The sequence below is a fragment of the Lissotriton vulgaris genome, chromosome 3_1 (genome assembly GCF_964263255.1).
Source record: "Lissotriton vulgaris chromosome 3_1, aLisVul1.2, whole genome shotgun sequence".
NCBI lineage: Eukaryota > Metazoa > Chordata > Amphibia > Caudata > Salamandridae > Lissotriton > Lissotriton vulgaris.
The window spans coordinates 240014814-240086902 of record NC_141689.1 but is presented as its reverse complement, the minus strand read 5'-3'; the positions used below and the strand labels follow the sequence as shown (position 1 = coordinate 240086902).

The window sequence follows — 72089 nt, the reverse complement described above, 5'->3', positions numbered from 1 at the left end:
ATGCAGTTCATGTGGATGGATGAACCACTTCGCAGCGGTATGCAGGTCGACCAAGTCAAAGAAAGAGGTGGCCCATGCCATAAGGGAGGATCGAGACAGCAAAGACATGGACGACGACACCAGTGACTATCCCGTCCATTACGTCTTTGCCATCGACCAACCACTGCGGAAGAAGCGACGCCTCCCGAAGTGTCGCATCAAAATCCACCAACAATTGACCCGGGAGCATCCATCGAATTAATGGCGGCAAGCGTAGACAACCAGCTAAGCGCCAAGCCACCGTTGAGGGCGGCGAAGATTAGAGTATTCGCATATGGGCAGAAAACGCCGATTCCACTAATAGGATGCTTCCAGACTGAACTCCAGCACCAGGACCTGAAAGTCCCGACGACTGTCTATGTCACCAAAGAGGGCAGTGGTATGCTGATTAGCGGGCAGGCCGCAGAAGAACTCAAACTGATATCTTTTGTCATGGCCTTGCTGACAGAAGAGCTGGACACCATATTAGAAGAATTCGAAGATACGTTCCGAGGCATTGGGTGCCTGAAAGGGAAGGTGGTGTCCCTCCACATCAATCAGTTGATCCAACCAGTAGCCCTCAGGCATAGAAGAATAGCGTTCCACCTTAGGAAGAAAGTTGAGGAAGAACTGGAAGTACTAGAGCGGCAAGGCATCATCGAAAAGGTCAGTGGGCCCACCCCGTGGGTATCCCCAATTTTGATAGCGTGAAAACCGAAGCAGCCTGGCCAAGTCCGCATATGCGTGGATATGCGTTTATCCAATGCAGCCGTCAAAAGGGAGAGGCATTTAACCCCCACAATCGACGACATTTTAAGAGAATTAAACGGAGCCCGATGGCTCTCAAAGATGGACCTCCGCTCGGGCTATCATCAGCTGCCCCTCCATCTGGATTCCCGCTTCATAACTACGTTCTCTACCCACATAGGCCTCAGACGCCACCGTCGTCTCAACTTCGGCATCTCAAGTGCCGTCGAGGTCTTTCAGAACACTATCAGGGAGGTTCTCAGCAGGCTCCCGGGCGTCTTAAACGTCAGTGACGACCTGCTGATCTATGCCAACTCCGTCGAGGAACATCACCAAAGACTGAGAGGCCTGCTGTAGAGAATCAAGTATGCCGGCCTGACATTGCACCGTGAGAAGTGCCAATTCCTACAAAACAAAATTAGCTTCTTCGGCTATACCTTTTCAGATCAGGGGATAGCCCCGGACCCAGACAAAGTAAGGGACGTACAAGATGCACCTGCCCCCTCCAACACATCCGAGACGAGGAGCTTCCTGGGCATGGTGAACTTCTGTGGGAGGTTCGTGCCGGACCTTTCAAACCTCATCAGGCTTCTCCGAGAACTGACCAAGACCGCTACCCCCTGGCAGTGGGGTGAGGAGCAAGAGAAGGCATTCTGAGACACCAAAGCGGCCCTATCCGCGTACAAGACACTGTCGTACTTCGACCCAGCCAAGCCCACAAACATAGCCGTTGATGCCAGCCCATATGGCCTGGGGGCTGTACTAACCCAACGTCAAGGTGAGGACGAGTAGGCCCCCATCGCTTACGCCACCCGCTCCCTAACGGACACAGAGCAAAGGTACTCACAGATAGAGCGGGAGGCAATTGCGATTCACTGGGCATGCAGACACTTCCACGTCTATGTGTACGGACACCCTTTCACGGTGTCGACGGATCACAAGCCCCTGATTCCCCTATTCCGGGGATCAGTGTCAAAACCACCCCCACGGATCGAAAAGTGGATCCTCTAACTGCAAGAGTACGATTACCAAGTAGAGTACAGGGCGGGGCCGAAAAACCCAGCAGACTATCTCTCCAGGCGCCCCCGCGCTGCCACCAGGGTGGAGAAGGAAGACGCCGAGGAGACCGAGGAGTATGTGAGGGTCATGCTAGAAAGGTCGAGACCCCTACCCATGAGCCTGGAGATGATCATCGAGGCCACACAGAATGACGAGGTATTACAACTGGTGGCAAGTACCCTAAGGTCTAACGACTGGCGGCCGATCCAAGCCTCACTGAGCAAAGGAACACCACAAGCCAAAGCCTCACTAGAGACTCTTCTGAGGATAAAAGAGGAACTATCTGTTGACAATCAGGGATGCCTACTGAGGGGGCCGCGGATAGTGATGCCGGCAAGCCTGACCCAGCGAGTCATGGAACTAGCTCACGAGGACACCAGGGCATGGTCAAGACCAAGAGTAGACTCCGAGCCAAAGTATGGTTCCCAGAAATGGACACCATGGTGGAGCAGGCAGTCAGGACGTGCCGATGGTGCCAAGCCACTGGACAACCCGAGCGCCCACCCCCTGTCATCACAGAAGATAGCCCGCAGAGACCGTGGGAATGTGTCAGTGCAGATTTCGGGCACCTACCAGATGGGAGATACGTACTCGTCATCATCGACGATTTCACTAAATACCCAGAAGTTGAAATCGTTGAAACTCAAACAGCCAAGGAAGTCATTACAAAATTCGAGAAGATAATAGCTACTCATGGCATTTTTGAGATCGTCAAAACTGACAATGGACCCCCTTTTCAGGGACAAGAGTTTGCTGAATACCTCCAGAGCTGGGGAATCCATCACTGGAAAGTCACCCCTCGCTGACTTCAAGCCAATGGGGAGGTAGAGAGATTCACGCGCACGCTGAACAAGGTCATAAGGATAGCCCATGCCGAGGAAGCCCCCCTGGAAAGGGCGATATACATTTTCCTGCGAGAATATCGCTTAACCCCGCACCGAACCACAGAAGCAGCGCCATGTCCCTCTGCCATGGGGCGAGTGGTCAGGGACACCATCCCCAGTCACCCCGCCTGGGCTCCGAATCGAGTCGACCGGCAGATAGCTTTCTCCAACAGAGCCCGATCCAATAATTATGCCTGCTTCTGGCCCAAAGCCAAAGAATCGGAAATCCAAGAAAGGGACCGAGTGTATGTGAAGGACAAGTATCCAGGGAGCAAATTTCGACTCCCATTCGAGCCCAGGCCACGGACGGTCCTGCGCTGTACTGGCACCATGGTGACCGTCCAACGAGGACCTGAAACAGTCACACGTAACGTGTCCTTTTTCAAGAAGGCTCATCCTGACACCGTTTGCCCACAGGAACCTGAGCGGGGAAAGGAAACCTCTAGCCAACCAGAGGGGCCGGACGGACCAGAGGGAGATGCTCGAGATGTCCAGGACGAGGATGCTGAGGTGAGCCCATCGACATCTGGGACCCCCAGACTCAAGACCCCCGACCTCCGAACGCTCGCCGAGACACCCGAGCTTCCCCACAGGTGGCTCCACGGAGAGCCCCTGCCAGAGGAGAAACAGCAGGGTACAGTCTGCGGAGGAATCCAGCTCCGTCCTCCCAGCTAGCGGACTTCACGGTGGGGTGAACCAGAACGACCTACCCGTGAGACTGGTAACCGGCCGGATGGCCCTGTTTCATTTACTATGACTCTTTTGGAATTTTGTGTTTTGATTAAATAAAGGTTAGAAGGAATGTAATGTTCGAGACCGCAGGTCAGCGGTCTAGTCTCCCGCGCGCCAGAAGGTGCGCATACGCGAGCGCGTGATGTAACGCGCGAGAGTATAAAATAAAGGAGGCGTGGCCGGCGAAGGAAGTCCGGACCACGCGGAAACTAAATAGCGTCTCCCGTGTGTTTTTTATGCCGCAGCGCCTGAGTCACCGCGCGCCTGCGGCCCAATAGCACAACAGTGTCCCTGGTCCTGCACCCTTTCCTTCGTGAAAGAAATTTCTTTGCGTACTGCTGGCATACTTTGAAATGAAGGGTCTATAAATGACACAATCTCAACAGGGCATGTCCCATCCGTTCCCTTCACTTCATTCTTTGGGAAACTGAGGCTGTCGGGGATTATGCTTTGCAACCTCTGCCGCCAGCTGATAAATAACCGAGTATTTCAGCAGAGGTGCTGGCGTCTCAGAAGAGTAATTTGTTCACGCCTTTATTCTAGGCTTTACAGATTTTTTTTTATGAGTCCTTTTTTGCAAGACAGTGACAATTGGAGATTTCTTTTTTAGTGCATAAAGGGAAGTTCCAAAGACTTCTGTCCTCATTTCCAAATATATTCTCTAAATCCCTATTCTCCAGATTGCAGGCTTGGTTCTGAGAAGCCGCCCCCCCCCCCCCCCCCCGGGGGAATGCATTCTAATGTGCAGATTTTTTGTAGCACAACACACCTTCAAACATTTGCAGCGTCGAAGCATCTGGATTTTTTTAAACACCTTTATTATATTTTTCAATTAAATAAAACCTTTTTCAAATAAGATGTTCTTTACCTGACAGCGGGAAAGCTACCCAAGTGGAGGTGGCTCGCTAGCCCTTTCATTCGGTGGATTAATTAAATTCAATATGAATTTATGCTCAGCGTAAGGAAATGGAAGAATGTGAGCTGTCACCCACAATATATGTTATGAGCAGCGTACGGCTCTCGAGGCCATTGGTTAGTTTTTTCTTGGGCACGCCAAAGTAATAGGTGTTAGGAATAATAGCGCTGCTTCTTCCTTTTTATGTGTGTGTGTGTGTGGGGGGGGCAGCATTTATGAAGAGTAAATCTAGCAACAAAGCAAAGATGCACTGTGCAGAGGAAAGGGGGTACAGAATTGGCTCATAAGGGACACCCAAGAGGTGCTTCTCTACCTTTTCTCCCTCTCTTCCTCCTTTTTTTCTCAACCCTGTCTCTCTCTGCCCCTCCCTTTCAGTAAATCTCCGTTAAATTCTATTACTTTCCATAAGGCTGAATTTGCATGACTTCGAATGCTATTGGAGTGACCTGAGATAATCCCCTTTACTTCCCCGCCCTCTGAATTACCAGTAACATTGATCTTGGTCATTTCAGTGGCATCAAAATAACAGTTATTAGAGGATTTTGTAAATTAACATATGGGAATTGGTATTGCCGTCCCGGTTTCCATGTTTCCCCCAGTATTTCTCTAGGAGGTTTCAACTGCTTTCAACAGCGAAAATCCACAGAAGTGAGTCTCAGATTCCTGGCAGTTAGAATTTGGTCAGTGGTGAGGCGGATGCCCTACCCCACACTTCTTAGTTGTGGCTGTTTGGCTACGGCAGAGGAACATTGCCCCATTGCTCACTGAGCTGGTGAAAAGGGAAACATAAAATTGCATTATGTTCATGGTCAAACTGAGATCATCAGGCAATATTCTCATTGGTCGCTGCTCAGCTTGTTCATATGTGAACTCTAATTGGCTAAAACTTAATTAAATCCTTCCTCCTTAAGAAACAGGCATTTGCAATGCAATAGGTCTCATATTATTAAAGTTTGAGCTATTGGTGTTGCATTATTTTGCAATGCCAATAGCTCAAACTTAAATAATGCGAGACCTATTGCATTGCAAATGCTTGTTTTTCAAAGTGGCCCGAGTATAAACTGGTAGAAAAGGCTGATACTGAAATTCTATGTCAGGACAGGAGGCTCCGATTATGCTTTCTCATTTCTTTATTAGAAATGCTCAGCAGCCAATAGAAAAACAGTATATAAAAATAAAACTACAATACCCATGAACCTCTGGGTATCACATGACATATCATAAAGTCTCTGGTATAAAAGGTCCCATAGAGAATACCACATCCTCTTTCTTTATTGCTCCGCAGCCAGTTAAGTGCATTTCTATATTTTGTTCCACTTTACTATCGACTAATTATGGCTTTGTAACTGTTTGCTGTTTAATGCTAATTCTAGTGCATTGTTACCGCTTTGCTGGCGCTTTGCGTCTGCCTGTTTCCTGCCAGTTTTGTTTCCCTTTTTTCCCGCAGTTCCGACTGGGTCCGCGTCTTAATTTTGAATCCATTTCACCCGCGTTTGGTTTGAGGAGCACGCATGTGCCTCCTCGGTGCAGGCGCTACGCACCCCCACCCTTTGTTTGTTTTGGAGTGGGAGATCGGGGCTGCGAGGCTCGAGCGCGATGCGCAAGAGCTTCGCATATTGAACTGACAGGCGGCCATACCGCGCATGCGCGGCGGCCATTTTCCGGTGTTTTCTTTGGCAAAATCGGCACCGGAACACTGATTAACGCGGCGTTTTTGCCAATTTGAGCACACAGCCTGCAGCTTGCCCCATTTTACGCCCAATTCTCAAAAATACTAGTTTGGGCTGCATTAATTTTCATAGGCTTTGCCTAGAGTGGCTGGTTTGAACAAGCCCTCCCTCCACATTTGATTTTGCTTGCCACATAGGTTTTACCTGAGTGATTTTGGCTTGCTTTGGGGTTGGTCACTCCCCCTGCATTGTGCCTTTGGCCAATTTAAGTCTCCTCTGTGGGCATTATTGTCGCATATTTGTGTGACTATGGCGGAATATTACGATGAGGATGACTATTATTATGAAGATGACGCCTCTGGCTCTATGGAGCAAGATTTGGTTGAGGCTTTGGATCAAGGGGTTCAACAGTTAGTCAATAAGGCACTGGTTCGGGCGATTACTCCCTTGAAAAGTCACTTGTCCAAGTATGCGCAACAACAGGGCTGGTTGCCCTCTTCTAAGGCTTCTTCTAAATCTCCCAATAACCCCCATAAATCAGATTTTCAAAAGTTGGCAAAGGCCTTATCTTCAGACCAGGTATCTGCTAAGTCCTCCATGGGGGCTTCCACGTCCCAGGTTCAGCTGACTAATTCTGATGTCACTCACTCCTCTTCCTCCTCTGACCAGAATGATCCTCCCCCCTCGAAGAGAGCTCGTAAGGAGCATTATGTGGATGCTCCCACACATCCTCCTCTTCTCACATTCGAGCCTTCCGACATCATACATCCTAATTCTTCGTCTTGGCTTCCATCCCCGGCTGTAGCTGAATATGTTCAGGCACATATTTGCCAGCCCTTTGAAAAAGATGTCCGGGCTCGCCTGAGGTCTGAATGCCCTTGTCTTGATCTGTCATAATTTGGCTGACACCCAGAGGTTTATTTATTTATTTATAATTGCATTTATAAGGTGCACAGCTACCCACAATGGGGTCTCCCGGCGCTGAACGAGGTAACAGAAAAGTGAGTCCAAAGTTGTCATTGAGGGAAGACCCAGGTCTTCAGGTCTCTGCGAAATTTCGTCAAGGATGGTTCAAATTTCAATGCAGCTGGAAGAGAATTCCACAGTTTTGGAGCCAGACAGGAGAAGGAGCGTTCACCCATTCTCATCCGCGGTACGATTTACCGCGGTGTGCTGCAGATTTAAAAAACCCACTTTAAATGACGAGCTTAGCTCGTCATCAGCATACGAGCGCCGTAGCTGATGACGAGCTGAGCTCGTCATCAGCAGCGAAGGGGTTAAAACGTGGAATCAAATAATTCCCTTGAGATGAAGATCTGAGAGGACGGGAAGGAACTTATTGTTGGACGAGAGACTGGAGATAGGCCGGTGCTGACCCCTGCTTAATCTTACATATAAAGCAAAGGGCCTTAAATTTGACTCGGCTTTCAATGCGGAGCCAGTGTAAGTCTTTGAGATATGGAGAGATGGAGGATCTCCATGGGACCTTGCATAAGAGACGGGCAGCAGAATTTTGAACAAGATGGAGTTTCCTCTGGATCTCCTGAGTTCCTCCAAGGTACCATGGTCACGTACCTTAAGAAGTATGCCAGTGATCCGAAGAAAGGGATTGACCGAGCATGGCGTTCCTGCCAGGACAAAATGGTGGATTTATTGGGTCCTCTGACTAAGATTTTAGACCTGGGGTTCCAGGCCAAAGATTCTTCCGGTCTTGTCGATCCGGATGAATTGATCGAATGGTCCCAAAGGGCCATTTGCCAGTTGGGTAATGCCAATTGAGCAATTTCTTGTGAGCGTTGCCGCTCCATCCTTCTGAAATTAGACCCAAAATTAGCAGAACTGTCTTCTTCTGAGTCGGGTCCGTTGGCTCAGGGACTGCTTTTTGGCCACCCTTTCCTGAAGGAATTGACCAAATTTGTGGCTACTTTTAGTGGGCTCGATAAGGCTCATGCTTCTGAGACGAGCCTTTCGACCAGTTTTTGCCAGGGCCGGACGACACAGGGGACGCTCGTTCGGCCATGGATCTCAACAAAATTCCCAGCGGGGATTCCAGTCCCATAGAGGGGGAGGACAAGATGCTGGTTACAACAACCGTTCCAATTTCTACCCCTCTCGTAAAGAGAGAGGACAGTATAAGAAAGGAAGATTCAGTGGTAATCACGGAGGACACCATGATTCCAGCACTTCAGGTGAGGTTGATTCCTGCTTTGCAGGTGGTATTGGGGGGCAGAATCCATTTTATTTCTGCAAAATTGGCGTCTGATCTCCAGCGATGCATGGGTGCTGGAAACTGTTCAGGGTTACAAGATAGAATTTTATCAACCCCAGCATCAATCCCACCCTCCCACTCCATTGGTTTTCTCCCTTCAAGATCAAAAGTTAATTTCAGCAGAGATAGACTCCCTTCTGAAAAAAGGGGCAATTCTTCAGACTTCTCGCCATCCCAAAGGGTTTGTGAGCACAGTTTTTCTGGTTCAGAAAAAAGGGGTTGGATCACGTTTGGTTCTAAATCTGAAGGATTTCAACGGTGGGGTGGTTTATCGCCATTTCAAAATGGAGGGCATCCATCTGTTCCGAGATCTGCTTTGGGAAGGAGACTTGATGGTCCGTCTCGATCTAAAAGATGCATATTTGTCAATTCCAATTTTCGGCCCGCACCGTCGGTTCCTGTAGTTCCAGTGGCAGGGGAGGTGGTTCGAGTACACAGTTCTCCCGTTCGACCTCTCGCCAGCACCTTGGTGCTTCACGAAACTTCTGAGGCCCGTTGTGGAATCCTTGCGTGCCCGGGGAGTTAGTCTGATTATATATCTGGACAACATACTGATCATGGCAGATTGTCCCCACAGACTCATGACGCATCTGGAGTGGTCTATCACCGTCATACAGTCTCTGGGATTTCTGGTGAATCCTCAGAAGTCCGTCTTTGTTCCTTCCCAAGTGATAGAATTTCTGGGTTTCCAGGTCAATTCCCTCTCCTGTCAACTTCTCTTGCCCACTCAAAATATTTGCGGCATCAATAGGGAGTTGAATTCTGTTATATCCAGACAGAATGTATCGTTGAGATCTCTAGCACGTGTTGTCAGTCTGTTGGCGTCCTCGATTCAGGCAATTTTCCAGGGCCCTCTACATTACCGGGCACTTCAATGTTTGAAGATCCGTCATCTCCAGAAAGGCCTTCGCTATTGAGATCTAATCCATCTTTCGGAGGAAGCGAGGTGGGAGATGCAGTGGTGGATGGACCACATGGATGCCTGGAATGGGCGAGCCTTGTTCGGAACGTCTCCGGAGGTGGTGATGGAGTCCGATGGCAGCCTGTGGGGTTGGGGAGCCCCGTGCAGTCCATTGTCGACGGGGGTCGATGGTCTCAACAGGAGTTGTCTCTCCATATAAATTGCCTGGAACTCCTCGCAGGGTCCTTTGCGATCCGCAGTTTTTCTCCGCATGGACAACGTTTCGGCGGTTCGCTATGTCAGCAAGTTGGGTGGAACGAAGTCCAGGATATTGCCGGAGATCGCCAAAGATATCTGGCATTTTTGTCTCCAGAAGAAGATCACTGTTATTGCCGAGTATCTTCCTGGTCGCAACAATCTGATTGCGGATTGGAATTTGCGTCATCTTCGGGACTTCAGCGATTGGAGACTCCATCCTCGCGTATTCCGTTCTCTCTTCCGGGTTTGGGGCCGGTGTCAGATCGACCTGTTTGCCTCTCATCTCAACGCTCAGCTTCCCCTGTTTTTCAGGTGGAGACAGGACCCGGAAGCCCTGGCCACGGATGCTTTTCTGCAGACCTGGCCACCGCTCCTGTGTTATGCCTTTCCTCCATTCATGATGATTCCCAGAGTCCTGGCTTGCACAAAGCGTTAACAGTCAGAGCTGATTCTGATCACTCCTCTTTGGAGGGCTCAGGCTTGGTTCCCAGTTCTCCTGGAAATGTGTTGTGCAGTGCCGCTCCTTCTTCCCCAGAAGTGGAATCTCTTGCTGGATCCTCTCGGCAATCCGCATCCCCTGATCCAGTCAGGCAATCTTCTCCTACTGGCATGGTGAATTTCAGGGATCGCTGGACAATCCCAGGCCTTTCGCAAGACGCTTCCAGTTTTATCAGCGAGGCTTGGTCACCGAACACTCACAAGCGTTATACAGGGTCTTGGAAACGTTGGTGTGATTGTTGTGTTCAACGGGAAGTTGATCCCGCTTCAGCAGATGTCTCTCTGATCATTAATTTTCTGGCTTCCATTGCCTCCTCCGGTTTGGCTTATCGGACAGTTAATAATTTCCGTTCGGCCATTTCGGCAGGTCATATCCATATTGATGGTAAACCTGCAGGTGAGCATCCGCTAATTTCCAAATTGCTGAAGGGCATTCGCCTGGCGAAACCTCCTTGTCCCAAATACGTGACCTTGTTGGATGTCTCCATTGTTTTGCGCTTTTTAGAGGCCTGGCCTTCCAATTCCTTTTATCTCGCAAACAACTGTCAGCAAAACTGACTATGTTACTATGCCTCGTGTCATGCAAACGCGTGTCTGATGTTCAATCTCTGGACCTAGCAGGTCGCAGTTTTACACCTGAGGGTGTGACTTTTGTTCTTTCCAGACGCACAAAAAATAATACGTCTTCGGTTACCTATCCTTCTTTTCCCAACAATCCCAAAATTTGTGTCGTTCAATGTGTTAAAGATCACGAGGTGAGTACTGCTCCTTTTCGTCACGATATGCTGGGTCAATTACTGATTGCTTCGCAAAAGCCTTTTCGCCCTGTCACACCAGCTACTTTGGCCCGCTGGGTGAGATGGCTCATGTCAGAGGCTGGTATTGATGTTTCGACTTTTGGTGCACATTCCGCACGTGGGGCTATGGCTTCTAAAGCGTTCTCAATGGGAGTGACTTTGTTTGACATTATGAAGGCCGCTGACTGGTCTTCTGATTCTGTGTTTAAACATTGTATTACAAACCAATTGATCATATTGCTTCTGTTGTGGTGGATAAGCTTTGAACAAGCATAATCGGAGCCTCCTGTCCTGACATAGAATTCAAAATTTGCGAACATACGTGACAAGAATTTTCAATTCTATTAAGGACAAGGAGGCGAGGATTATCCCACCCATATTTATTTATTTATTTATTTATTTTTGAAACTTGTAAAGCGCAACAAATGCCCTTGGGCGTCTCGGCGCTATGAACTGAGCAGGCTCAAGAGCTAGCTGAAGGATAGATGACCATGATACACTTCAGCTTACAGGAGAGCCGACCTCCCCAAGATACTGTTTTTACTCTTGGGACCAGTACCTGATAGGCAGTCATTGAACGGAGTTGCCTATTGGGACAGTAGAGTGATAAATGACCTTTCAGGAACTGAGGGCTCAGTTGATCTGCAGCTTTGAATGCAATACATAGAGTTTTAAATGTAACCCGGTTCTTGACCATTAACCAATGGTAATTCCTGATGACATGGGTTATGGGTTTAAATTTGGAGGTCCCTGATAACAGTCTAGCGGCAGCATTCTGGACCGTTTGCAATTTATTAATCACCCTACATTGTGCATTGGCAAACAGCCCATTACAGTAATCCAAGGAGGACATCACCATAGTGCTGGGCAACGTTTTTTCCTGCAGTTTCTGGAAGATAGGGGGTCAGTTTTTTAATCAATTTGAGTTTATAAAAAGCAGTTGAGACTACTTGGTTAGTGCGAGATAAAAAATTCAAACTGTCATCAAATATGACTCCTAAATTCCTAGCTTTAGATACCGGGCTGGGTAAAGTACCCAGTGGTGAAGGCCACCATGAGCCGGACCATTGCCGGGAAAGCTTTCCGAAAATGATAACCTCTGTTTTTTCAGAGTTCAGTTTCAAGCAATTGCTGGCCATCCAATTGCTGATGGCCAACATTCCTTCTTGAAAACATTCTGCCACCTTCTCTCCATCATCAGATACTGCCAACACCAACTGAGTGTCGTCCGCATAAGATGTAAGGCTCATCCCATAAGCTTTGATAACTCTTGCTAAGTCCGACACGTAGATATTAAAGAGTGTCGGACTGAGGGATGAGCCTTGCGGTACTCCACACGGTAGCGTCAGTTGTGTAGAGAGAAAGGGGCCTAGTGTCACCGCCTGAGTCCTGTTCATAAGAAAGGACAAGAGCAGTTCTAATGCTCTATCTTGAATGCCTATGGCCGAGACACGGTCGATCAGGGTGGCATGATCGACCGTGTCGAATGCCGCTGAAAGGTCCAACAATACAAGCAGGGCAGTACCTCCTTGATCTCTGATGATCCTTATATCTTCAGTGGCTTTAATAAGCGCAGTTTCGGTGCCGTATTCTGCATGTTTATGTTATCTTGTTATTGATCATTGCTAATTGGATATGGTATTTTGTTTTTCTGTTCCTTCTATTCCCCCCCTATGTTATTGAGGTTCTGTGCACTAGCTGTGTGTATTACGGCTCTATATCTCTTTTCAGGATCTGATCCGAAGTAGAGGCTGATGTCCTACACGTTTTCTCCTGCCTGACGGTTGTCTTCTCTTCCACATTGTCTACGACTGCAAGCATCCGATTTTCCTTCTCTCCATGGATTCTGTCGTCTGGTTCCTTCCTTCTGGATCTACCTGTTGAATGGCCTTTTGATTTTTGTCGTTTTCTTGACCTGTTTTAGTCACCAAAGAAAGAGAATGTGGTATTCTCTATGGGACCTTTTATACCAAAGACTCTGTAATATGTAACCAGAGGTTCATGGGTATTGTAGTTTTATTTTTATATACTGTTTTTCTATTGTCTGCTGAGCATTTCTAATAAAGAAATGAGAAAGCATAATCCTTGCCTCCTTGTCCTTAATAGAATTGAAAAAGAAAAGGCCTACCGAAAGATTCAATTTCAGACAATGGTGGACAATTCACTGGAGATGGTTTTAGAAAATTCATAAGAGATACTGGTATCACTCATAGGACAACATCAGTCTATCACCTGCTTGCTAGAAAGCAACTCTGCTGTTTTGTTACAAATTTGAGATTAATTTTCAATTAAAAATTTCTATTGCAAGTGTATGGCTGCCACATTTATGCATGTGGTGACGGTCTAGTGGTTCTCGCGGCAGCGCCGCGGGCGGAAACGGAAGTGCAGCGATTTCAGAGAGCCGCGACTTTCGAGCCCGAATGACGCCCCGGCGCTCTGTTCATAAAACAATTTAAACCTCATCCTTGCCTCAGTGAATTCATTTGGCGGAATAAACAGAGGTACTACAAATGGCGACGAGGCACGGGATTGAATGATGGCGTGCATATCGGCACGCTGCATACCCGCCGACCCACTACACACAGAGCGCGGAAGAGGGACCAGAGCGAGCCCTGGGGAGGACGAGCCCCCCGCACGGAAAGGCAAGGCGAGGGGCAGGACCCGGTCACCAGAAGGCCCACAACCCCAGCTACCGCCGGTAAGTGCCAAGTGCCATCTCGGGCATCTAGGTAGTGTGAGCACAACACTAGAAGAGGGTCCATCTAGCTCACATTAGTGTGAGGAGGCGGCCAAAGCAGGCGGACAGGGGGCCATAAGGAAGGAAAGTAGCACCCAGGTCCACAGCGCCCACAGAGAAAGTGACACCCAGGCCCACAGCGCCCACAGTGAAGGGAAGAACGAAAGGAAGGAGCAGGAATGTGGGAGAGAGCAGAGAACTCAGGAAGGTCCTCGCTCCAAGCCGACCAACTGACGGGGAGGCACAAGACAAGGCCCTGCACTCTAGTTGCCATACGCAGCCCTGGATGCCCCAAGTACGTCCAGCAGTGAGGAAGGTAGTCCAGTTCCCGCCCAAGAAGGCGGGCAGGGAGAGAGACAAGTATCTGGAAGCCCGGCAAGTGCCGTCGCGCAGCAGGTCCCAGCTCCACGAAACGCGGAAAGAATGAGTGCACAGTCATCCTCTCTCACCAACTTGGTCCCATTCCTACCCAAGAGAGGCGAACCAACAATGCCACGGAAAGACTGGAAGAGATATTTTCTGAATTACCTATCGGCCCTGGAAGAAGAGAGTGAAGGGGCGTACTCGGGTTACCGGAAGAAGAAGATACTCCTGGACAACCTGGGCCCGGAGGGGATCAAAGTGTATGACAATTTGGTGAAGAAGACCCGGCCTCCCACAGACACAGATTAGCGATCGAGGATTTAGACTTGCACTACCGACCTGTGGTTGTGTAGCCATAGACAGATGTAATTTCTTCCAGAGTAAACAAGGAGAAGGAGAATCAGTCGACGAGTATGTCGCAGCGTTGCAGAAGCTGGCAGTGACCTGCAAATTTGGGACGCTACATGACGAATTGATCAGGGACCAGATCATAATTAGGGCTCCCAATTTTATGGTGTTTATTTTTTTGCCATTTCCGTCTTTATTTATCCATATTTATTTTTTGGGCATTTTTTCTGTATTTATCCACATTTATTTTTGCCACAAGTAAAAGACGACGCTACAGCCAGTATTTTTCCACATTTATTTAAATTGACAATGCACACATGCGCTCACTTAAACTACCAATTTGTTGTGGCTTTAGCAGTGCTTTAAATGGTCTGGTACTGAGTAATTTGTAAAGGAGAGTACCTGTGCTTCTCAGTTTTGCTAGGATAGAGTTCAAGCACTTATCAGGAGCAAACATGTACCAGTGCTTCTGTATTTCCATCTAAAGCCAGCTAGAAATCTGCCTTCAAATGTCTATGGTTTTCACACAGAAAGGAAGTAAGGTTACCTATACTGGTGGTTGTGTGTTTGTATGTAGATAGACAGACAGATAGATAGATCCCAAGCTACACGTCATATCCTTTTGATACATATTTTATATATATACATAACAATTAAGAACGTGGCATGTAGCTTGGGAGCTCTCTGCTGCCAAAAGCTGTTTTCAATACCCCGGGAGGGGAGCGTCGGCTCCTTCTCTGCTCATAAATGGTTTAATATTGCTATGTGCGACATTTTCACAATTTCAGTGTAATTATGAGTGACATTTCAACGACTATGAGTGACGCATTCTCACAAGCAAAATCAAGCAATAAAGATTAGAGGAACCTATAAATATCAGAAAGTACACTCATTTGAGAGACGAGAAACTCTAAGAAGAGCTTAAAACTGCTACAAAGCACAAGAAATGGAAGGGCACCAACAAGAGATACAATGGTGATTGCATTTTTCAGTAACCGAGGGCAGGCAGACACTGCTGCTGCTCAGAAGATGACCTGATCATTCATGACCACACGCTAGCCCAAAAAGCACATTTTATAGCATGGGCCAGCTTGGTATTGAAACTACCCTCAGAACCCCATCACTTCTGCATCTCTCCCACCCCCGAGAAAAATACCAGCCTTCTGTTCTCATTCTAACATTTTACAAAGGCCCAGATATGATTCTTGAGTACAACTTTGCATAGCTGCCAATTTTTTTTTATTGCTTATATGTGACATTTATAGGTTGTCATTGTGTGAATGAGTGACATTCTACTACTGAACGTGTGACACTTCGAGTGGCATTTCCTCGTAAGTAAATCAAAGTAATGATTATTAATGACTACTGTTATGTTGTGCCTGAGTTTTCTATTACTATAGCCAGATATATAACACAATAACTAACGTACCCTAAAACAAGACAAGACCTGTTCGTGTAACTAATGCTTATTAGCAGTATCAGATGAATTAGTAATTAATAATGTTTTTTGTTGTGAATTAGCCTTTAAAATCATGCAATTCTGGAAATATTAGACTATGATTTAAGTATTATGAAGGTGTGTGGAAGAGAAGGAGTCTTTAGAGTGCTTGAATCTATCACGTTTTTCCTTTGCATTTTTTCACTCTTTATTAACTTTCATTCTTTCTCTTCCAATATCTCTCTGAAATTGTCCATAAGCACATCATGTCAGTGTTGTTAAAATCTACAAAACAGTTAGTAAAAGGAAATAGTCTTCAGGAATGCAATATGGAATAAAGGTGTGAAATGTGAATAGGGTGTTTAGTTATTCTTCAGCCGTCATTTGAGAACTTCAGCTTCTTGCCAGTCCGCTCTGCTGGTTTTGCTGCAGAGGAGACTGGCCCCGGTGGACAACGATCTGCTCTCTGAAACAGACCGGCTGCCTGGGACCAAACTTATGTTTGGGGGGGAGGAGGGGCTCCACTGACTGCCAGATGGCCCTTTGGTAATAACATCCTGCCAATACCACTTAAATTAAGAGGCAGGGACAGCCTAGGGCAGCTCAGTTTAAAAGAACCAAACTGCCCGTTTCCACCTGGAATCTCTGCACTACTAGTGCATAGAAGTGACTGTCTGGGGTGCCTTGCCTTTAAAACAGAAAGCGAGGCACCGGATCTGTGTGATGCTGCAACCAGTGCCCCATTTAGATACTGATTGCCGTATCATGTAGTTGTCTCTCATATGTCTGCACACAATGAAAGCCTGTGGGGCGGCCAGCCTGACGGGGGTTGATTAATTACAAGTTTTATCTTTGCTTGTTCATTCTTCTTCTGCTGCAGCACTGAGAATTAAAGTGCTTATAACGTGCACTGGGACTAGAGGAGTCAGGGGCGTTGGGGGAAGCTAGGGCATGGGGTGAAACAATAAAGCCTCGTTAACATGTAAATGGTCTTTCAAAAGACCTGTGAAGTACTTTGGTGCGGCTGTGTGCGTGCCCGAGAAGGAATTTCCAGAAGCAGGAAGGGGGCTTAACTGGATTCGAGCACGGCAGTGTGTCAACATTTTCTAGTATTTTTCCGTTTCTAAATGTAAATACAGACAAAGGAAATATAGATTTCCGTCTGTATTTATATGTAAAAATCCGTAAAAACGGAAAACCGGGAGCCCTAATCATAATGCACACATCTAACACGGCCATCCAAGAAAAGTTGTGGGTAAATGGCGATGCTCCGCTCAAAGAAGTGCTGGCGTTGGTGAAGAAGGCGGAACTGTCGAAGAGGTGCGTGGAAGCAGCAAGGAAGGAGACGATCAGCAGAACGACAGCATGCAAAGTTACGGAAGTGAACAGACCAGCCAAGGCCCAACAGACAGGACCAGCCAACACACTGCCCCAGAAAAGGTACCCCCCCAAGAGCAGGAGGAGGACAAAGGCCCAAGTGGAACAACACGGAACACTGTTACCGATGCGAAAGTTCACCGCATGCAGGCAATGACAAAGTCTGTCCAGCCTTCAGGGCAAAATGCTCGTACTGCGGCATCACGGGTCACTATGAAAAGGTGTGCCGCCGCCGACCCAGGAAAGCAGAAGTGAAGTACGTAGCCAAAGACGGCGAAGAAAAAGAAGAAACACAAGGGGAAGGAGTAGAGGAAGATGAAGTCTTGTGCATAGACGACCAAGTCATGGGGATCACCTGCACGGGGTCCAAGAAGCCAGTATTGAGAATGAGGATTGGAGGTGTAGAAATTGACATAGTGGCGGACTCAGGTTCCCCTTACATGATAATTCAATGTACAGTGTGGGAAAGAGACTTTCAAAACGAGACGAAAGCCAGCCTAAGTCCCCCGGACATACGCCCTGTCACTTACACAGGCGAACCCATACCCATGGCAGGGTATTGTCCCCTCATGTTCGAGTTCAAGGGGCACAAGGCGGACGGTAAGCTGTACGTAGCCGGGAAGGGACCTTCGGTCCTGGGATGGATGGATCAAGGAGCCTTGGGAATTCAGCTTAACCCAGGAGGAATCGACAAAGTGCTAATGACCGACACAGTACAAGAGTATAAGGCGGGCGCCTGGAGGAGAGAATACCCAGAGGTCTTCAAGGGTACCATAGGTCGTATGACCAAATTCACACACAGAATACGCTTGAAGGAAGGAGCCCGTCCGGTGAGCCACAAGGTCCGAAACATTCCGTTCAGGAGCAGGGAAGCGGTACAAGAGGAACTAAGACGTCTGGAAAGGAGCCTATTATAGAGGCCATCGAAAGCGCCGAATGGCTGGCACCCCTAGTTGTGCCACAGAAACCTAACGGGAAAGTGTGTCTATGTGTGGACCTCAGGGAACTGAACAAAAACATATGGGTGGACAAGTTCCCTCTACCCAACATCAACGAGATGCTATCGAGAACGAAGGGAATAAAGTGGTTCTCCACTGTGGATCTCTCTTCCGCATTTCACCAAATAGCACTACATCCTTCCTGCAGTCATTTAACATCCTTCACAACATAATTTGGGTGTTATAAGTTCCTGAGGATGCCGTTCGGACTAGCATCGGCAGACGCAGTATTTCAAAAAATTGATGGGGAAGTCTAGGAGCGACAATGACACGATGCTACACATGGTATTGTCCATACTGGAGAAAAACGGGCTCACGGAGGAATGGGCAAAATGTAAGTTCGGCGTGAGATCAGTGACATACCTGGGTCACGAAGTTAGCGAGAAAGGAATAGAACCAAAGAGAGCTAACATGGCAGCCATCAAAGAGGCACCGACACCTATGAAGAAGGAGGACATTCGCTCGTTTCTAGGGATGGCAGAATTCTACAGTAAGTTCATATCGCATTTCACATCCAAGACCCATCACCTGAGGCAACTACTTCAAATGGTCCAGCAAGGAACAAGAGGAGTTCGAAGCCCTGAAACAAGAGATCTGTCACGCCGTACCCCTCAAGAGATTCGACCAGGCGGCCCTGTCTATACTGACTACTGACGCTAGCGACTAGGGATTAGGCGCTGTATTGATGCAGAAGTCGCAAGAGGGTGAAATCTCCACGGTCAGCTTTGCCTCAAGGTCATTAGCGCCCAACGAAGAAAAGTTCAGCGTGATCGAAAAGGAGATGCTGGCAGTAGTACGGGCCATGGAGCGATTCAGGCAGTTCTTGTGGGGTTCCAACTTCCTACTTCGCACGGACCACAAGCCACTAGTAAAAGTCCTCACCTCCTGCGGTCACGCCCATGCGACGCCCCGCATAGCAAAGATTACTTCAAGATTACAAGACTTTGTATACGAAGTAGAATACATTCCAGGAAACAAGAACAGAGTGGCGGATTTTTTAAGCAGAGCGGCAGCAATGGAACGGGCGGAAGACCAAGAACCCTCCGGATGGGAAGGTTACATGGTGGCGTTCACACAAGACCATGAAATGGTAATCAGTGAAAAAGAATGGGAGTAGGCGAACACCCAAGATGAGGCCTTGGAAGCATTGAAAGGCTATGTGACTCATGGATGGCCAGACAAGAGACACCTCGACAAAAAGCTGAAGAAGTTCTGGGAAGTACGAAAGGAATTGTCGATTGGAGACAACCCCGCATTCTTATTGAGAGGGGACAAGGTAGTCCCTCCACAGAGCATGGTAGAACACCTCCTAACCATCCTCCATGAGGGACACCTCGGAACTGTGAAAACTAAAGCCAGAGCAAATCAAGCGTACTGGTGGCCTGCCATGGACAGTCAGGTAGAAAGACATGTATGGTCATGCGAACCGTGCAGCAGGGCGGACAAAACGCAGATCCTACTGAGACCACCCCTGGGGAAGTTCACAGTTCCCTCCAGCCCATGGGAAATGCTATCAGTGGACATCCTTGGACCCATCCTAAATATCAATGGAGTGCCGAAATATATCATAGTATTGGTGGACCGGTATTCCAAATGTCCGGAAGTGGAGGTGCGAGAGACAGTGGACACTGAAGCAGTGCTTTCATTCTTGACCTCCACGTTTGTGAACGAAGGGATCCCCAAGATGATCACTTGTGACAATGGACCACAATTTGTATCCGCGAAATGGGATGCTTTTATGGTTCGCAACGGAATAGAAGTCAAACATACCCCAATATACCACCCGGCGGGGAACGGATTAGTGGAAAGATTCAACAGAGTAATAATGGGTCAGTGCAGGCTGCGATCAGTGCGCGACAAGATTGGGAGAAGGAGATCCTGAAGGTGTTGTGGGCGTACCGCATCACTCCAGCCAGCACGGGGTACAGCCCCTTCCGAATACTGCGAGGGTGAGTTCCCTTCACGAAAGACAATCAAGCAGGGAAACATCTAATAGTTCAGAGCAAGTGTACTCCAGCGGTGGTGCATAGGAACTTGGAAAGAGCACAAACCTTGTACACTGAACACTACAACAAACGGCGTAACGTCCGTGATGTGACCCTAGAAAAGAGCGAGTGGTGAGTGGGTGAGAGTGAAGCAGGCGGTGTTGTAAAAGAAGGGTGACAGCAAGTTCACACCACCGTTGCAAGTGGTAGAACCATACGCCCAATCGGCTCTACTCAGCGATGGCAAGGTGCGGTCACAAGACAGGATGGCAAGGTGCAGTAAAATCCTAAAGTGGGAGATTCCGGATTAGTCAAGTCAGCTAAGAGGGGAGAACGGAGAACAGACGGGACTCGAAGCAACAGTGGAACTGGAAGTGTCAGGGGATCAACCGCATTGGGAAGGCGAAGAAGATCAGCACCACTGGCAGGAAGAAGAAGTCGGAAGAATCAACCCACCGACGCCAAGGATGCAAATTGGTGATAGACTCAGTATTTAACCGAGAATGGCTACTTATACAGTGGACGGAAGCCCTTTCAGTATACAAAGCGAGAACACCAGCCCGGAGCCAGTGAGAACCAGGTCCGGCAGAGCGGTCAGGCCTCCCAAGATATTCGAAGACTTCAACGTGGAAATCAAGTAAGACTGTTCCTTTTCTAACCCTAAGACTCTTGCTCCTGGACTGAGAATTACCATGTTCAGAATGTGCTTTGTGAGGATGTTAAAGGGGGGAGATATGTGGTGACGATCTAGTGGTTCTCGGGGCGGCGCCTCGGGCGGAAACGGAAATGCGGCGATTTCAGAGAGCCGCGACTTTCGAGCCCGATTGACGCTCGCCCCGGCGCTCTGTTAATTAAACAATTTAAACGTCACCCTTGACTCAGTGAATTCATTTGGGGGAATAAACAAAGGTACTACAATGCAATATATATTTTCATTTTTGTATCATATACTTGCACTAAAAACGAAAAAGAAATATACCCATTGCCCAAACTTGCCAGAGCCAGAATATTAGCTTTACCAAAGAGTGTTGTGAGTGGTGGCGCGCCAAAACAACTCCTGTCAGCATCTGCCATCAGCATTTTGTGGTGAGCCAGGCCAGCTTTTTCCTTAATGTCATAACGTGATTGCATTGATGTCATCGCAGTGTAAAGTAGGATGGCAATGAAGATGAAGCAGTTGTAACTATTAATTAATAGTTTATTCAAGAACAGGACAGCAGATCACAGGAGCGCAGCTTGCCAGGAACCAGTCCGTGGAGAAACTGACTCAGGTACAGTACAGTACAGTTAGCATACAAACGTGTCCAACATGACACGAGGGACGCACTTTTGAAGAGAAACATTCTCTTCAGAAGTGCGTGCAGCATGTTGGAACGCAATGGTAACCAAACAATGAAGGCACAAGAGAATACATGAGCGCGCCGCAGCCCGCCATGTAACCTATTCGAATGAAAACAGTTACATGCACTTTACATCTTCTCCCTATTTACACAAAATAAAAGATAGAAGAAAAGTGAAAACTTAAGAAAGAAAATAATCCTTAAAGCGAGAAGGAAGAGAACAATTCCTGTGAGACCTGTCAGTGGAAACAAGAGATGGAGTTGCAGTAACATGAGGGTTAATAGTATCATTACACAATGGTTCATTGACATTAGAATTTGCAACAACATTAGCGTTAGAAGCTAAAATACGAGAACAAAAAGGAGTAACAGGTGAATGTTCATCATGTTCATCAGAAGTGGTACCTAAAGGGAAAAAAGAAGATGAGGAAGATTCATTTACATATTTACTAGAGGAGATTTTCCTTGCCTGTTCGGGAGAAAGTCTAACAATGACACGCTTACTCCACCACCCCCTTCCATCAAGGAAGAGAGAACCTTTGGAAACTTTGAGGACTTGAGTAGGTAAAGAAAAGGTAGATAGACCTTTTTGAACCTTATTATTAAATTTAATCATGACCCAGTCTCCAACATGGAAGGGCTGAATGGGAGAAAGAAACTTTGAATTAAAATTTCTTTCTTGGGATAATTGCTTAGAAGCAACATTTACTTTGACAATTTCTTTGTCAAGACAAGCTAAACAAGAGTTGTGATTAGTTTTCAAGTCTTTTATCCAAGATGGGCAAATATTCCCATTTGGATTTCTTTTTCTAAGGAGTCTGAAAGGGGAAACACCAGTTGTACTATGAGGGGTAACTAAGTAAGACCATAATTTGCCCCTAAGGAACTTTTCTACATCCAAACTAGAAGACACAGCGGTCTGTATTCCCTCCTTTAAAAACCTATTCATCCTCTCAATTAGTCCATTGGATGAAGGGGAGTATAGTGCCACTTTAAGATGTTTGATATCATGTGACTTAAGAAATGACTCAAAAGAAGATGAGCAAAAATGAGAGCCATTGTCACTGACCAATTCCCTAGGGGGACCCTCAGAGAGAAAAATTTTACTGAGGAAATCAATGGCAGCAACAGAAGTGGGAGAATCAGAGAACTCAAAAGCGCACCACTTAGAATGATAGTCAACTAGTGACACAATAAAACGTTTATTACTAGGTAAAACCTCCCAAGGACCAGAGAAATCAATAGCTAGCTTTTGCCAAGCTTCAGCAGGAAAAGGAACTGTATGCAACGGTAAAAGGGGTGTCTTCCAGTGCTTGTCCGAAACCAGACAAGTAGAACAAGACCCAATCCAGTTAGCAACATCACCATCTAAACCAGGCCACCAAAAGTGTTCCTTCAATTTCCTTGAGGTGCTGCCAACACCAAGGTGTCCCTGATGAGCAAAGTCAAAAAGTTTTTTCCTAATACCCAAAGGAGGGATACATAAATCACCCCTAAAAATGACATCATTAGCAATGGAAAGTTCACCAGACACTTGAGCAAAGACTTTCAAGGACGCAGGGAGAGAGCGAATTCTTGGCCACCCAGAAACAATTAGATTTTTAACATTGAGAAGAACTGAATCCTCAGAGCAACTATGCTTCCATTCAGTCTCTGATATACAAAAAGGTGAAAGGACCAACTCTTCTATGGATGCTACAACACACTCAACGTCATCAACGGAATCATCATCAACGTCATTTTCAAGTAAAGTAAGTCTTGAAAGGGCATCAGCTCGCAAATTATTGCCACCTGAAATGTGTCTAATGGTGAAATTGTACTCGTGTAGCTTAGACAAAATGCGAACTAATCTAGAAGAAGCCTTGCCTGTACCATTACCATTGAGAAGATGAAGTAAGGGCTTGTGATCACTGAGGAGAATAAAGTGAGAGCCCCATATAAATGTTTTAAATTTCTCAATTGCCCAGGAACAGGCAAGGGCTTCTCTTTCAATAGTGCTATAGTGAGACTCAGCTACATTTAAGGCTCTTGACGCAAAACCTATAGTATTCTCCCTACAAGAGTCTCTTTGAGTTAACACTGCACCTAAACCCTTTTGACTTGCGTCAACAGCAATGGTACATTCTAAACTTGGATTAAATGATGATAGTGCAGGTGCTTCAACAATAACCTTTTTAACAGTGTCAAAAGCCTTGTCAGCTTCTTCAGACCAAATGAATTTGATATCTTTCTTAAGTAAGGTGCGGAGAGGTTGGACAAACTGAGAATAATTTTGAATGAAGCGTGAATAGTACTCAGCAAGTCCAAGAAATGACCTTAGGGCATCCCTATCTTTAGGGACAGCAACATTAGAAATAGCTTTGGTCAAACAAATCTTTGGTTTAATACCATTTGCAGAAATACTATGGCCCAAGTAGTCAAGTTCTTTTACCATGAATATGCATTTCTTAACACCCAGAGTTATGCCAACTTCCTGAAAGCAAGACAAAACTTTCCTTAACACTTTAAGATGCTCTGATCTATTTTTGAATGAATCAGGACATCATCCTGATAGGCTTGTACATTTGGGATGTCATGCAAAATTGTGTCCATAAATTTTTGGAAGACACTGGCGGCAGAAGCCAAACCAAAAGGGAGTCTGAGATACTTGAATGCCCCGAAGGGGGTTATGAAGGTTGTTAACTCAGAGGAGGACCTCGAGAGAGGAATCTGATGGTACGCACTCTTAAGGTCCAAAAGTGAGAAAATTTTTGATTCCGAAATACCTGTCAACAATTATTGAATTTTAGGTAAGGGATGGCAATCCACAATGATGTTTTGATTAAGGGAGCGCAAATCCGCACATAAACGAATAGAGGAATCCTTTTTCTTAACGACAACAATAGGACTAACCCATAAAGAAGAATTGGTAGGGACAATAATGCCTTCTGAAACCAAGTTGTCTAGAACTTTTTTAAGGTCATCTCTTACATTCAAAGGAACATTCCTCAGTTTATGGCAGACAGGAATGGCATTGGGTTTTAATCTGATCAGATGCTCAAAATCTTTGATGTAGCCTACGGAATCTTTGAAAACTTCTGGAAATTCAGATATTAAATTCTGAATCTCCAAGTCTTCTTCATGAATTACATTAAAAATTGAGGTTTCATTGATTTGGACTGGAGTGTCAGAACCAGGAACCAATTTCAAACCCATTCTAGCCAAATCTTGCCATCCAACAATAAGTTTCCCATCAATGGCAATGTATACTTTCGTAGTAGTAAACCTACCTAGACATTCAATTCTTGAAATAAAATATCCTAACATGTCAATATGTTTTTTATTATAGGCTTTGGGAATGATGTCAAGAGGAGATAAAGTTACGTTCTTGCTCCAGATTTCATCAAATAAGGTATCAGAGATGATGGTAACAGGTGCTCCTGAATCTGCCATCATGTCTAATTTTACGCCATCAACAATTACACAGCAAGTGGGGTCTTTGACAAGTGTAGTGTCTAGATCAAGCTCAACTAAATCAATGGAGAGAATTTTCCTTTCAGGAATAGACAGGTTAGGATCAACATTTTGAATAGAGTTAATGTGAAGATCATCAAATGAAGATTGCAAGAAAGACATTTCACCATTGGAAATATTTACATTGGGGTCTTCAACAGAAGAAAGGTTATTGATTCTAACACCCTTCCTGTTTCTGCAAACAATATTAAAGTGGCCAATTTTGCTACAAAAAGTACATTTTTTACCCAACGCAGGACACGTGGGGCTGTTACTAAGGTGACTTTTTGATCCACATCTAAAGCAATAGGAATTAACTTTCTTTTGAAAAGGTTTAAATGATGAGTTTCTTTGAATAACAGCATTAATTTGTACATCCTTTTCATGTTGAAGAAGATTTCCATCGGTGATGCATCTGGAAGAGACAATCGACCTTTCTACGCTCTTGGCCATATCCAAAACCTCATTAAGAGTGGGGTCACGACAACTCAAAATCCTTTCTTGAATCTTTTTGTGATAGCAGTTGTAAACAAACTGGTCTCTAAGAACAGTGTCTAAGTATGCCCCAAAATTACATTCCGCAGCCAAATTTCTCAAAACAGAGATGAAGTCCTCCACAGACTCATCTTGATGTTGTTTCCTTTTCATGAAGTTGAAACGTTCCATCATGACACTGGGCTGATCAATAAATTTCTTATTTAATCTCAAAACTGCGTCTGTAAAAGCATTCCATCCCTCTCCATCTCCTGATGGAGGTACAGACAATGGAAGATTGTTATAAATTTCCTTTCCAGCAGTTCCCAAATGGCTATATAAAATAGCCAGCTTCCTTTTTGCAGGATAATCATCTGCTCCAATTGCCACTAAGTAATTTTCAAAACTAATAAACCACAATTTCCACGACTCTTTGGGTTTACCAGGATTAGGTAAAAAATGGTTCAAGTACACAATTTGTTGGTTAGTGGCCATAATGTAAATAGGAAGCTTTGTAAACGTTTTTCTTTTTTAAAATTGTAAATACAGTATATAAAGTGAATGGAGAGGTTGTATAGAAGTCTTAAGTTTTTTTTTTAAATAAATACCTTTTTAATTCGATGCGCTCGCTGTAGAAAATCGAAGAAACAGACTCGAAAATCACTCGGTAAATATTGCCATGGAAACGAGTGAAACAAAATGGCACCCAGAGCGTGAGCGTGATGACGTAGGCAAATGATATCATCCGCGTTGGAAAGCACTCGAGAAATCAACCAGTAGGCTGTCAGGATTGACGAAAAATGAATAAATTCCTTAAAACTCACTGCAGCGTAGTGTGATGACGAGGTTTCCGGTATTAGAGACAGAAAGTGAAGGTTTTGAAGCGACGCGCATATGTAAACGTGATGGAGCAAGGATTCGCACGTATAGCGCCTTGCTCGTATGCAAAACCCTTGTCTGAATTTCATAATAATATTAACACCATTGTTCGTCATTTGTAAAGTGTTTTCCCCTACACGCGGGTGTCCCTAGGATGCTTGCTTGTTTGTCTTTTCACGTACTAACGAAGCTTGCATTGAAAATGGCTGCTTTGCCGCAATTCAGTCTGCGCATGCGTCGGTCATACCCATGTGATGTGACGCACTCGCATTCTGGAGGGATTCTGTGCTCATGCGCATTGATGCTAAATATGGCCGCTTGTCTCTTACCACGCTCTCTGCTTACTGCAGCAGCTTTTAGCCTATCTATTCTTTCGCATTAATCTTTAACGCTATAGTCATTATAAAGTAAGGGTTGGTTAAGTTTTAGCTTGGTATACAGTGCGATCATTTTTATGTATGATTTTAATTTGTTTTCGCTTACTTTTCATGTACCGCGTCTTTGTGGGCTGGGGAGATCATGAGCGGAGCCATACTTGAAGCTCTGCTGGGCACCGTCACATGACCGGAGAAAGTTCCAACTGCGCAGAAGCTAAACCTAGCCAGCTGGCTCCTGAAGCACAATGCGCCTGGGAACCTCGCTGGGAATACGGAGTCTTACCTTGAAAGAAGCAATACTGTTGCTACCTATTGTAAAACTGTCCTGTACTGCTGTATTCTATGCATGGGAACGTGAACCTGGGGGGCGGGTATTCAAATTTGAATATCAACCTGTGAAAACTGAATTCTAGGAGGTGGTAAAGACCGCACCACCTCTCCTGACCAATCACAATGTGGGAAACTGTCACTTGCAACATTAGTGGGGGGTCTAAGGGTCCCCAAACTGTATAACTACCCTAGTTTAGCTTAGGAAAATTGTCCGACTTGTCCGAGTAGCAGACCTGTCATTGACCCTACGATCTCAATAGGTGCTCATTCTGAAAGTGCTGCGGAGCACTTTGTCCATACTTTCCACAATCCCCTAAGGGGTGGAAAATCCTAAGTGCTGGCGAAGCACTTTGCTGGGAATTCGAAAATCCAATCGGGGTTTCTGGCGGATTACTTGCAGGAGGGGGTAACGCAGGCGTTGCTGTCCGAAGCTGTGGGTGTTGGTCGTACCCTGGGAGGCCCAGTCCTTGACCTGAACCTGAGGGGTATCCTGTCCTTACTGTCCGTGAGCTGTACCTGCTCGCATTCTGGCATTCCTTTTCTGAGGGTCCCTGTCCCCGTCTTCCCAACTGACCCGTGGCCAGGGTTGGTCTTCAATCTGAATTAGGTAAATATAGATTGTGGGTTTGCGTATCTCTTTTTCTCTCTCTCTCTTTCTCTTATATCTGAATCAGGTAAAAGTATTCTTACCTGTGTTATTGCTCTATTGCCATTGCAAATATATATGACTGAATTTTAGTTGGTTCCTTCTCTCCCCCCCATCCTTTAGAAACTCATTGATTTTATAAAACCATAGCATGTTCCCGTTTTTTCCCTTTTCCTTTAGTGGTTTGCAGTGAATTTAGCAAGAATAAGCTTAAATACTTAGGTTAAGTACATGTTCTAGGTCTCATCCCCAATCCTTCGTTCTAGCACAAAGTCGCAGTGACTTGTTTTGTTCTAATCCCTCCTACCTTTAGTCTCCCCATATATCCTAATGGTCATATTTTTGATACAAAGCTACCTATTGGTGTTGATTTTAATGTTTGATATATTACTCCGTGTATCGCTTATTATCTTGGCTTCTTCACTTTGAAATCTTATATAAAAACTCGAACTTAATCAGGTGTCTGTGGTCATTTTACAAAACTGTGGAAAGTATTTTACGGATTTTAAGGTGTATTGGATGTTAGGCCTGTCTACTTTTCCTTAACAGCTCCAGGTCCATCAAGGAATTGCGCCTGTGGTAAGTCGGGTGCATGGTAAGCAGAGGCAAATCCAAACTTGATTACTCCTAGCAGCGTGCAGGGGGAGAAATCCTCACCCAGTTTCACCCAAACGAAATTAATGTGTTCTTCACGCCAAGGGCCCAGTGCGTGTTAGAGAATTGGTAACCCGGGTGACCTGGGGAAAACTGCGCGCTCTAGCAGTAATTTCTGGCTAGCAGAGGATGGTTTGGACTAGTTAGATTAGGTAGGCAGGATAGTCATAAACAAACCGTGAATACAAAAACGTGCTGCTGATTGTTACTGTATTTTTACAATATTTTTGAAATGTGTTTTTATATGTAAATGTTCATGAATTTGCATCGCTGATATAAATACTGCATGTTGAATTAACCCAGAATTGTTTGTAAATGTTCAGTGTAGTCTGAATCCCCGGGGAGGTATTTTAGCTAACGGTGAGTAGAATCCGGTTAGCTGTTGAAGTCACTAGGTTTGAGGTATTAGTGCAGGGTTAAGGATAACTGGAAGCACTAATTAGGACCTTTGTTTCTGGAGTGAATGATAGCTACGAGTCCATTATAAAACTTTCATTGCGATATCACCTAGTAAGGGTCGCATACGGAAGGAGTAATAGGGTCTCCGAGGCTTGTCTGGTAAGTAAAATAGTTCGCTGGTGAAATCCTGGCTCGGTACATATCCCCGATCAAGGTGGATGAGTCAGAAGAATAACGGGTTCTATGTTACTAGTGTGAAGGGACAGGCAAAGAAGTCTATCCAGAGTGAATGAAAAGTAGACAGAAGTGGTTTACTAGTAGCGAAAGAAAAGTCTTTTCTCTCTTTAGAACACTCAGACATAGTGGCAAACGTTGTGTGTTATTGACTAGAACTTGCACTCGCACTTTGGAGAGAGTAAAAAGTTTCCGTTACCTTGTGAAGGAGGGAGTCAGTCGGAGAGCTGCTCTGACGTCACTCCGTGCCGCGCTGGTATTGGTCAAAACAGTGGGCGGGTAGCGGAGCTGAATTTGTGAAGGAGGGGTGAGTGCCGAAACGGGAGACTCTGTCTTGCGAAAAGGCCGCGCACCCATTGGTTGACCGTAGTTGTATTTTCTGACCTGATTGGGTGGCGCGAAATAAAAGTCGCGCTAGCATTGGAAGCACAAAAGTAAACAAAATTAATCAAGCCGAGTTAGAAGCGAGTCTGGAGAGTTGTATGTGGTATCCAGACTTCATACCGAATCCAAAGCACCTAGGATTTCATAAGGATCAGCTTATACGAGGTAGACCGCACATGATGTATGGAATAAAGAGAAAATTGTCGTTTTCCGATAAAGTAAAGAATTTTTTCAAAACTGACAAGCCCATTAGAACGAGGGAAGGCGTACTCATTCCCCCGCCAAATACCCCTGCCTCTTTTATGATGTTTGATAAAGGGTATCACACTTGTATCTGGCTAGAAAATTGGGCAAAGTATACTGTAGATGACGGAGTCCTGGCGTTCCCTGTGGAAGGTACATTTAATGGTCGGATCCTGTTTAACTTAAGGACCCGCATGAATGAATTACACCCTAGACCTAGGTTGACCCAGTACGAAGCTTTGGAGGAGTGGGAGATTGAGGCTGCAGAGCGAGATAAACCCCGAATGGATAAAGGAGTGAGTAAGTGGTATCCCAGACTTCCAACGCCAACCAAAGAACAGAAAATGAAACAGTGGAGGCAGTCTATGTTAACTGAAGGACTGTTTCCCATGATGGGAGTATTAGAAGAAAAAAGAGGAAAATGTAAAGCAAAAACCCATCACCTAGCACCTACGGGGGATGTAGAAGATGAACACCTGGAAGACTTGTTAATGAAGGATCCACCTCCCTATGTAGCGGAATCAGATTCGGTGCATTCTCAAAGTTCTGTTACCAATTACCCCCAGAGTAGGAGGGAAAGTGATACAGACGGGACAGCTACAGGCAGTAAACATAGGGGAAGGGATGAGTTTTGCAGACCTAAGTCCATAGTCCCGAATTATCAACCATTCGGGGAAAGTCCCCCTCGATTGGTTGCCCCGAGTGCCCCGAGTATTTATCCATCCTTAGTACCCCAGGTATTGCATGGCAATTCTGCTGAAAGAGGGTTGCAGGAAAAGGAGAGAGAAGTCCTGACTAGACAACGAGAGGACTTAGCCAGAACCATTGCACAAATGCATCCCCATCCTGAGGCCTTGACCATCCCGGTAACTATTGGTCCTGCTATCCCAATGTATAAAAATGACTTGGTTAGTCCCCTTCCTCCTGTCATCACCCCAATACTGCCTACTCCTAGCTTCCAGACCCCGAGGAAAGAAGTATTCGTAGATGAGGATCAGGAAAGTGAGTGTGAATCTGGAAGTTTAATGGATTTGCCCATAAGGGAGCCGAGGGCCAGTATAGTAGGGGCAAGAAGTCAGCCTAGACAAAAGGAAGTGGTGATTGAAAGTGCATCTGGAATCAGGAACGCCTCTTTAGTTTCCCCTGAAGAATTAGACAGATGGACAAAGGAAATAGAGAAGGAGACCACTTCTCAACCTAAAACATTGGAAATATATAAATTAAGAATAGAAATAGAAGAAATGATGGCTGGGAACGTGGGAGTTGAGCGCCTGAGCTCGTATACTGAGGAAGAGTTACTATTCATCAGTAAAAATCTTACCCGGAATGCTAGGGTGCTCCACGAAAAGATAATGGATGCCGCCGCAGAAATGGGAGTTGATGTTAGCCGCTCCAAAATTCTTCAGAAACCCTACAGAGTGGACTTTTCAGACAAGGACTTAGAAAGCCTGAATGTGATGGGAAAACAGATCCAAGTAAAAGAATTGCTGAAACTCCTGCAGAAATGGGGCGAAGTGGGGAAGTGGAGAACAAGGTGGGCAAAGAAAAAGGAAGGCAGCAGGGCTGGGTCAGTATCTTCAGAATTTGTATTAAAGGAAGTAACCCCAACAGAAAAATTGTGTCCCATGAGGGAGGTCCCGGGAGGAAAGTATGTCCATGTCCCTTGGTCCAGGCAAGACATTGTGTCATTTACAAATGACTTCCCGAAATTACGCGAGAAACCAGTTGACTGGTACCGACAGGTAGAGCGTTTCATAAAAGTTCAGAAATGCCTGCTGAAAGACCTGGATGGGTTTTTCGATATTGTGGTCCCTGTAGATCTGTGGACGGAATGTAAAATAGAGATTGATTGGCCTAATGATGAATATCCCAGAGATGAGAGAACGGGAGCCCCTTCACCAGATGTAATGAGGAAATATGACCAGGTCATACAGTATCTTAAGAAAAAGGTGCCAGCCAAAGAGACAGATTGGACCCGAATAGATAGAACAACCCAAGAACGCGATGAGACAGTGCATTCATTTTACGAAAGGTTACTACAGGTATTCAAAACTTACAGTGGTATTGATAATGTGGACATGAAAGACATGACCCATTTCAGTTACAGATTTGTGTTAGGATTAAGGCCTGAAATATCACAATGGATTCGAGATAACAAAATCAGTTGGCAGGGAAAGCCCATAGATGATGTCCTGAAATATGCGAAATACTGCGAAGATGAAATTGAAAATAAAAAGAAAGCCCTCAAGGAGAAAGTGATGTGGGCACAGGTGAAATTAGCCGAACAGCAAGAAAAACAGTTAAGTAAAATAACTTCTGATAATAATGTTCCGAATACCAATTCTGGGGGGGGGGGAAAGCCCAGACCTAAAATGAGTCGTGAGGAGGCCATGAAAAAGTTTCCGTGCCATGGGTGCGGCCAGATGGGGCATTGGAGAGACGAGTGTCCACACCTACAGGCTGGTAATGCCCCTGTAAATGGTTTAAATCCACAGGTGCCGAAAGAGGGGACAAGAAAAACCCAGCAACAGGTAAAATTACCTCCAGTACCTCGCGCTCCTAGACAGAATTTTAAGAGTCAGGGTCAGCAGAATGAGAGGGCGGAAGTATGGGAGGTTGAGAGTGAAAGAAATGCAGTCATCCCGCAGTACTTGCTAAGTGATACCTTCCTTTGTGAAGATCAAGATTGACGGGGCCTGAGAGGGGAGGATGAGGAGTGCGTGCTTGGCGCCTCCTTGCCGGTAGACCAGACTGGACCATACATTGAAGGAAAGGTTGAAGGAAGAGATGTCACCTTTCTGTTGGACACTGGGGCTACCAGATCTACTGTAAGAACAGTGGATGTTCCTAACCTACCCCTCTCGGGAGAAGCGATCCAAGTAGTGGGAGTCTCGAATCAGATAATAAGTACCCCTGTAACTGAACCAATGGAGATTTCCATAGGAAATTTCAAGGAAATGCACAGATTTGTGGTCTGTGATTCCAGTCCTGTAAATCTACTGGGACGTGATTTGTTGTGCAAGATGCGTTGTACCATTTACTGCACACCAAATGGCGTTGAAATTCAGACCCCCGATGAAGATGGCCTGTACAAACTGATGTTAGTCAGACAAGATGCCGATATCAAGCCCTTGACAATTGAGGATTTACCTGAGGAACTCCAGCTAAGAGTGGTACCAGAAGTGTGGGATTTCACAGGAAAAGATGTAGGCCTGATGGCAAATGTGGACCCAGTTAAAATAGCAATAAAAACAAATGCTGTATACCCCAAAACCAGACAGTACAAAATGAGTGCAGAAGTGAAGGCAGGAGTAGCGACTGAAATCACGAGGCTGCTAGAAGCAGACATAATAGAAGAAGTGTTGAGCAGCCCTTGTAATTCGCCTATCATTGGGATCAAAAAGCCTAGTGGGAAGTACCGGGTGGTGCAAGATTTGCGCAAGGTAAACCAAATTGTTGTGCCTTGCTGTCCCATTGTACCCAACCCTGCAGTGATACTCTACCAGATTCCTTGGAACGCAGAATGGTTCACTGTCATCGATCTGTGCCACGCATTCTTTTCCATCCCATTGCATCCAGAAAGCAAGTTCCTTTTCAGTTTTGAATTTGACAGTCATATCTATGTCTGGAATCGTGTCCCTCAAGGGTACACTGAAAGTCCATCGATTTTCAACCAGATACTGAAAAAGTGCCTTGAATCCCTAGTGCTGCCAAGAGAGTCTGTTTTGGTGCAGTACATAGATGACCTGTTAGTGGCATCTAAAACCCAGTCTGACTGTGTCACTGACACAATTGCCTTGCTGAATCACCTAGGAAAAGGAGGACATAAAGTGTCGCCTGACAAATTACAATTCTGTAAAAACTCAGTAAAATATCTGGGGCACCAGATAGAAAAGGGAATCAGGAAGGTCACTACCGAAAGGATCAAAATAATTAAAGCAATGGAACTGCCCACCACCCAGAAAGAAGTGAGAATGTTCTTGGGAGTTGTGGGTTACTGCAGACAATGGATTGTAGGGTTTGCGGCTCTAGCCCGACCCCTGATAAATATGACAAAGAAAGGAGTGGAAGACCCCGTCCACTGGGACAGTGAGAGCATGAATGCTTGGGTAACTCTGAGAAACTGTCTATGTACCGCACCTGCATTGGGTATGCCTGAGTACACTAAACCCTTTGAACTGTTCTGTGACACCAGAGAAAATTGTGCTCTTTCAGTCCTGACCCAGGAGCACGGATCAGTCAGACGACCAGTGGCCTACTTTTCGGCCACCTTAGACCCAGTGGCCGCTGGACTGCCTGGCTGCTTAAAAGCCGTTGCTGCTACTTGCGTCAGTCTAGAACAGAGTGAGAGCATTGTCATGGGACATCCCGTCACTGTCTATGTTCCTCACTCTGTTGTCATCCTACTGACTAGAACTAAGACCCAGTACCTCACACCTAGTCGGCTGACTAAGTATGAGAGAATTTTGATTGGTGCTGAAAATGTAACTATTTCCCGGTGCAATGTCCTAAATCCTGCGACACTGTTACCTGTTCCTCTGGATGCAGAATCTGATGAGGACGGGGAACATAATTGCATCGATCTGACTGAATATAGCACCAAGCCCCGTCCTGACATTCGTGAAATAGCACTACGTGACGGGGATAAAACAATGTTTGTGGATGGCTCGTGTTTGAGACATGAAAGTGGGAGTCTGAGTGCTGCCTATGCTGTGGTTACACTGACCGGAGTCGTCGAGGCATCTTACATGCGCGAGGTGAAATCTGCACAAGTGGCGGAGCTCATCGCGTTGACTCGAGCATGCAAGAGGGGAAAGAACAAAAGAATTACTGTTTACACAGACAGTCAGTACTGTTTCGGGGTTGTTCATGACTTCGGCCAATTGTGGTTACAAAGAGAATTCATGACTTCCTCAGGCACACCTATCCGAAATGGGAAGGTGGTGCATGACTTACTAGAAGCTATCCAATTACCCAAAGAATTGGCTGTGGTCAAGTGTGCGGCTCACAGATCTGGAAATGATGATGTGACTGCCGGTAATAGGTACGCTGACCAAATTGCACAGTTTTGTGCCCGTCACCAGATGTCCCTACAAATTGCCCGGTGGGATGGAACCAGCTGCCAACTTATGTTGTTTGATAATGTGTCAACGTGGGAAGAATTAAAAGAGATACAACAAGCCACAGACAGGCAAGAAAAAGGCAGGTGGGCCGCAAAGGAATGCGAATTGCGAGAAGATGGTGTGGTGGTAAATCCGGATGGGGTGCCTGTACTGCCTGATAGCTTGATCGACCCCATGGTCAGAATGATACATGAGCCAACACATATGGGAAGAGACGCAATGTGTCGGGTGTTTGAACAGGTGTTCTGTAATTCAAAGTTCAGGGACCAGGCGGAAAGGCTTTGCCAGAGGTGCCTAGTGTGTCAGCAATTCAATGCAGGAAAGAAGACAGTAGTGAAACAGAGTACTATTGGAAAAGCAGTAGGTCCCTTCGTTAGAATGCAGGCAGACTTCATAACCATGCCCAGATGCAAAGGATATAGATATGTCTTAGTCGTAGTATGTCTATTCTCCAGGTGGGTGGAAGCGTATCCAGCTAAGAAAAATGACGCTATCACCACAGCAAAATTGTTGCTCAGGGAGTTGATACCTAGGTATGGGATCCCAGAGACGATCGAAACAGACCAAGGTGGGCATTTTGCCAACGATGTCCTATTGGAACTCTGTAGAGCCTTCAAAATGAAGCAAAGATTGCACTGTGCCTACCACCCAGAGGCTTCTGGGGTAGTGGAACAAATAAATGGCACTCTGAAGTCCAGACTGGGAAAAATGTGTGATTCCACAAAAATGAACTGGATAGAAGCTTTACCCCTGGTGCTGATGAGTTTGAGAAGTATCCCGAATCGAAAGACTGGCCTGAGTCCCCATGAAGTGTTGATGGGAAGAGTGATGCGCCAGGCATGGGTACCCGGAAACAAACTGCTAAGCATTTCTGATGATATGGTGCTAGAATACTGCAAGCAGCTGGGTGACCAAGTGCGTTCTCTCTCTCAGCAGATTGGAGAGACTGAAGACGAGTGGCCAAAGACTCCAGCACACAACCTGCAGCCAGGAGACTGGGTGGTGTTAAAGAAACACACCCGGAGCAGCTGCTTGAAGCCAAGGTGGGGAAAGCGACGACAAGTGATCCTCGTCACTACCACTGCTGTGAAGTGCGCTGGTGTACCGAAGTGGATCCACGCCAGCCACACAAAGCGGGTATCTGGAGAAAACGCGACTGGAGCTGAAGGCAGCACAGCTGAAGAGACTTCCGAGGAGGAAGGTCCGGAACTAGCTGACATCGAACTGCCGAGCACAAGTCGAGACGTTGAATGGTATCCCGCCGACGAACCAGTTCATGATCCAATACGAACAAGGAAATATTCCTACTTAGACAGTGAGTGGGATAGTCCAGGTGAGTCAGGAGTAGAAGGAGAAGGTCAGGTCAACGAAAGCCACAACACACCTGATCAGGACATAGGCCAAGTAGGGTCAGATCAAGATCTCGAGACTCCTCCTGAAACTCCGGAGCCGAGAAAGGGACAGTTAGAAGTTAGAGCTGACGTTCATGCAGAAGAAAACGAAGAGATCGAAGAGCATGAACAGGAACAGATAGAACTAGATCAAAGTGCTCAGACAACGGAAACAACAGTAACCAGAAATAAAAAGAAAGTGCGATTTGAATCTGAGCAGGGACAGAATAGGGACCAGGCAGAAGAAATAGACGAAAGACCTGGAACTAGTCAGACAGGCAGGGGAACAGAAGTGCCACATCAAAAAGTGAAAAGAGTACACGAGGAAGGCGAAGTCTCCTCAACCACTGGGAGGCACGGAGGAAGAAGTGAACCCCGATACGTCAAGAGACTAAGGCTCAGATTAAAGACAGTCGGAGAAAACGATAAAGACCGAAAAAGGGCTCAAAGTGAAAGAAGTGCAGCCCAAGGCAAATCGCTGAGAAAGAGCGACAGAATAAAGAAACAGAACCGACTGTATCGGAGCCCTGAGTGGACGTACTTTGTGTTGGAAGAAATTGACGAGCCACACCACAGTGGCAACAGTGACAACGAGTCCATTGCTGATCGGAGTTCGGACGAAGACCCTCCGTAAGAGAACCCCTGAAGTGAGCCTTTGGTACAAAGGAACGAAGAGGGGTAGCAAAAGCCACCTGTAAGCTAAAAATGTCTGATCCGAGTGTCTCTGGGAGATCCCGGTGTGGGTGTCTCAAAACCTGTTGTAAGATATGCTTGTGTAGTGTAGCTATGCTAATAGTAATGTGGATAGGACTAACAGTTTTTCTACCTTTTATGATAAGTAGAGATCCAAACTTGTCCCCTACTGAACCCGAAGCAGTAGATGTAGGGGTCGTACAGACTGCAGAAACACCACGAAGACTAGAAAGACGCGACAAAAGAGTAGGACTGACACACACACGACCTGATTTAGAAGCACCAGATGAGGATGGACTACATTTTCACAAAATGAAGAACAGGACGCATTTAAATGTTTTTGCTAACTTGTTAGTGCATTATGTAGAGGCTATGGAAATAGAGGACTGTTATGTCTGCATGAAGCTACCAACCTCAGTGGCTGAAGGCGTGACATACCACCATCTACCTTTGACCTATGGAATATCCTGTAGTATATTGGCTAGCTTGTTCTATAGAAGCACCTTGCAGTACTATTATTCAAATGAGGACGTAGTATTTTCTGAACTTCCCATTAGAAGACATTTGAACCGTGTACATACTACAAGTGACGTGACCCGCTATATGGGAGAATATTTCCTGACTATAGGTAACATAGACTTAGATCAAGCAAAAGAAGACAATCTGACCTGTTCTCTGCAAGAGCAGGAAAAGATGTTTATAAAGATGGCAGACAGAAGGAGAGAAAAGTTTCAGAAGAAGGCAAATGACGAGAAGGATAGAATCCCTAGGTGGGCTGAGCACATGGATAATACCTCAGAAGGCGAAGCCAGTCCTGCCTTGTTGCTGGATTTTGAAAGAAAGGGGAAACTTTGTATCCATAGGGAAAAGACAGAGTACTATAACAATGTATTCATCGGTTCCAGCGAGTGTGAACATAATTATAAGGTAATTGGAGGTTGGGGTTTCAAAAACGGGTCAGAACCTGTGTTTCCCGGAATATATTATATATGTGGGAACAAGGCTTATTTCAATTTGCCGGATCACTGGTATGGAAGCTGCTACTTTGGCATTGTTTTCCCGAAAATATACCATGTGAATAACGCAGCTGGAAGCGATGATGAAACTAATGGCTTAGTGCGTAGTAGACGCGAAAGTGTAGGCGAAATTGTAGGTGATATTTTTAGTGCACTGATACCTGGAATGGGAGTAGTTCTGAACACCCATAGAATCTGCAAATTGTCTACAGTAGTGGACCGGTTATCAACGGACACTGCTGCTGGTTTTCTGCTGGTCAATACTGAAATGGTTGCGATCAGATCAATGGTTTTACAAAACCGTCTTGCCCTTGACACCCTATTAGCAAAAGAGGGCGGAGTCTGTAGAATGCTGAGAGCGCAACATTGTTGCACCTACATTCCTGATAAGAGTATCGAATTAAAACAATATGTGAGGAACATAACTAATTTGGAAAAGGAACTCAAACCATTAGAGGTTGACAGTGCCTGGACGAGACTGACTGGAGGTCTCTCCTCTATAGGTAGTTGGTTTACTAACTTAGGTAGAAATATTTTGTGGAAAATACTGATGCCAATAGTTATAATAGGTGCGATTGTATTGATCATTTTTATCTGCTGCAAATGTCAAAAGTGTAAAAAGAAATATACAGTCAATCCGAGGGGGGTGAAAAGAAACATTGATGAGTTAGAATTAGAAGAACTGAAGAGTGCAATTTATAAAAAGGCGAAAAATCACCACTCTCATAGGGAAGCTGAAAGAAAACTAAACAATAAGTTTATTGAAATCGAAATGGACGATATGAATGAATGAGAAAAGTTGGCATCTGTTTCCTTCATGTAGTGATGATAGTAAATATCATCAAAGAGGGGATTGATGGAGCAAGGATTCGCACGTATAGCGCCTTGCTCGTATGCAAAACCCTTGTCTGAATTTCATAATAATATTAACACCATTGTTCGTCATTTGTAAAGTGTTTTCCCCTACACGCGGGTGTCCCTAGGATGCTTGCTTGTTTGTCTTTTCACGTACTAACGAAGCTTGCATTGAAAATGGCTGCTTTGCCGCAATTCAGTCTGCGCATGCGTCGGTCATACCCATGTGATGTGACGCACTCGCATTCTGGAGGGATTCTGTGCTCATGCGCATTGATGCTAAATATGGCCGCTTGTCTCTTACCACGCTCTCTGCTTACTGCAGCAGCTTTTAGCCTATCTATTCTTTCGCATTAATCTTTAACGCTATAGTCATTATAAAGTAAGGGTTGGTTAAGTTTTAGCTTGGTATACAGTGCGATCATTTTTATGTATGATTTTAATTTGTTTTCGCTTACTTTTCATGTACCGCGTCTTTGTGGGCTGGGGAGATCATGAGCGGAGCCATACTTGAAGCTCTGCTGGGCACCGTCACATGACCGGAGAAAGTTCCAACTGCGCAGAAGCTAAACCTAGCCAGCTGGCTCCTGAAGCACAATGCGCCTGGGAACCTCGCTGGGAATACGGAGTCTTACCTTGAAAGAAGCAATACTGTTGCTACCTATTGTAAAACTGTCCTGTACTGCTGTATTCTATGCATGGGAACGTGAACCTGGGGGGCGGGTATTCAAATTTGAATATCAACCTGTGAAAACTGAATTCTAGGAGGTGGTAAAGACCGCACCACCTCTCCTGACCAATCACAATGTGGGAAACTGTCACTTGCAACATTAGTGGGGGGTCTAAGGGTCCCCAAACTGTATAACTACCCTAGTTTAGCTTAGGAAAATTGTCCGACTTGTCCGAGTAGCAGACCTGTCATTGACCCTACGATCTCAATAGGTGCTCATTCTGAAAGTGCTGCGGAGCACTTTGTCCATACTTTCCACAATCCCCTAAGGGGTGGAAAATCCTAAGTGCTGGCGAAGCACTTTGCTGGGAATTCGAAAATCCAATCGGGGTTTCTGGCGGATTACTTGCAGGAGGGGGTAACGCAGGCGTTGCTGTCCGAAGCTGTGGGTGTTGGTCGTACCCTGGGAGGCCCAGTCCTTGACCTGAACCTGAGGGGTATCCTGTCCTTACTGTCCGTGAGCTGTACCTGCTCGCATTCTGGCATTCCTTTTCTGAGGGTCCCTGTCCCCGTCTTCCCAACTGACCCGTGGCCAGGGTTGGTCTTCAATCTGAATTAGGTAAATATAGATTGTGGGTTTGCGTATCTCTTTTTCTCTCTCTCTCTTTCTCTTATATCTGAATCAGGTAAAAGTATTCTTACCTGTGTTATTGCTCTATTGCCATTGCAAATATATATGACTGAATTTTAGTTGGTTCCTTCTCTCCCCCCCATCCTTTAGAAACTCATTGATTTTATAAAACCATAGCATGTTCCCGTTTTTTCCCTTTTCCTTTAGTGGTTTGCAGTGAATTTAGCAAGAATAAGCTTAAATACTTAGGTTAAGTACATGTTCTAGGTCTCATCCCCAATCCTTCGTTCTAGCACAAAGTCGCAGTGACTTGTTTTGTTCTAATCCCTCCTACCTTTAGTCTCCCCATATATCCTAATGGTCATATTTTTGATACAAAGCTACCTATTGGTGTTGATTTTAATGTTTGATATATTACTCCGTGTATCGCTTATTATCTTGGCTTCTTCACTTTGAAATCTTATATAAAAACTCGAACTTAATCAGGTGTCTGTGGTCATTTTACAAAACTGTGGAAAGTATTTTACGGATTTTAAGGTGTATTGGATGTTAGGCCTGTCTACTTTTCCTTAACAGCTCCAGGTCCATCAAGGAATTGCGCCTGTGGTAAGTCGGGTGCATGGTAAGCAGAGGCAAATCCAAACTTGATTACTCCTAGCAGCGTGCAGGGGGAGAAATCCTCACCCAGTTTCACCCAAACGAAATTAATGTGTTCTTCACGCCAAGGGCCCAGTGCGTGTTAGAGAATTGGTAACCCGGGTGACCTGGGGAAAACTGCGCGCTCTAGCAAACGTAGGTATTTTCCAGGAGAATGCGCAAAAATGGTGAAATGCTGTCAGGATTGCCGGGATCGCCGTAGTCCTTGTCGCCAATATGTAAAGTAGGATGGCAATGAAGATGAAGCAGTTGTAACTATTAATTAATAGTTTATTCAAGAACAGGACAGCAGATCACAGGAGCGCAGCTTGCCAGGAACCAGTCCGTGGAGAAACTGGCTCAGGTACAGTACAGTACAGTTAGCATACAAACGTGTCCAACATGACACGAGGGACGCACTTTTGAAGAGAAACATTCTCTTCAGAAGTGCGTGCAGCATGTTGGAACGCAATGGTAACCAAACAATGAAGGCACAAGAGAATACATGAGCACGCCGCAGCCCGCCATGTAACCTATTCGAATGAAAACAGTTACATGCACTTTACACGCAGTGATATCGTTTGGAAAATGTCATCTTTACAACGGATACTGAATTCTACAGCCCCACGTTCAAAGATGGCCGACGTAGTTTGCTATGAAAAAAAGACACTTTCAAAGTCCGCTTTCCGTTTCAGCAAGTCAGGCGCGATTGCCCGTGGTATTGGTTTTCCCTAGATCTGTGCAGTCAATTCCGGAAGTGGTTGGAAGATTCCAGGAGTACGGTTTGAAGTTGAATTTTGCCTCGCTCGGCTTTCCGTCCCAGCTGTGCCACGTCATACCTTTCTGTGGCGGAGGCGCCGGGCTGTCAACATGGCTTTCACCCTGTACTCTCTCATCCAAGCGGCTCTGTTGTGTGTGAACGCCATCGCCGTGTTGCACGAGGAGCGCTTCCTCAGCAGGAGTGAGTGAGAGGGAAAGGTGGTGGGGAGTATTAGTAAGGGCCGCAGCTCCAACCAACCCCAGGAGTGGTCGGTGCGGTATAAGGGTCGAGACGCCCCCCTCTGCGGGGTGGAAACGTGCTTGCTGGGCTCGTGAGCGGACCTCTAGCCCTCATCTCACCCCTTTCACCTGAATGTTCCGCCTTTTACGAGAATGTATCGTGAGAGAAGGCCATATTATTTCGAGCGGTGATACTTTGTTTAGAATAGTGTTTTAACTCTACTTAAAGGAAAGTATTCCCTCAACTTCGTGCTACTGGCTAGTTTGTGTTCAGTTCTGTTTGTGTTGGAATGCACGAGGGAATAATTAACTTATGAAAAGTACAATCCTTCATCATTCTCTGTGTCAAATTCAGATCTGTAATTCCTATATCTTTTCTATACAGAGAGCGTGTTTTTTGCTATTTTTTTACCTAGTAATAGCAAAGCCTATACAGAGAACGATTTGATGAATACACCATAATGTGTTTATAACACATATAAGAGCATTTGTGAGTACATATTAAAGTCCGGGCCATTGATTTGCCAATACTTGTACTCGATTGGCAATACAATAACCGGTATTTTACGGGGGGGGGGGGGGGGGGGACGGGCGGGGACGGGCGGGCAATATAAACTTTCCTGGAGTAAGAATAGGTTCACTTTGGGGAGTGTCCTTAAGAACGAGGAGAATGTCGTTTTTATGTTGTGCATACAAAACCTTGAGTTGTTACATAAACCTTTAACTCCATTTCATTCTTTGATTAATAACATGACAGGAAAACACTTGATCAAATTATATGAATTAGGAAAAATCATAAGGCAAAGATTTAGAGACTCCCTTAATGAAATAACATCTGGCAATTTTCAAAGACTGAAGGTGAATTTTAATGGGGAATTACAAACAAAAATCCAAATTACAATGATTTAGAATACTCTTAATTCCCTCTTGTTTCGTCCTTATCTTCTTTACACTTAGCTTTCCTTCTCCGCGCTCCTTCCATGCTTGCCTTTTAGAGTCCCTCTTTAGACCTGAGAAGAAACACAGAAAAATTGTTCCCATAGTGTTTCTGCACTTTACTAATAACATCGGGTCATAGCCATGTTGTAATTTATTACTGGTTGTGCTTTGACTAAGCATGGGCACTATGTCTGTCAGAACAAAATTGTCACCTTTCCTGAGCTGTTGAATGCTTTATATTTGAAGCCAGAGGGAGGGGTGCTTGAATGATATAACTTGTCACGGAAACATAGAGACCTGCATCACAAGGCCCGTGCTCCCTCTTACTGGTTGAAGCGCTGTTGCAGGTCATATGTTAAATCCGAATTTTAACACACAATTTAATGAAGTGGCTCTAGGTCGAAAGATCTCCAGCACCCGAGTTACCTCCTTTTATTTATACAAAACCATTGCCTTACTACTCTTGCTTTGTTAAAATTTCCATATCCCGTTAAAAAAAAAGCATATTGATCATTGTGATGCCGGAGTTTGATAAGGCGAATGTCCCGCGGATGAAAAATCTACAGAATATAATGGTTTAATAGAACGTTGACATTGGTGATGTTGTCAAGGTGAATTAGAAGTCCTAACAACAAAAATGTATAACCTTGTCCCCTGTATTTTTCCAAAGATGGATTAAAAAAGAATTAATCTAATAACAGCTTTTTCATCAGCTGATAGAAATCCATCCAAATTCAGGCCACAAAGTTAACTTAGAGTTGTGAGATAAATGTCTTTATGATCAGTAGATGTAGGCAGACATAGAAATGGCACACACAACAAGATGATGGACAGAGTGCTGAAACCTTTCAAACACTTACCCCCAGTTAAGAGATCTGGATTAAATCCATCATTGTTTTGCTCACCGGGCCACCATCCATATGCAAATCAGTCTTGACCCTGCTCTTCATAGGAAAAATCCAGCCAGAACTGTCAGACCAGGCCCTTCCTGGACCAGAAACAAGAATCCTCGGACCGATTTTGGTGTATCGCTCCTTGTCAATCAGGCTGTCTTGAATCCAGTGACTCAGTGAGCAAGGGACTAACGTCTGGGCATGCACTGTGAGATTTAGGAATAGTGAAGAAAACCATTAAATCAAGGAGTCAGCTGAGATACAGCAATGCCACCCAATCATAAGCACAGGTTTGATTAAAAGCCCACACCATTTATGTTTTAAACAGTAAGTCTGGCCTATGAACAGCAAAAAGTGTATATATTTGAGACTTTAAAAAAACTGCATACAGGGAAAGGACACCATTTGTAATTTGTGGGGGTATTTATAAAGCGCAGCGTTCGCTCCGGAAGGAGCATCTTGGCGCTGATTTCCTGTTAGAGGGTTGGAGACACATCACAGAAGCAGTGGGAGTTAGATGGCTGCCTTGGTGTATTCATCAGGAAGGTTAAAAATCCAAGTTTTTAGCATTTTTCTAAAGGGCTTTTCTTGAGTTTGAAGTCTCAGATTTTTCGGCATGAGGTTCCAGGCTTTTGCGGCCAGGAAGCTTAGGGTGGGAGAAAATCATGAGCAAAGGTTAGGAGGAAAAAAGTTAAGGGTGCAAAAATGTATCACAAGAAAACAACCAACAGGGGATTGGAGATATTAGGGTAGGAGTAAAAACATTATGATCAGTGCCAGGAAGAGCATCAATAAAGAAGATGCCATGAAGGAGATACTGCTCCATACCATAATTCAGCGGTGTCCCATTGTTCGTGTTTTCATGTTCTTTATTAATGCTGGGAGTCAGTAAACAATGATAGTTATTTGTCTTACCTTTTAAAATCTCTCTTTTTAAACATATTTGTCTTGCTGTTGGTCATTCTTAGCCCGTGACTTCCATTATCATTTCCCTTTCTCTCTTTCTATTTACTTATAATTTACGCCACATTACCTTTAAATTGCAGTATGCAAACAGGTACGCTTTCCATTTGCTTTACTCTGTATGATCCACAAAACTGTAAAGGAATTCATAGAATTTGTCCAGAATTGGCTATTGTATATTTGCTGAAAATGTTATTTAGGCGTAGTTAAACAGTCTTACATGTAAACTTTGTAAAGCTAATATTGTCCATGTATGTTTCAGTTGGCTGGGGAGCTGATCACGGAATTGGAGGGTTTGGTGATGAGCCGGGAGTCAAGTCGCAACTAATGAACCTTATTAGATCAGTGCGAACTGTAATGAGAGGTATGTAGCAACATAATATAAAAATGCAGTTTGTGGACTGCTTAAACTAATTGGACGCTTGGGAAGTATTTGCCTGAATGTGAAAATTCTACTAGTTGTAATGGCTTTAACTTTTCTTTAGTTTAGAATGGCAAACAGTTGTGTGTCCGCCTACCTCTCATTCCCCCCCCCCCCCCCCCCCACCTCATCTCATTTAAGGAACTAGGTCCTAGTACAGATATACATATATATATGTACATATCCTATGGATCAATGGGTCCTCTGTCCGCCTATCTCTTATTTCCCCTCCACCCCTACCTCATTTAGAGGTGGAGTGATTGATGTGCCTCTTACTGCAGAGCTTCATCTGTTCTGCCGTTTGAAGCACATTTGCGGCTGGCCAACTGTACAGAATTGTCATCTCCATGGTGGTGAAACGCTCAACCCATTTAGAGTGAGCTTCCAACATGTTTGTCTCTTATGCAACACCATGCATTCTGGCCCTACACATGAAAAACAATAGATTTCCCTTGACCTATTGAGAGAAACCTCGGGGAAATGAACTTCGTTTATCAAAGAGTAACCCCAGCTTTATTTGATGTGTCTTTGAAAATGTATAGAATCCCATGATACTGAGCAATTCTATTGAAACGGTCTAAAATTTATGGTAGTGATCTCTAAATGTGGCTGCCAAGTCCCATCAGGACCTCCGCCTCCCTAGTGGCTTAGTGGGCCACGCACCACTCCAACCCAAAATGAGGTTCCATGGTAAAAAAGAATGAGGAGCCAAGTGCAAAGCTCCTTTGTTATTTGTCATAATTGGTAACGTGTGTATACCCAATTTTTTGGGAAGGGGGAGGGCGGGGGGAGGGGGTTAATGTAAATTACTTTTGAAGAAAAGTGAGACGGACCCAGGCTATTAGAGGTTACATTTTACTTACAGGTTTTTATTTTAAAACGGTTTACAATGGTTGTATTTTCTGCTAGATGTTTATTTAATTTGGTTAATAGTGCTTTTTAATACTGAAAAAATCACAAGAAAATATTGCCTCTTAAAGGCATGTATGTATTCATTCTTTGAATTTATTTTCAGAAGAAAAAATGTGTTTAGAATTCTGACCATCCCGCATGTACGTGGAGATATTCTACTGTTTTGTGGATAATGTTCCTAACAAAGAAGTAGGCTTACTAGTAAGTAACTATAACTAGCTCGCAATAGAGTTGCAAGGCAAATGGCATTAGTCAGGATAATTCTTCTACAGTTCTCTCTCCGTTCCTTGCATCCCACGTGCCTGCAGCACGCAATAGCTTATCAAAGATCCTTATATTAAATATTACATTTGAGTGACCCCATCATATCTTGCTCATCTAGTACGTAGGCAGAATAGATTTGTAATGCTCTTATTCTATGTTGCAAAGCATACCCTCCCTTAATTGCATGAACCAATGACTTACAAACACAGAATTGGTAACCTTTCAACTGGCAGATTACCCATGGCATATACAGAAATCATTTGTAGTTTAGTTCAGTTTCCCAGAATGATAACCAATGGGAGAGAAAGTAAAGTAGAAGTTGAGAGCTAGAGTTTGATCTAGCTGCACATTTCTAGCCTTTTTAAATATTTAGCAACATCAAATTGCAACCCATCAGTGTTTGATTAGCATGGTAGATACAAACGTTCAACAAAAACGACAGTTGGACTGTGGATAGATTGGTAATGTATATTCTATTTTGCTAGTTTTAACTGTGTTTGTCAATATGCATTTAGATCCTCATTTTTAGGTCTGGCATTGGTCAACACCTTTCAATTTTACTAAAATTACATGTATAATGTACTTGGAGGGTTTCAGACGGCCCTCTTCCTCTATTGCTGTGTTATTATGATCACATTTTTCTTACTTCCACTACTGCATACAGTACGAGGGCAGTCAGTGTGCCCCCTTCAGCCATTGGCTAACTTCACTGCAAGTGACAGCATGTTGCCCTTTCAAAAAGAACTTGTTCAAATCCAAATTAGTTCCTTTAAGTGACAGGGTACTACGCAATGTAGACATTAGTGCATCTAGTCAATTTTATTTTACATTGATGATTGCATGGCAACTTCAAAAAGGATAAAGTTTTGCAGAAAAATAAATAACGACATAAGCTTTAACAGAGCCAAAAAGCGGATATCCAACACCTGATCTATTGGCATTGCCAGTGCTTATTTAGGTCTGACATTGACCTCGACCTTTTGAATTTAGTAATGCTATATACAGAATATAGTTACTTAAAAAGCATCATACTTCACCCATTGGTCTGCGTCATTGATTTGGTTTCTGAGCACCATAGCATACAGCATGGGCAATGAGTCAGCCCACTTAGCAATTGGCTTACTTTAGTGTGAGTGACAACATTCTGCTTTTCTTTCACAAGTTGCACATCGGCCTACTAAGTAGTACATTTCAATGCTTTTGGTGTCAGGACTGTACCCCGCCCCTTATTTCTTGGATGCATTTGGTAGTAGCACATCTTAACTCTCACGCCAAGCATCATTAAGAACTTAGTTTCCTACTTCTGTGCCCTGCCCATCCACTTCCTCCCATTGCTCGCTGTACAGGGTCGCCCCTACTTATTTTTAGGTCTCGTGGCATACTGCGCACATGCGCAGTCGAGCTCGCAGGATTTAATGTTTTAGAGTACTTTCATTAGCGAGGGTTAAGCCCCTCCCCTCTTTTACATTGGCTGGCGTCACCGTTCATGCTTAATGGTGCCAGCCATTGGAAAAGAGGTCGCAGTGACGTTCTCTTTTAGAGACGTCCCATTCAGACGGACTTCCCCGACTTGCTGCTGGCGTAAAAGGTTTTGTTATCTTCTTTATGAGGCGAAACAAATGGCCCCATAAAGAACGTAATGAACCTTTTACGCCAGCAGCAAGTCAGGCTAAGTCCGTCCAAGTGGGACGGCTCCAAAAGAGAAAAGTCTGTCTGGCGAGTGCTTGTGGTCAGCGCTCGCCCCAAGTGTAGGAAGAAACCCTCCACTCCGTGGTTCTCTAAGGAGTTTCAAGGGCAGTGTAGGAGGCAGGAACGGAGTTGGAAGTTGGTTTGATCTCTTCAGAACTGCAAAGACACACGCTGGTTTGTTACTAGTATAGTTATAAAGTATCACCCAAACGGTTACTCGCGAGTCCGGCAAACGTCGCACATAGATACATTGTAAACATATAGACGCCACAAATGTGATCACTGAAAACCTATCAGCTATCGCGTGCCCGTGTACAAATGAGGGTCACAGTATGTCAACATGCATGCGTTTCATAACGTGCGCCCCCTGCTGTTGGGCCACGTCTCAAGTAAGCTTTTACCTCGGTCTCCATGGCAACATTCATTATCCTACAAAAAACAGGAGGGGGGAGGTAGAGTAAATAAGAAGGATTCTTACTCCACAGATGTACTTGTATAAACAAAAGGAATCCAACTTAAGGTATAAGGGAAGTGTTCACCACAGTGCTAATATGCAAAGAACTCGGGATGAGTTGCCCTCCGTCTTACCCCACATGCTGCTCCGCCGAAGTGAGCAGCGTGTGGGGGAAGACGGAGGGCAACTCATCCCGAGTTCTTTGCATATTAGTAATTACCCCCCAGACGTTCCGAATGCTCATGAAGCAAGCAAGCAAGCAAGCAATACTTGACAAGCATTGCACCTGAGTAATTCCGCTGTAGGTACATTGTAGCCTCTATTACTATACACATAGACATTTGTCTTTTTTCACTTTTTGTTATTAACATCAATACAATTTTTGTAATACTAGTGAAACGTGAGTAAGGTGGGGAAGTTGTGCCCCCGTCCTGAAGAAGGAGCTCTGTCTCCGAAACATTTCGACGCCCACACTAGGTACTGTCCATTAACACGACAGAATCCACCTCACACTGCACTTCTTTTAACAGTATCAGCCGGGGTTAGGAATACATTTTTTTTTCAGATATATACCCACGAGCCAGGTACTTTAAAAAAATTTTCACCACGTCCCACCACTCACATAAAATATCCCACATGCACCACACATAGTCAAAACCAAATAAAGTGCTCCCGCGTAATCGTAGGTCGTAGCACGCCGCATTCCGCTAGAGGGGTGCGAAGACCCCTATGCTGAAGCATGACACCAAGGGGCCTTTTGGTGTGTGAGGGGTATTTTACAAAACACTAAGTGCTCCCACACCACTGTGGTGAACACTTCCCTTATACCTTAAGTTGGATTCCTTTTGTTTATAGAACAACATTCATTATCCTGCCACCATTGTTAAAAGGCGGCCTCAATTCCGGTGTACTCTCTTCTCTGGTTAGAGGTTGGAATCTTGTTTCCAGGGAGGAGTTTTCGGGTGTGGAGTAAAAAAATGTTTTTGCTGCAATAGTTGGAAGCGCTAAAGCAAGACCCTCCAGCTGGAATAGAGGCGTGCCACAGCTAGAGGCCTGTACACAGACGCAAGTAAAACAACTCCAGCTGCTCTTATGAGCTTGGGCAATCCATTGAAATGCTTTTCAGCATCCATCTGCTGCTATGGCCTTAACAATGTCTTTGCTGGTCTCGGATTAAACCCGGATGTTATTGGTTCTGGCACCAAGGGGGCTGGCTTTCAATGGCACATTATCTGAAGGTAAATCCACATGCCCATGTTGCCATGGGGCCCTCTCGGAGTCAGCCCTTATGCTCTATTCTGCACCTTGTAAAGTTGGCGAATGCTTGGTTTGAGCAAGATTGCTTTGCACGTTCAAATCAACAGAATCATTATTTGTTTACTTACATTTCCTTGATGATAATACTTTGTAATGCGTGCATCTGTTTATTGCTGCAAATCAGGTGTAACTTGGGCAAGCTTTTAAAAAATTGTCCAACAATAGCGATTTTGCGCCAGCATGACAGGATTTTTGTCCCTTTTTTCATATTTACCTTTGCAAAAACTTGCACAGAGCGCAGACGATGTCAGGAGTGAGTCAAAAGAAGAAAGCTTGGGATAGGATGTGGTCTGACGGCTAGAGCTGCCGACTTTGGTGCTGGAAACCAAGGTACGAACCTCGGGGTCGACTCCACATCCTGTAATTCTGGGCAAATCACCTAATCTCCCCGTGCCTACCAAAAAAAAAATAATAATGTGTCCCTTAGAGCCACTCTACCATCCTTAGACCCACTTCACCATCTTAAGAAACACTCCGCCATCTTTAAATGGAACTGTCTGAAAAAATGGAACTGGCTGTTTTGGCAGCCGAGGGGGTAGGGGCTGGGGGGTCACAATAGTCATCATGTTGCACCCAATGGACAGGTATGGAGAGGGTCCAGTTTGACCATCAAAAAGTTAGAGTTCAAATATAATATTAGGTCATGGGGAGGGCCACTGGAATTGTGCGCTCCTGTGTTTGCTGCTTCTGCTTAATTTTGCATAATTATCCCTCATCTGGTGCATAATCTGTAGATACATTGTTTCTAACTCAAAAGGATCAAAGGTTACTGAAAACTTGGTGATAAATGTTCACACGCTTTGGAAGTCCCTTCACGGACTTTAGCTTGTCATCTTTCAGTTGCTTATTTATATATTTGGATGTTAGACTGGTACTAATAAGGTGACCGTTTTGCCCAGACAGTATTACCATGTGTAACAAGCATTTGCAGTGCAATAGGTCTTGCATTTGCGAGAGTTTAACCTATTGGCATTGTAAATGACAGTGCCTTTTTATTAATGTTTTAAAAACCAACACATAAATAAAAGGCAGTGCCATTTACAATGCCAATAGCTCAAACTCTAACTGCGAGACCTATTGCATTGCAAATGCTTGTTTATCACATTGATCAAGTGCTAGCATGCCTTAAAAAGCAATCAATGCATTTTAATACTTCAAATCGTGGACTATTTGTAAATACTCTTGATGTCCATTATCCCCAAAATGTCAGTTTCTTTGTTTAAAGCGAAAACCTCCAACAGTGTTAATCACCAAGGTGCTGTCACATACATAATGTTTTTGACTGGCAAATGGTTTAATAGAGAAGCATACATATGGTGCTATAACTTTTACAATTGATTCACCAACCAGAAATAAAAGGACGACCTAGAGGGCAAGAGGTGCTTTTGTGAATTTTCGGAAGGGTATTTATAGGCGGAATGGTGTAGTCGGATTTGTTTAGAAAGTATATTCTTTTTGATTGAGCCGACTTTAGTCAAAACCTTTTTCGTGGTGCCAGATAGCAATCTTTAAATATCTAAAGATGGATCGCTATTAAGTTTTTTTTTTTTTGTTTTTTTTTTGTTTAGTTTAAATATATAAACAGTATGGGCGCTGCTAGGTTCGATTCACATGCACCAGACATTTTTTCCTCCATCTGCACGCCTGAGCTTTCTGCCCCATGTATTCCATTTCAAAGCGGTAAGAGTAATGTTAATCACTATTATTTAGTAATACTGCTTCCGATCTAGAGAATTTGTTTGTCTAACCTAAAGTCTTTTTAATTGCACTTCTTTAATTCCAGTACTACCCATCTCTAACATGGGTAAACAATCAGTGAGTGCTTTTAAATATCTTGCATATTTAGATTTATTTGTATATTCACCCCTATCACGGGTTGTTGAAACGCCTTTTTCAATTCCTTCGTGGATTCCACCTGGTCTCGCTCCGAATAAGGAATCTTAAAAGCGTATTTACATTACGCATAGTTGTGAAAGTGTCAGGTTAAGTATTCTCTAATTCGAGCACAGACATATGCTTACACAGTCTTTTTCCTCCTTTCTTTCCTCATGTGATTCACCTATATAGCTTTCCAGTATCTGTTGTACTTGATCTCACTGTGTATACACTGCACTTGTTGAACTGTTACACACGTGCTCTACACGTTTGCAGTGTGGATCCACTTCATATCCATTAGTTAAATTATCGAAAGGTGTACATGCAACTGTTTTTGTTTATAAATATACAGAGCCAATAATGCTCACCTTATGCAGTCACTCCTGAGGATGGTCTCCATTATTAGGACAGACATCGAAAGAGCGAAATGCCTTCCCCTTATTGTTGCATAATTAAAACAACAAAACATCCATAATTGAAATGTTACTCAGTGGACTACTCCTTCTCATGAACAAGAATGGACCAGTACACACTTTTATTAATCATATGGACTTAACATCTCTTCACTTCACCAGACTTAAGTGCACCCCTCTGTTTGTTTTCTCAGATTCTATAACATGCTTGGTTTATAAAACCTCAAGGGTGATCTTTGTTTCTAGTATGAATGCACATGACTTGGCATTCAGTGAAGGTAGGGGTTCGAATCTGTCAAGGTTCCATCTTTGAGTCAGATTTGTACTGTAACTTGTTGATTGTTCTTCGCAAATAACAGGAATTCTGTCTTGGCCAGGTTGTGCTTCATACAGACCTGCGCCTACTTGATGTGCAAGGAATGTTTTTAGACTTGGATGTTTGAAGCTGGGGCGAAAGGTTAGCCCAGCTGCAAGCTGGGCTAACCTTTCAAATATGAAATACTAGGAGGCAATGTATTTTTTATTTCTTTACACTTGTTTTTTCTTTAACTATCTCACAGTATGCATTGTAACAGGACCACGTATTTGCCAGTTGCACAATATTGCAGCAGTACATTCTAGTATAGCCAGTTATGAAGTGGGAACATACATTATAGCAATCCAACCTTGGAGTCCTTGACCCCTTGCAACGGACAGCCCTGAGGTATCCCTGACTATGAACATCAGAGCTATGATACATGGGTCTGCAGACATGGTGTAGTGTTAGAGCAGAGGTCTTCAAACTTTTGTATAGGTACGTGTATAGTGGTCAGGGTCTATAGATTCTAGTCACGAATTAATCATGGAGAAAATTTTTCACACTATTTAACAAAAATTACCAGTTAGGTGGGTTGGGTATAGGTGAGGACTGGGTAAAGGGTGTTGTGACCTTATTACAATCACAGTGATTAGAAATGCAACCTTTACAGACTAATTTAGTTCATTAGTTCCGTTATATACTTTAACATAGGATCTGTATTATTCAATGGGTTGCTTCCTATGTTAAGAAAGTCAGATGCAATCCGGTCTAACCGGATTGCATCTGACTTTCTTAACATAGGAAGCAAAAGACCGGATTGCAACCACACCCAACCCACCTAACTGTCTCCCTTTCTTTGTCACTCCGAGCGCATGTGTAAATATGTAATATGTAGCGAATTCTTAAGAACTGTCCCCACAAGAGCGTTGTTATATAAGAAAGTATCTGAGACCTATGCCCTTTAGTCCTCAGTTAATCCAATGAAGTAATTGGTTTTTCTCTTTTCAATGCTTGTGGTTTCTATTTTAGTAGTGTGAATCACAATATCACAGAAATGCTGAAATAAATGCTTTTGTGTACTACATATTGGTAATTTTTAGGTTTCGCTGGGGAGCGGAGCCGATTAGGCTCCGCCTCCAGAGAAATCTTATGTTTCTTAGTGTGTACTCTTAGTCCCTCCCTCTGTTTCATTGGCTAGCTCCATAAATGGAGCCTAGCCATTGGACTAGGGGCCTGTCCGTCAATGCCGGACCAGACACGGGGGCGTTCCCGAGATTCTTTGGCTTTTGCCGACGTCACGCGACGCCGGGAACGCCCCCGTGTCTGGTCCGGCCGGGCCGTGCTTGCTGCTGGCACAGATTCAGGGGTGAAACGAGGCCCGCGGTGTTTCCCTGCGCCCAGGATCCCCCCTGTTGATCTGCTGGTTAGAAACGGTCTAACCGCGACCTGGGGCCCCGAAAATCTATTGCCGCAAAATCACCGTCGCGGCCCGGGGCCAGAAACACCCTCCAAAGCGGCCGTTCGTGACCAGGAGCTGCAGCAGCAAAGATCGAAGCCGCCGCGCTCCTATTGGCCCAGCAAGACGAGCCCCTCCAGTAACGCCGCGCTGGGATTGGCCCAGCGCCGCCGCGTCATCGCCGAGGCCGCGCACTGATTGGCTGCCGGCTCAGCATCATCCAGGGGCAGGTCCCGGGAGCCGCGCTGTCATTGGCTGACTCCCGGGCGTGTGTGGAGGCTTGGCGTGAACGCCGCGACCGGATTGGTCCTCGGCGCCCTGCTTGGTAGGAAGCTGCGTGGGAGTGACGAAGCCGGGGAAGACCGACCCGACCTCGCCGAGGGAGCGCCGTGAGTGCCCCCTGCCCCTGGCCTGCCTGTCCCTGCTTGGAACGCAGCGCTAGTCCTCCGCCGCTCCCCGAGGAAACGAGAGCGGGCGGAGGGCTGCTGGGACCGGCCGGGGCAAGGAGCGAGTGTGCTCTGTGAGGCGCGGTGCGCCTAAATCCACCGGGGCTGCGAGGTGTCTGTTCGCGCTTACTGCTCGTTGACCTTTGTTGCCTTCCTCTAGGCTGCTAGGCCTCTGATATGTTGGGCTGGTTAGCTTAGACTGTGTCAGCACGGTTGGGCGTTTGCGGTTCTCTGCGCTGCAACTCCCTGCATGGAGAGCTGTGCTCTCACAAAATGGCCGCCCCAATGGTGCCTTCATTTTCGGTTTCCCGGCACTGCGCCGGACCCGCATTCGGTTGGTGCTCCGGTGGCGGTGGGGTGTATCTGCCGTTTCTGTGTCCTTGTGATTAACCTGTGCACTGCACTGCGTAACTTGGAAGGGTTTTCACAGGATGGCCGCCCCCCCTGTATTTGTCGTTTCGGTTTTCCCCCTTTTGTCCTGGTCCAGCGTTAGTTCGCTCACAGCGGGGGTTCCGATTAGGGTGGTTATGGCGTTATAGGACTGTGTTGCAGTGTTCTGCTGCTTGTAGCGATTTGCCCATACGCAGTGCACGGTGCTTGATCGGGGCTTGCGGAGGTATGGGTGTGGTCGTCAAGATGGCTGCGCCCAGCCGCACTTTCGCTTTCTGCCGCCCTCTCGGGCTTTTTACCTGCTCCGTCCGCCGTCGTAAATCCCCTGTTTATTTTGTGCTGAGCACTGGCGGGTTACTTATATCTGGGTGGGGGAGGCGCTGGCCGAGTTTGAGTTCTGGGGCACACTCTTCTCTGCACTAACCTACTCTGGCTTGTTTCCCAGCCCTGAACGCCATCTTGTGTAGCTCGTCCCTCTCGGGTGAGAAGATCCGTCAGTATGTGAGTGCTGCTTGCATTCTCGGGGCTCTTCTTGCGCTCTTCTTGTGCCGCAGCTCTTCCGACGCCTGGGGCTATTCTTGTTTCTTGGGAAGTACTTGTTTTGCTTATATAAAATCAGTTATTTGCTCGGGGTTATGGAGGCAGCGGACCTAGGCACTCGTCCACATTGCCGTCCAAGCCACGCCCTCTGTTATTCTGTGCGTAAAACCTCACAGAATAAATAAAAATTCAAAAGTATATTGAAAAGAACGATTCTAGGGCAACTACAGCATACTTAATTGTACTAAGAAAACATTATTGCACTGTACTATTAAGTGTGATTCGTTTTGGCAGAAGCCTGGGTACAAAGATCCCTGTGACTTTCTGGAACGGTTGCAGGTCTTCATGTTATAAACACCCTCCACCAGTTTTCCAAGAAGTGTCTTCCTGAAAACATTGCGGATAAGGGAGAAGGCAGGCGGCCAACTACAGCCAAATTTCGGAGGGGGGGGGGGGGGTGGCTGAAAATATTTCGGGGGCGGGGGGGGGGGGGCTAATTCTTCCAACCACGGACAGAGTGGCTGTAAGAAGGGGTGAACACACAACAAAAGCCTCATTTACACGTACATGGTCTTTTAAAGACCTGTTAAGTACTCGGGTGCGGCGGCAATTAGATGCTCGCCAGCCTGCGAAGCTGTCTCCGGTGCGCGCCTGGGAGAAGGCCCCCTGCTTCTTCAGGGGTGGTTTAGTCCTGCTTTTGTCCTCTTCATGTCCTGGGCTGTGCTATTGTTCTAGGACGGGTGTAATCACTCCCTCTTTGATGGTCCTCTCACCCCAGGCGACTTTGTGCCGATTCTGCCTGATCCTGGATGTACGCCCCCTCCCATTTCCTGGCCTCTGTATGTGCCCTGTTGCCAGGCAGATAATCCGCGGATCTCTGGGCTGGCTTGTTTTGAGAGCTTTGAACGACCTTTCCCCCAATTCCTCCGAGCGAAAAACAAGCACAGGGAGAAGAAATGCAAGCAAGCACTGACACAGGCAGGAGAAAAACAGCAGACAGGAAAAACAAGCAGTGGTACGGGACAAGGAAAACATTCAGTGCCATAGTGCCTCTGATAGGGGCTGCTTGGAAAATCATGTTTGCACGGTAAACACAAACTCAGTGCACCAGGAAAGAAACAATCGAACAGCAGAACAAATGATGTCTGGAATAGGGGACAAAAACGACCACATGTTATGGCAGCAGGGAAACTCGCACCGGCAAGGGGAGAGGAGGGAACCAAGTGCACAAGTGCCAAACACCTGGGGTTTACACAATGAGCAAAGGATACACACTGGCACCCAAAAAAACACTCATTGGAACGGGGGTCTGGGAAACGTGTCTTGGCGTCGGCTCGACATCCTGTGTTTCTGTTTCCTTGGGTAACGTAACTGTTGCGCAGGTAAAGCGCTCCAATACCTTCCGGTCGAGTTCGCGCTATATAATTTTGAAAAAAACTAACCAAAAATTAATGTGACCCTGTGTAATGAAACTTGTGCTCATCTAAAGCGCTCCTAACCTTCCAGTCTAGTTTGCGCTATATAAAACAGCACAAAGAAATGTAAAAAGTAAAAACCACAGACAAAGGAACCAAGCGAAAAACACAAGTGCAGTGGGTCAGGAAAACACGCACTAGCTGCACAGTGTACAGGAAAACAAGCACAGACCCAGGTCCCAGCCTGAAAAACAAGCGCTGTCAGCGTCGTGAAGAAAACAACCATGGTGTACTTTCGTCAGCAGACCCCTCCAGGTTTCCTTTAGTCAAGAGCCAGTAAATGCAGCAGGCCCACCCCTCACCCGCCTCCCCACTGCCCCTGACACCGGGCAGAGGAGCGCCGCCCCTAGGGGTGGAGCCCTCGTCTCAGTCTCCTCCTCTTCCTTTATAGATCCGATCCGGGTGGTTTGTTTCTTATGCAGAAGGAGAAACAGCCAGCAGAGGTGGTCGTACGTACATCCATCATCAAAGGGAGCTGGAGACAGGAGGCTAAGAGACACCCTTGCACACAACAGACACCTGACGGCGGCCCCATTCTACGCGCAGACTAGGTGAGGGGCGGATTAAGGGGGGTTGGGATTTTTGTCTTTGTGGTCTGAAATCTAAATCAGAAGTGGTGGTGCTTTGTACAGACCCCGTAAAAAGGACGAGAGAGCTTGGCATTCCCAGCCGGCAGCAGTGCCCTTTTTTTCCCGGTAGATTTTTGCTCCACCTTGGTACACGCTGTTTTAGCCCGGTGCCCGGAATATTGCCATCTAATGAATTCGGGTGCTAAATCTTCACTGATATCGGCTGGGAATCGGGCAACACCATTAGGTCTCTCTGTGCCCCAGACGAAGAGCTTGGTCAGGACTACACGGCCCTGGTATTCCGCGCACCGACATAAATGGAGGCTAGCCATTGGAACAGAGAGGCGTCCGTCAAAGCCGGACCAGACACGGGGGCGTTCCCGAGATTCTTTGGCTTTTGCCGACGTCACGCGACGCCGGGAACGCCCCCGTGTCTGGTCCGGCCGGGCCGTGCTTGCTGCTGGCACAGATTCAGGGGTGAAACGAGGCCCGCGGTGTTTCCCTGCGCCCAGGATCCCCCCTGTTGATCTGCTGGTTAGAAACGGTCTAACCGCGACCTGGGGCCCCGAAAATCTATTGCCGCCAAATCACCGTCGCGGCCCGGGGCCAGAAACACCCTCCAAAGCGGCCGTTCGTGACCAGGAGCTGCAGCAGCAAAGATCGAAGCCGCCGCGCTCCTATTGGCCCAGCAAGACGAGCCCCTCCAGTAACGCCGCGCTTTATTGCTTCTTTAAAAAATGTTCTCCTTCAGACAGCTTCTTTGATTTGTTAGCCTTTCTTAGACTCTATATACAGGGCGTTAGTATAACCGTAGGTCACCGGGGAGTAGTCTTGCATGCCTCCTTAGGTTTACATATGAAAGTAATTTTCTATCTCGTTTAAAAAAAAAAAAAAAATCTATCTATCCGTAGTTCCACTCTTAATTGTGGGGCTCTTTGCGTGTGTGTGGGGCTCTTTGCGTGTGTGTGGGGCTCTTTGCGTGTGTGTGGGGCTCTTTGCGTGTGTTTGGGGCTCTTTGCGCGTGTGTGGGGCTCTTTGCGTGTGTGTGTGGGGGGGGCTCTTGCGTGTGTGTGGGGGCTCTTGCGTATGTGTGTGAGGGGCTCTTGCGTGTGTGTGTGGGGGGCTCTTGCGTGTGTGTGGGGGGCTCTTGCGTGTGTGTGGGGGGCTCTTGCGTGTGTGTGTGGGGGGCTCTTGTGTGGTGTGTGTGGGGGGCTCTTGTGTGGTGTGTGTGGGGGGCTCTTGTGTGGTGTGTGTGGGGGGCTCTTGTGTGTGTGTGTGGGGGGCTCTTGTGTGGTGTGTGGGGGGCTCTTGTGTGTGTGTGTGTGTGGGGGGCTCTTGTGTGGGTGTGTGTATTGGCATTGTAAATGAGAATGCCATTTATTTATCTGTTTTCAAAACCAACACATAAATAAAAAGTTTGCCATTTAGAATGCCAATGGCTCAAACTTTTCCGAAGGCGAAACCGTTGCATTCGTGTGTGGGGCTCTTTGCGTGTGTGTGTGGGGGGGGCTCTTGCGTGTGTGTGGGGGCTCTTGCGTATGTGTGTGAGGGGCTCTTGCGTGTGTGTGTGGGGGGCTCTTGCGTGTGTGTGGGGGGCTCTTGCGTGTGTGTGGGGGGCTCTTGCGTGTGTGTGTGGGGGGCTCTTGTGTGGTGTGTGTGGGGGGCTCTTGTGTGGTGTGTGTGGGGGGCTCTTGTGTGGTGTGTGTGGGGGGCTCTTGTGTGGTGTGTGTGGGGGGCTCTTGTGTGTGTGTGTGGGGGGCTCTTGTGTGGTGTGTGGGGGGCTCGTGTGTGTGTGTGGGGGGGGGCTCTTGTGTGGGTGTGTGTATTGGCATTGTAAATGAGAATGCCATTTATTTATCTGTTTTCAAAACCAACACATAAATAAAAAGTTTGCCATTTAGAATGCCAATGGCTCAAACTTTTCCGAAGGCGAAACCGTTGCATTGTAAATGCTTGTTGTTAAATAGTGTGAAAAATGTTCTCCATGATTAATTCGTGACTAGAATCTATAGACCCTGACCACTATACACGTACCTATGTTAACTGACCCAGGTCAGCGAGTTCTTAGGGTATACCCCATTGTAAACTCACTATTCAAACTTTTGTAGGTTGAGCCCCCCAGCTGAAGTTTTTTAGATATTGCCCCCCCCCCCCCCACCATCTGACTGAAATTTCTGCAATCTAGTTCACTACATAATCGACTGCCACGCGCCTATCCCGGGCCATATCTGGCAAATAATGTTCAACACAATAAGAGTGTTTAGTAAACTGCAGGTTTGTGAGTGGGGTTGTGAAATGACAGAGGCTTATTACACAGCTCAAAACACAATTTTCCAAGATATAATGTGCGCAAATTGTTTTTACTATGATGCTTTGTTTTACACCACATAGATTGATAACACCACCAACATAAATGTGACTGGTGTGCCTGTTGTTCGCCATAGAGACTGTCAATCTGTGGATGGATTTTTGCTACTGTCATCCTCAGACTGTGCTCCACATCCAGTCTTAACCAATACTACTTCTTTAATACCGCAAGTGCTAAGAACCCAATCTCGCATAAATAGGACGAGCTGAAAGGCAAGAGAGTTTTGATAGCAGTTTCCCTCAAAGCTGAATATTCTGCAGACATTTTCAGCCAGAACAGTGACTGTAAGGGAGACAGTACTGTTAGATTTTTCGAGCACTCCCTAGCTTATTGCTGGTACACAAGAAACAATTCTTCCCTAGAAATCATTAACAAACGTTTTAGACAGTATTATAATGGGATAATTGCCCACCAACCAGTTATGGATCCGAAATCCAATTTGAAAGTCCACAGAGGGGGCGCTGAACAAACACCTAATTGAGAATTCCTTAGCGGTACAATAAGTTGCTTGCCTGAAGCAGTGGGGGATTAAGACATGTCTGTCTTATGTTTAAGAAAAATAGAACTAGTAATAAATTAATGATGTTGCCTATTTTACTTCAGAGCAATGTTGTCTGACAGACTTTGTCGTGACAAGGACATGTTAAGGATTTTGGGTGCCCTGGCCCAAAACTATTTTGGGGGCCCCTGTTCAGGACAGCTTTGGGTTTAAATGATTCACTTTCAGCTCTGCCATACCCTCTTTAACCAGGCCACTAATAGTGCACAGGCACTATGGTTGAAATTCTAAAAGTGTTTACATCTAATATTCAGCGTTAGTTTTCACTGTTGTAACAAAGCATCCGCCCACTAATTTTACAGCGAATAATATCTGTGATATCCTGCAATTTCTCAAATGTGAGGACTCGTTTTGACCGAAAATAAACTTTTTTTATGGTTGTTGCATGAAACACATTTCTCTGCAAATAGTAATAGACTCTCTCACATCAATCACATTAAAAAGAAATGGAACAAAACGGTATTTACAAGAATCTGTTTAGGAATTATTCCAGGCCATCAGGGCAAAAACAGAGCTGGATCCATCAAGGGGCCCCCTAAAAAGGCTTGATTGCAGTGCATGTAAATGTGTCCTTTTGTAATTTAGGACGAAAACCTTGATGGAGCATGTCCTGCCCATACTTGTGTCCAGGGGCACAACAAGACCTAAACTTTGAGTGGGGGCTAACACTACAAGCCAGGGCTGTCCCTAGCACTGGTCGCACACAGTGCAACAGTCTTTTTTGGCGCCCCTCCCCCATTTCCTATTTCTCCGTTAATTTCCTCACTACCGCTCACCAACAATGCACCTCTTCTCTATGTAGCACCTTTCTGGCAAACATTTAATTTTTTATAGCACTACTCCTTGTTTAAGAACATTCGGTTCTTTGATCTGCATGGTACACGTTATTTGCAGCAGGCACATTGAACTTCTGCGGTGTGTGGGTGGGAGGAGTGCCCATGCGAGGGCACGGTGAACCATGCAACAGCGTGAGAGTAGGGTAAGAGGAGGGACTGCAGGGTGAGTGAGGTGACCATATGAATTTGGGTGTGGATGTAAGTACAGAGTGGGACGAATGAATGTATGTTTAGTGGTGGGCTTATTTGAGTGAGATTGCAGATTGAGCAGTGAGGGGGACAGGTGAGTGAAGTGTCACATGAGTGCAAGTTGAGTAGTGTGCTTGTGTGAATGCAGAGTGAGGTACAGTGTGAACAGCCGAGTTCAGAGTGATCACTGTGAGTGCAGGGTAAGCGGGTGACTGGTGTGGGATCAGTATGAGGGGTATACAACGCGAGCGTTACAACGAAGTACCATTACCACGCGGTTATAACAACGAAAGTTGTTACAACGAATTGTGCTGGGTGGCGCTCAAGGATAATAAATCATTTAATTTACTATCCCAACACCTTCCCTACTATCCACGGGGACTGGTGTTGGAATAGTAAATTATATTTTTTAAATTTGCACCCCCCAACGCAAGTCGTTGTAACGACTTGCGTTGTTACAACCGCGTTGTAATGGTACGCGTTGTAAAAGTGTGCGTGGTAGTGTCATACATCCTTATGAGGGCATTGTGATAGCTGTGAATGCAGAGTAAGCATGAAAGTGAAGTTCGAGAATGAGGAGTGAGCTGTCTGAATGCAAGGTGCATTCCTAGACACTTGAAGTAACTCAGTATGTTATTGATGACCGAGTAGGGTTTTAAATATGGTAAACTATTTTTATTATGGCAGTAACCAGGGATAAGGGTGGATGAAAAAAGTGTGCTGATCTTGCAACAAAATTCCAGTCTTAAGATTAGGGTTGCTTGCTCATTATTTTGATGTCCCAGGCGGTACAAAAATAAGCGATCACCTAGAGCTGTATTGTCAGCACTTCTCTGTGCATACTTTGAACAACAAATGTAAATAGAAAGCACTTTTAATTGTTTTCTAAGGCTGCCTGAATGATCATGACTGATAATAAAAGGGAACAAAGACAGAAAAGTCACATTACAAAAAAATACATACTTCTTTATTTATAACCATATTTGGTGTCAAGACAAACAATTTGCAGGCTGTTTAAACAACACATGGCTGGCTGGCGTTTTTCTTTTGGCCACTTCAAGCCCTTTTAGCCGTGTGGGTGTTGCGTGCCTGCCTGTGTAATTGTAAAGGAAACTTTGTCTCCTTTCTGGGAAGAGCTAACCCTCCCAGAACGGGGTTAAATTTATAGAGCTGAAATGCTTAATCTGCAGTGGGAGGCAAGGTGATTGTTTGCTTTCAGTTTTAGCAGAGGAGACTTCCTGCCTCCCACTGCAGAAGAAGCATTTCAGCTCTTCAAATTACCCCCCTCCTTGGACTGTTAATGTGTTCACTCTTAACATGACAAAAGCATGGGCACGGTGTGCCCCAACGTTTTTTTTGGGGGGGGGGGGTCCTCCCCTCCCTCTCCCCTCCAACATCTGTTACTGGAGTTCTCCGATTTAAAAAAAAAAAAAACATTTTAAATGGGTGAAGACTTGCGATGCAGGACAGTGGAAGGCGAACAAAGGTAAGATTTTATGGTGGAGTGCACGCCCCCCTGAGATGGTGTCCTCGCCCCACAGATTGAAGAACAGTGTTAGAGTATTATGCATTAACCACAGAGGAAAAAAAAGGAACGGGAAGAATTTCCAATAACCATCAACAACTAATAATAGATACAGCCACTAACCAGCACAATATAATCTTCCCTCTTTGATAGCAGTCTATAAGAGGGAGGGGAGGAGGGGATGTGGCTAGCCACCAATGGAGTGAGCAGCGTTCCTCTGGGCTGCTCTCGGCTAATCCCCCATTCAGTGCCATCCTGTTACCGTATAGTGGGCTTGGGGCCCCCAGTGAACCCAGCAAGGATAAGCTCCCCATAGCAAGCTCACAAGAGCTTCCAGCAGTCGTCCCTGAGACTCCAGGCACCACAGAAACTGCAACATGCGGGCCAGAGCAGAACAACAAAATGGTGGCAATCCGCAACAGTGAAGCCCTACCGTGAGAACCCAGACCTGAGGACCTGGTGTGGGACTGATGGATGAAGCCGCGAGGCAGGACTCCAGCACCGAGGTGGAGAGCTGACCATGTGACGCAGCACCAACGACATGCAGGGGCTCTTTGCCCTGACTTTGGGGCCGGCGGGTGACCTGAAACCTGCTGCGAGAGTCATTTCCTCCCGGGGTTGTGAGGACTGCTTAGTGGTAAGGCTGAGCGGCCGGGGACTGAGCACAGCCTCTCAAAGGAGCGAGAGAGCGGCCGCCCTGTAAGACGTTGCTACCAGACAGTGAGTGGGGGCACAACCGGGACCGATCAGCCTGTATGTCGGCAGGATCCCTGGGGGGTAGCGGACCCGGAGTCAGGTGCGAGCAGCCAACACAGCCTGTTTTGAGGGACCACAGGGGGCCTAGTCAGTCAGGCCCAGGGAGCACCAGCAGGGCCATTGAATGGTAATTGGCCCAGAGTGTCCTCCAGAAGACTCTGTTGGATGCGATATGAAGCACCATCATCCAGCCACTGAGAGAGATGCAAACTATGATACATGACCCCCATGCATGCCAGTGAATTGAGGAGGAAAGGCCCTGGCAGCTGAAGACTGGCTGTGAGGTTACGCCTGTGGACCCATTGCTGTGAAGTGGCAGAAATGAGGCCCTAGGCTATGACGCAGGGCAGGTGGGGCATAGAGTAGTGGCAGCCCTGTAGAGAAAACTAAAAGAGGGAACTGACCCCAGAAACTCAGCCTGCTGCTGCTGGACAACTGCCAGGGTATAGTGGCGAGCTGCGATGTGCTCCTTGTGGACTACAAGGGACGCCTTGTCCAGGGAAGGACCTGTCAAAAGCAGCGCAATGGGCAAAACTTCCAGCAGACAAGACCCAGACCGTGGACACAGCTGGGGCTGCAACGACGAACGTGGGGGCTGTTTTCCGACAATGGAGAAGTACCCCTCATTGTCAGATATTCGGCAAGCTATCACTGCATCCAGAACAGCACAAGAAACTAAGATCGACAGCCTGATGTCAGACTTAGGTCTCTTGCGAAATGACCCCAAGCGATTGGGGGAGCAGGTCACCACCACAGAGCGTGTCATGGCAGACACATCACCTACGCTTACCTTGACAACGGAATGGCTGACCTCTATGGAATCCAAAATCTGCACCCTAGAACTCAGAGCAGAGGATGTTGAAAACCGCTCAAGTCACAACAACGAGTGGTGGGGCTGCCAGAGAAGGTGGAAGGGACCAACATGATCGCGTATCTCGAGTGGTGGATAAGGACTGAAGTAGCGCAAGAGGGCTTCTCTACGTTTTTAGCTCTTGATCGGGTGGATCAAGTCGCACCATAACCGGTGGTGGTGTGACTCCTGCACTACAAAGTTCAATACCATGTCTTGGCCCAGGCTCGCTACAAAGGAGAACTCCGCGTGGACAATACCAAATCACGAATATTCCCGGACTTCTCTCAAGAGGTGCAGTGCAAAAGAGCATCACTCCAGGAAGCTAAGAGACTGATGCGCCAGCTTGGTCTCCCATATATCATGCTCTTCCCAGCCAGACTGTGGTTTGTGACGTAAGACGGCACCAAATTCTTTCAGACACCACAGAAACTCTGGGACTGGCTAGAACAGATCCCACATCATTGGTATGCTGACAGACCGCAGAAACAGCATACAAGTTGCTCTCGACGTGGAAATGAGCCACATAGTTTGGCGGCACTGTCGCAGGCCGTAGTGCAAATTAGATGACCGAGCGTTGTAGAGGTGGTAGCGCAAATCAGTGGGGGAGACACAAGCCCACGGACACCGGCGGGAGAGCTGACTGATTGTGGCTTGATTAATTCAGCAGCCTCGAGCCCTGCGCTCCCCCTGATGATCAGACTACCTCTAATGATTAGTCATGCAATGGTACACAGACACACAAAGGGGGACAATAAAAGACCTTTCATAGCTAAGCTGGGGCAAACATGCCCAAGATGCCTTTTTCTTATTTAGTGTAACCAAAGAGGGGTTTGGCCCAAGGGAGGCTGGGTAGGGCCTGAACAATCCAAAAACAATGAGGAAACCCAACCGTCAGTTTTAGATACTGTGATAAATTACACAGACTAAGGTCATTCGCAAATTCGAATGATCTTAAGCATTTATTGGCTTCTCTTTTACGACTTTTTTTTCCCCAGAGCGGTTTCATTTAATTTGTAAGGATGTCATTACATAAGACACACCACCTTCACAAACAATTACATTTACTAAACAAACAGTTTACGCAAAAAATAAATACATACAACATAAATGAAATTACATTCAGGTTAAATACAGTCACTGTTAGATGCAACAACAATATGGACAACTGAACCATACAACTTTTCTTTTAAACTGCTTAGGCTTTTGCCTACTGGGTACACATGTCTAAGCTGGAAGGGCAAGACATTTTTTTATAAACTTGCTGCCAACAGTGAGGTACATTTTTAATAATTGAGTTGACCCAGTAGAAGTGAACGGCGAGACGTTTCGAGCCCCATCCTAGTTTTGGGGTTCTCCTCAGGGCCTTAGGACTGGATGTAATCTGCAAACGTCCTGTTTCTCAATGCACTTAAAGGTTTTTGAATCCTTGTCAACATGGGACGTGAAGTATCTATTAGAATTACCCCGCCGATGTTGTGCTGTTTGTTAATTATACCCAGACTCTTTTTTTTTTCTTCTGTTTAACTTCCCGAGTGGGCTCGTGTAATTATGTATCTTAAACATGGCGTGTTTCTGTGAACGAATAGGTCCGCCCGTTGAAGTGGTGCCAAGCATCTGTGTCTCTGACCAATAAGCAAAATCAATTCAGGAGTTTTTATTTTATCCATTTGTCTTGCGAGTAGTTTCTTGTGCTTCCCCGTCTGAGTATTCTCTTGAATGCCTAAGCAGTTTAAAAGAAAAGTTGTATGATTCAATTGTCCATATGGTTGTTGCATCTAACATTAACCTGAATGTAATTCCATTTATGTTGTATGTATTTATTTTTTGCTTAACCCCTTCCATGCTGATGACAGAACGGTTCCGTCATCAGCATCGGCTGAGCTGTGCTGATGACGGAACCGTTCCGTCATGACTCCGCCCGCGCAAGGCGGAGTCAGCACAGGCGGAAAATACGCCCCGCACGGAAGGGGTTAAACTGTTTTAGTAAATGTAATTGTTTATGAAGGTGGTGTGTCTCATGTAATGACATGCTTTACAAATGAAATGAATTGGTTCTAAAAAATAAGTAAAAGAGAAGATAATAAATGCTCAAGATCATTTGAATTTACGAATGACCTCAGTCTTTGTAATTTATTTCATTATCTAAAAGTGACGGTTGCCAACCATCGCAATGCAGTAGGTCTCGCATTTACGAGTGTTTGAGCTGTTGGCTTTGCAACAGATTTTTTATGTGAACGCCCTATGCTGCACTTTCACTTTAATGGCATCCGCGTCCCATTCTTTTGACCGCGCGTCTAAAGAAAGGGGCGCTGCCGCCATTCTAAATGGTGCAGTGAGCTAAGAAACGGTGATGGATCAAGCCCTGATCTTTGGACTGGGTAAGAGTGGTCTGCTTAATTCAGACACTCTGTTAATCACCACCCCCTTTTCTGAGCCATTCTAGTGAAAGCGCGGCATGGGGTGCTTTTACAAAAAAAGCATCTGTTTGTCAAGTTGACATACAAATGCTTTTTTTGTAAAAGCGCCACATGTTGCGGTTTCACTTTAATAGTGACCGCGCACATTTTTTTTTAGATGTGGTTTGCCTAAAGAAAGGGTTGCGGTCGCCATTAACGTAAAAGCACGGCATGGGGCGCTTGTGAACAAAAAAAGCGAAGGAATTGAAAAAAAATGCGGCTGCGCTTGGTGCCGCAACTAAACCAAAGGCGTGGTGTCCACCTTATCAGCTTGGTGTGCTGGCTATAAAAAAAAGTGTGGCGGTAGAGCGTGTCCCTCCTGCAACAACTGGCAGATGAAAAACATTTACCAAAATAGTGCTCGGAGGCTGTAATTAAAGACTACCGAGTAAAAACACATGTAACATCGGGTGTCCTCATGGGAGTTTACAAAATGAGACACTGGTACTAAGGAGGACTACTAAGCCTATTGATCAAGGAAAAGCCACAGTTTACAAAGGACAATGACAGAAGCCAATGAAAAATATGGCCATAACTTCAAGTCCATACCTGTATACAGCATGCCTCGCAGAGCAGCACACGCGCTGCCCAGGCTCGACCTAATATTTGTAATCTGCCTGGACCAGAATGACCAGGAACTTTAACATAGGATTTTCTTTATTCCATTGAGGTTAACGCAGATATTTAGCACTTTACCCGAGCTGGAGGCCATTTGACAGTGCAGTTGGGGAGTTAGCCTAGAAAAACGTCTGAGCAGGCTAGGGTCTCTGGGAGAGTGTGGGGGGCGGGGCGGGGGCGCATTTCCTGCTCCCACAGTGCTGCTGTCGGGTGAGGGTGGGTGTCAGGCTGTACTTCTGCCATCTCCACGCATGGTTTTAGCCAGATGTGGATACATACTGTAAAACCTGATATAGGGTTCCAGACCAAGTAGTTTCAGATCCAGAAACACTGGTACTCTTAGGGATACAGCCACCGGCAGCTCGCAGCAGGCTCCAATGTGCAAGTGCACTGTATAAATAAACTACATAAAACCACTTGCCTGACCATCAGAAGGCTCATAACGGTGCTGAAAGGTAGGTGATCTCCTTACAGGACTGTTCACTGTAGTGGGTGCCTCCTACAGCATATGCCAAGCCCAAGATTTGTAAGTATTTGGAACGAGTGATGGGTTTCTTAAGTTAAGCAGTCCAAGTCCACATGGACTATGTAGACTATATGTGGTCGGCCTGTTTAAGACTTCTGGATGAATCGAACAATTGAAAAGCTTGGCAGTGGAGAATTCTGATCTTTTCGTGAATCAGGTTCCACTCACGAGTCACTATGAAATAAACTTACATTCTAGTTAAGTATGACAAAACAGCCACACAATGGTTGTATGTCTCCTTGAAGAGTGTTTGTCTGAATGACCTCCGTTTCCACATTTCTAGTCCTTCCAGAGAAAATAAGCACTTCAAGATTGTTGGATTTCTAACTGTGCATCATGTCCATTTGGAAGTTCATTTTGCCGCTTACTAACAGGTAAATCGGGTGTTTAACAGTAATTGAAAACATTTTACATCTTTACTATTTTTTTTATTGCAGTGCCCCTAATAGCAGTGAACTCTGTCACAATTGTACTGCTCCTGCTGTTTGGGTAATGGGACAGAAAACCTCGGTGGCAATCGAAACCGGAGAGCGACCATCAAGAAGCATTACTGTACGTGTTATCTGGACATGGCGAGGCTTGATCTGCAGATGCAACTGAAGAAGAGATGATGATAGACCTTTTCTGTCCATAGGCTTTCATATTAAAAGTAAAAAGATGAGTGCAGCGGAGTTTAGAGTCAACGCAGAAGTATCCTGGGCAGAGCAAATCGAGGACAAAACACTAGCTTTGAAAAAAGCACAACACTTCCTCCTTTGCCAGTGGCACATATTGTATATCCCAAAAATGGGGTAACGCACTGTTGAGTCGGTTATGTAATATATTCTACTTCACATTTTGGAGGAAAAAAAAATCAAAGGGCGTATGTTTGTATTGTAATAGTTCAGGCTCAGAAATATTTGTTTCACTCCGAAGGTTTTATGTGACTTTATCATTGGCACCATTGGCCTTCATCACAAACCTAAAAATTGTCATATTTTTCGATCAGAAGATACTCCTCCTTACTGAAATTACTAAGTAGGAGAGACAACTATTGCCGTCTATATAACCATTATTTATACAAAATATCCTGGCGCTTTTTTTTAAAGTGGTCTGGTACTCAGCAGAAAAATGACATCCTGATAACTGAAAGAAGGTGGCCCATACTTGAGGGCATTTTAAGGTGTGAAAGCACAGCATCCTAATTTGGCACTTGAAACTGGTTTTACATTTACAGTTTGTTTTAAAAAATCCTTTCTGATACCCCATTTAGGTTCAACTGGGAGCAGTTTTAGAACTCCATGTTGATTCTTTTATGCCACAGTTGCTTTTCTGGTAACCTTGTAACCAATGTGTCTCTGGGTATTTATGGAATTTTGACTGTCTGACCTTTCTGCAAAGTATTTGGGTATTTTGCTCATATTAGCAGTCTGTGCAGCCTCTGGTTCACATTATGTATAGTTTCTCAGATATATCTCTTTTTATGTTCATTAGCTCTGTCAAATTTGTGTGATTAATATTTCTACTTAAGGAAATGTGCAATACCGTTTTGCATGTAGTACTCGGAGCTGCTTATAGGATACAGTTTAAAAGAAATTGGAACATTTGTGAAATTATGCCATCGGCGTATGTCCACATTAGAAAGGCATCTGTATAGTGTTTTTTAAAATGATATGGGTTCATAACTGGTAAAATGTACATTCATTCCGTAGTAGCAGTCCTAAATAAATCAAGAAAATACTGCCCCTAGATTTTTCTTTCAGATAATACACATTTGTGAAGTAACTATAATTGTGTGGTCAGGGTTTGATTACTTCTGTAAATGCAGGGCACCAGTTTTATTACATCTCACATACTTTTGATTAATTGATAATACTGCGCTAGTTGATTTCTGAAAATGTAAACTTCTTTCAGGAATAAGTGAAAACCCTGCTACTTTTTCTGAATACTCTTCCATATAGAAGTAAAAGCATAAATGGTGAGGCATAGATTGGCAGGTAAACCGCTGCAGATGGATGATGTACCAGTGTTTTGCCAGTGTTCAATGTTTGACATTGCGTGAGCAAGATAAGTATGTGGCTATTTTCCTCAGTTCTACAGTATTTAATTATTCAATGTAAGCAGTGTTTTCGAAGCTTTTCATGTAAGTGAACTAATTGACATGTAATTCCACATTAGGGACCAGACTAAGATTGCAATATGTCCCATCCCTGAAGGTTTTAAAGACACCATACCTAGCTTTTGAGGTTCTACTTTCATAGGGAAACCGTTGCATTTTTAAAATATTGCTTTGAAATTAAGAATACTTAATCAAACGGGCAGGGTGCCACATGCTAAAAGGCATGTGTAGGCCAGTCATGGTCTGAATTTGGTGTGGGATTCACTAAAATCCAAGTATGTTAATTTAATAATTTAGCAATTTGCCGACTGCCTGCCATTTCTGTAGCTGCATTTGGTCCTTGTCCATTCTCCCTAACCAAACAACATTGTTTCACGATTACAGGTCCACATATTTTATTGGTAATTTCTATTGAGTATTTCCGCTTATAGGTGGGATGAGATGGAAAGTGTACCATACATTCTTTTGTTTTTACACGTCAGGTATGTAAATAAAGGTACATTTGTATTTCACATATGGTGGTGTTGCTTGATCTGGAAAACGAAAAAATATATTTCACAAAACTGATTTCACTTAAGTCACATATCTTGAGCAGTGTTATGTGAGGATGATGTAGACCTGAAAATATGTGAATAATATGTATCCACTATTCCGTTAATAACAAGGAAGAGTCCCCTGTCGTTCTGACCTGGTATGAACAGAGAAAAATATATAAAGTTGGATCAAACTTCGGCCCTGCATGTATGTTTTTTGAGCAATTGGTCAAGAACATTTGACCAAGTTTTTTTTCTTCATTAGATTGTGGTCTTATATCTGCACTAACGACAGTGAATCTGCTCGCCTCAAATGTCTGTTTTTCTAGCAACGTTTTTAAGCATAGGATTAGCAAAAAGCCATCCTCGCTGAGCTATCATTATAGCTCTTCAGAGAAGTTTAGCTTTGTCTAGTCACAAGGGAGCAACCAGTACAAGTTAAAAATAAATTTTCAGGCTTGGAGTGCTGCAGAAATTATGCAAAAAAGATTGTGAAACATGTTGGGGGTTGCTTTTATTCATTTCAAGTAGGCTTGGATGGTACTTTTCCGACCCAAAATGTAATCCTGTGCTTCGAGTGGTAAAAAAACTTTTGCATTTTAAGTTTAGCATGGATGGCACTGTGCTAATCATACGTTTAAAGATTTTTCTGTAAAAATGGCAAAATACTTTGTCCTTTTGTAGCTCAACATTTGTCACTGTGCTAATTCTATGCTTAAAAACGTTGCTAGTAAAATAGACCTTTGAGGTGAGCAGATTCGGAGTGTCAATCAAGTTTTACTTGTATATTTCAACTTACCACCTGAGAGAATATCCAGGCGCTGTGCAGAAGGTCTTAGTCAAAGAGCCAGGTCTTGAGTCACTTCCTGAAGTGGTTCCGCGAGGGTGTGGACGGTGAGGGTATTCCAGGCTGTGGCAGCGAGGTGGGAGAAAGAGCATCTTCCCGAGTGGCAGCAGCGGATGCGAGGTATCTGTGCGAGGAGAGTTGAGCGGAAGTTCCTGGGAGGTCGGTGGAAATTTATTTATTTATTTTTATTTTGGAGATTTATAGAGCGCATGGCTGCCCGAGAGCGTCCCAGCGCTGACAGAATCCACTAAGATCTCCAAGGGAGGGGCCGGAGGCAAAACAAGGGATCAAGGGAACAGCCATGTCTTCAGGGATTTGCGGAATGTTAGGAGATTAGGTTGGGCCCGGAGGTCCGGTGGAAGAGTATTCCACATCTTGGATGCCTGAAATGAGAATTGTCGACCTCCGAAACGTGATTTTTTGATCTTGGGTATTTTGGTCAGGTGGGCATTGGTAGAGCGTAGGGTTCTGGTTGTCGTGTGGGGAGTTACGAGATTTTTCAGAACCGGGGGGGCTTTTCCGTGCAGGATTTTGTGGGTTAGGCACATGGCCTTGAAATGCACCCTTTGTTCCACCGGGAGCCAATGCAGTTCTTTGAGTGCAGGTTTGGCAGAGCAGCGTTTTTTGGTACCAGTGAGAATTCTGGCGGCCGCATTTTGCACCACCTGAAGCTTAGAGATGACTTTCTTTGGGGATCCAAGATATAAGGCATTGCCGTAGTCCAATCTGGACAATATGAGGCCCTGGATGACCGATTTTCTTGACTGGAATGGTAAGAGTGGAAGAATTTTGCGGATGGAGCGGAGCAAGCCAAAGCAAGTTCCTGCAGTTTTTTTGGCCTGGGTGTTGAGAGTAAGTTTGTCATCCAGCCAAATCCCCAAGCTTTTGATATCAGTTTTGGGGATTGGTGGTGGGCCCATACTGGGCGGCCATAGAGACTCCGGGCGAAAAAGGGACTGGTTGCCTAGTACCATTAGCTCCGTTTTTTCCCCATTGAGCTTTAAATGGGAGTTGCTCATCCAGCTGACTATATTCTCCAGGCAGGAATACAGATCGATGGAGGGGGGTTCTGACTGGCTCAGAGAAACGACCAGCTGTGTGTCGTCCGCGTAGGTCAGGAGTTTGATGCCGTAGGGGACGACGATTTGTT

General features: G+C 45.4%; 1 protein-coding gene across 1 annotated transcript; it reads left to right on the top strand.

Annotated features, from left to right (window-relative positions):
- The first annotated feature begins 41198 nt into the window (after positions 1 to 41198).
- IER3IP1 (immediate early response 3 interacting protein 1) lies at positions 41199 to 70071 on the top strand. Its single transcript, XM_086960355.1, has 3 exons — positions 41199 to 41423; positions 44519 to 44620; positions 67899 to 70071. The coding sequence occupies exons 1-3, from the start codon at positions 41333 to 41335 to the stop codon at positions 67952 to 67954; spliced, it is 249 nt and encodes an 82-aa protein (XP_086816481.1). The 5' UTR covers positions 41199 to 41332; the 3' UTR covers positions 67955 to 70071.
- The last annotated feature ends 2018 nt before the right edge of the window (positions 70072 to 72089 follow it).

Coding starts and splice junctions, on each gene's coding strand:
- IER3IP1 (XM_086960355.1), top strand. CDS start 41,333: ATGGCTTTCACCCTGTACTCTCTCATCCAAGCGGCTCTGTTGTGTGTG. Junction 41,424..44,518: donor GGAGCGCTTCCTCAGCAGGA/GTGAGTGAGAGG, acceptor TGTATGTTTCAG/TTGGCTGGGGAGCTGATCAC. Junction 44,621..67,898: donor AGTGCGAACTGTAATGAGAG/GTATGTAGCAAC, acceptor TTTTTATTGCAG/TGCCCCTAATAGCAGTGAAC.